The following is a 51,268-nucleotide window of genomic DNA, read 5'->3' as shown; positions in this document are numbered from 1 at the left end:
GCTATCCTGCCACCCAGCTCTGTAGATTCGGCAGCTGAGGTAAAGTGGGAAAAGGGTGCCTGACATGTCTGATCTTCACGCTCAAATGTGGGCGTGTGAAGAGCACAAACACACCTGAGCAGGATGGATGATGGCAGAGGAGGCACAGTTAGGGAGCCCCCAGATGGAGGGTCAGAAGAGGGTAAACAAAAGAACTCCATGCTGCCGGCACCACGCAGACCCTGGGTGATGGTGATGAAACATGAGGACGCAAGCAGGAAAAGACAGAGATATTTTACTCAGCCACACCTGGCGACGCCTTCATCTGTTCCTCAGTTGGCGGGGTATAGACCGTCAACCTCAGAACCATATTGCTTCTAGTTCAGTGTGTGTGTGTGTGTGTGTGTGTGTGTGTGTGTGCGCGCGCGCGCTGTTTAAGATACTGTGGATTCAGGTAATCTTAATTAATGCCTTCTTATTTCTTTTTCCCTCTTTCTTTTCCTAAGTTAGAGAGCCTTTTGAGATATGAATCAAAAGAGCTGTATGAAATAAATTGTGTCCTAACTGGTACAGTCAAGAGTCAGAAGCACAGAATGGAAAGATGGGGTAAGCAGCATCTCTTAAACAGCTTATTCTTGTCCCTACTTAGACGGATGTGGCCCAGGCAAATGACACACAAGCAACCTCTATCTTTTTGTGGAGTTGACAAGAATCAGACTTACCTTCTGAGGTCTTAAACTATGCTCCCAAAAGGATTTCTGTCATTGTGTTTGACCGCTATTTCCAAATTACATAGCAGTGAATTCTCATCCTTAGCTGGTAGAAGTGAGATGGGTGTAGACATTCTGGAGAGTGATTTGAAAATACTTAGCCAAATTATATATTTTTATATCTCTGACACGGCAATCACAATACATGCCAGGGAAACTCTTGCATACGTCCATGTGGGAACAGCACTATTTTGGGTCTCAGGGAGCTGGAGGCAACATAGGTATCCATCATTTGGGGAATGGATTGATGAATGTGATAGAAGCTTATGATGGAATATCATGCAGTAAATGAAGCAATGCACAAACAGTTCTTTAGAAAGAATGTTAAATGAAAAAGTAAGAACTAGAACAAGGTCTATATAGCATGATACCTTTGGAAAGCTAAGAAAAGCATACAGATGCATGCAAACAACACTCAATTTTCAAGACATGTACATTTCCAAAGGCAAATTCTTAATACATTAGATGGGTATCTATTGGTGGAAATCAAGAATAAAGGGGAACAATAAAATAAAATTAATGAAGAGAAGTATTATACTGACCAATTACAAAATGTGCCATGAACTGAAGGGACAGTGAACTCAGATCTGTACCTGAATTCCTATGTATAAAAATTCCCTCTCGTTGATCTACCTACCTGTCAAATACCATAGTTTCTGTGATAAGAGGTATTATAGAAATGCATAAAAGCATCCATAATATCACCATCAATAATCAATCATCACGTACTCTTGAAACCTATATTATGGGTTTAATCCTGTGCTAGGTGTGACATAGGCCACGCAGAAGCACATGGTATGTCCTTGTTCTTGTCATACAGCTTGGGAAATCTCTGTGAAATAATGGTATGCAATTCAAAACAGTTTATAATTAAGGCCTGAACTGTGTGTGACATACTACATGAGTTGCATGAGATTAAAAAAAAAAGATAGCTGGTAAGGGCAGGAGTAGTCAGGAAACATTTAATGGAGGAAGAAGCTCTGTGCTGGGCCATGGAGGAAGGAAGGGCTTGGCTTGGAGTAGGGAGGAGGCCTCGGGGCTGTCGCTGGCGCCATGCCTGGAGTAGCCAGATCCCACAGAAGGGGGCAGGTTTGAGGTGAGCAGAAAGTGACATGCAGTGCACACTTACCCCATCACCTGTGTGGCATTCATCTCCTGGGAACTGCACTTCCCCTCCCCTGGCTCCTCTATCCCCTCAGAATCCTCGGGAAGCCATTTTGTGTGGTTTCTACAAAGCCTGTCCTGTGCCTGCGCAGGGCCTGGGCACTTGACAGTGGGATTTGGGGTTTGGCCAGGAGGATGCATCTGCCACCACTGCATTCCCTTTGACTTTATTTTCACTCTTACATTTGGGGCTGCCTCCCAGCTTTGCCTCCTTTCATAGGACAATGCGAAGCGTTCATGTTTTAAAGCAGCGATCCTCCATTGGCAGCATTGCATAGGACATTCTCACTCCACATACTCGTGGACAGACCTCCTGATGATCATTTTCAAGATCTTTTTAAATTAAAATCACACTTGAACGAGTCTAGCCAATACTGTGAGGTTTTTAAAAAAATGAGAGTCCCAGGCCCTTCGCCCTCCATTTCTTCTTACTCAGAGACAGTCACTTGGAGTTATAGACAGACGCCTTTTGTATATACTTCTATGTTTCTATTGAATAGGATTATATCACTACATTTTAATTTTTCAGTTTCTGGCATTTAGGATTTCACTTTCTTTCCTCTTCCTCCCGTGACACAACAAACGTTTCCCATCCCCATCTTCCTGATTATAATCATATTATAATTTTAATTAAAAGAATATTCAGAATATGTTATTTGAAGCTGAGCCATGTAGTAACTATGATTATTTTTCTTTTTCCAAATACTTTTTGATCTCTCTAGATCTTAGCTGTCTAATACAATAGGCACTAGGCATATGTGACTATTGAGTACTCGAAATGTGGCTAGTGTGACTAAGGAATTAATTTTTAATATTATTTAATTTTAATTATTTTACATCTAAATTTAAAAACTGATGGCTTTTGGGAAAATTTTAAGTATGTTTGAAACACCTTTGGTATGTGAATAACCTTTTCAACTACAAATTTAATAAAAACTAAATGTAGGTAAAATCAAGTATGGCTGAGAAATTTTAGTGTGCAAATTGAGATGGACTGTAAATGCAGGATGCGCACTGAATCTCAAAGATGTAATATGAACAACAAAGATAAAATATCTCATTAATAATTGTATATCAATTTTATATTGAAATAATGTTTTGGATGTATTGGTTAAACAAAATATATTATTGATATAAATTAATTTCAACTCTTTCTTCTTAAAATGTCATTACTAATAAATTTAAAATTGGATATGGGGTTCATACATTGTTTCTATTGGAGAGCATTGCTCTGGTTTATAGTTGTTTCGTTTATTTGTTTGATTTTCATTACACTTATCAACTTCTGATTCTATGCCGGTAGTATTCTAGCTCTTCTCTTGAGAGGTGCATTCACATCAGACATTCTCTCTCTTCATCTCCTGGGGGAGTCTGTCCTGGAATCTCTGATGAGCTCTTGTTTGGACTGTCCATACTGTCATTCTGAGGTCCCTATTTCTTTCCCTTTATTGTTGTACTGTGTCAAAGCCGATTTCCTGGGTCTCATATCGTCTTCCTTTTTGCTCCATTTCTTTGTTTTATGAAACACACTTTCCCGTAGTTTCCTAAGAAAGAGTGTTGTAGAAGATTAATTTTTCATGTTTGCAGTATGTTTTCATTCTACATATGCCTTTGTCATAGTTTGTCTGGATACATAAGCCCAGTATGGAGATAATGTTTTAGCATTTGGAAGGCATTGCACCATTGTCTTTTAGTTTCCCGTGTTGCAATTGAGAAGTCCCAAGTCATTTGATTTCTTAACATTTGTCCATGACCTTTCTCTCAGTGTCTCTTAGTCTTTCTCTCTCTCTCCCCCTTCCTCCTCCCTCTCTCCTTGCAATCTTTTTTTTTCCCTCACAGATGTTGTAAGGTTTCAGGATGATGTGACTTGATGTGGGTCATGCCTTTCAATTCTGGGAAATCCCCTTGAATTACTTTATTGGTGACTTCCTCTCCATTTTTCTCTGTTCTTTCTCTTGGGAACTCTTTATTATTTGGATGAAACAGGTCATTGGTGGTCTGTAGTGGTCCTCTAATTTTCTTATCTACTCTCTTTTATTTTCCATCTCTGTATTTTGCTCTCCTTTCTAAAAGCTTTCCTCAACTTATCTTCCAGCCCCTCTGCTGAGTTATTCACTTATACTACCATATATTCAATTTCCAAAAGCTCTGTTTTGTTCTTGGACTACTTTTTCTTTTTAAAAGCATCCTGTTTTTGTTTCATGGGTGCAGTACCTTCTCCTATACCTCCTTCTCGAGAACAACAGTGATCATTTTGCTTTTTGGTTTGATTTTACCCCTCATAATCTCCTCTGTATCCCCTTTTGTCCTGTGTTCAGCCTCCCTTTCACATTAAAGCCTCCCACAGATGTCTAGCAATCCCGGGTTGTTTGCACATGTTAAGGGTGAGAAGCTGGTTGGAGGCTGTGTGCCTGTGGGGGTGGGATCCTGATGAAAGGTAGCTTCTCTGTAGGGTGGCTGTGGGGAGCTCCCATGGAAGTTGCTTTAGGTCTTTCCCCTAGAGCTGGTCAGCATTCCCAGAGGATAATCTGTATGTCTCCTTCCTGTAGGCTAGTATCCTGGCTGCAAGCATTCTGGGAACTGAGTTGAGGAAGAGGCCTTGGGATTTCGACATTCAGCTAGTGTACATTCACCAAACAAACCCACCTGTTTCTGTAAGGTACCCTAGGCTGCTGTTGGCTGCTTCTGCCTGCTGTCTATTTCTGTTTAAGAAACTAACCCTGAAACTTTGTGGCTTGGAATAACCATTTTATTTTACTCATGATATTTCGGGTCAGGAATTTGGTAGCTCGGCTGGGTGGTATATCTCTGATCATATGGCCTCAGCTGGTGTAGCTGGGATGGAGGGTCCACTACCCTGCTGGCGTCTCATTCCCAAGTCATGGTCTCTCTCTCTCTCTCTCTCTCTCTCTCTCTCTCTCTCTCTCTCTCTCTCTCTCTCTCTCTCTCGTCTCACTCTGTAAGATCTCTCTGTATGGCTTGGGCTTCTCATAGCATGGTGGTCACATCTTTTACATGACTGCTGACTTCCAATGGGCATGAAGCAAAAGCTGCAGGCCAGCTATGACCAGAACTGGCACAGTGTCACTTCCATTACATTCTATTGGTCAGAGAAGTCAGAGTGTCCCAGGCCCCTGCCCAAAGTCAAGAATGTGAAGAAATAAACTCCTCCTCTTGATGGAAGAGGAAAGTCACGTTGCATATGAGTGTGTGAGTTGGGAGATTTGCCATGTTTGGAAATTTTTATCTGCCACACTGCCCATGTTAAAGCTGATTAGAAAAAAATTCCAGTGAGCACGATTTTCAAGATAGGAGTATTTATCAATTGTTTCCTCTTTATAGCTCTTCTCCATGATGGCCTTTCAACATTGAAAATTCATGTTAGAGCCTGTCTTAAACTTATTTCCTGCTTTTTGGAATCAGTTTATTTCATAGATAAGTATTTGCTCTGAGTCTTCAAATATGTTTTCTTTCCTTTTTGTGTTCTAAGTCTTTTCATATGTTCTGTGATTTTTTAAATTTTGATTTGCTTTTTCCCTCAGAGGAGATCTATATTTGCCCAGTTTGGAAAGTTGAGATGGTTTTATCAGCAAGTGTGTTGGTTCCTGTTGTCTTAGTCCCAAAGGGGACATTTTAAGTTTTCATTTATTTAGTAGTTTTATTTTCCTTGCTTAGGGATCTAGCCCGCTGGGGGAAGTTGGAAGCAAATTACTGGGAAGGCATTTTTGCCTCAGGAATTCACTGCTGTTTCAAATAGTTCCCTCAAAGCTTCTTGTGGTGGAGGTGCTGATGGGGTGGGAGGCTTCCCCAAATCTCTCCAGGGCAGCCAGCCTGTTTGTGAGGCACTGGTATACTTGCCAGACTGCTCTCGTTTGCCCCCCACCGTCTCGCAATCCAGTGTCCTTCTTCCAGTTCTAGTGTGAGAATGTTCCAGGTCTTCGGGGGAATTTCACTGATATATTTCCCACAGGACCTTTCGTTGTCAGTGCTGAATACTTCTTGTTAGTACGTTGACCCATCCGTTTTCACCTGCACCAAATCATGTCTATTTCTTCAAAGTTTCTAGCCCGCTGATACCATTCTTCCTTATTTTACATGAATGTTGTAGACTTTTCTCTCTGCCGAGTATGACTGTTTCTTTTAGTGGGATTTGGGAAGGGAGGGCATTAAACACGTCAGCTCAAATTGCCCTCTGGAAGTCTCATTGGTCTTTGGTTTTCATTAGCAGGTTTACTAAGATGTGCTCCAAACATTAAACTAAGCTTGAGTAAGTGAATATTTTCATTTCTATGGCTAACAAGAGGTGCAAACATTATAGCAGTTGTTCTCAATCCTGGCTGGCTGCACATTAGGATCACTTGGGGTGCTCTGACAAAATGCTGATGTCCAAACTGCACCCCCAGAGGTATGATTTGATTGGCCTGGGGTGGGGCCTAGTTTTCAGCTTTCATGAAAGCTCCCAGGGAGGTTTTGGTACTCAGGGCTTAGAACCATGAAAGTTAGAGTAATGGGAACGTGTACTAAGCCTGTGCATGCCTTTGGAGTAGAGAAAAGAAGGAAAAGGAAACAGCAGGAGAGGAAGAGAAGATATCATAGGGTTGAGGAAAAAGCATGGGATTTAGTGCCTCGTCTGATTCCCAGTCCATAACCTTATATTACCTCTTTGGGGTATGTCTGCATAACCTTATATTACCTCTTTGGGGCCCCATTTCACTCTGTAAAATAGCAATAATGATGCCTACCTTGTGGCATTGATACGAAACAAAATTGAAGGTCTATGGGAGAAAATGCTTATTATTAAAAAAAAAAAAAGGAAGAAGAGAAAGAATGTAGTGTTAGAAAAGGGAGAGAAATAACATGAAAAAGAAAAAAAAACAACCCCAAAATTCATGAGATTGAGAACAATGGTGTCTCTTTTGTTGGCTGTCTGACCTTGGCATGAACCTACATCACTTATTTTTTAATGGTGAGAAACTGCAGGGAACATTCCAGGAAGGGAGACTAAAGGGGCCAAAATTTGGGTCCCAGATCTTTGAATACTTTCTGAGCTTTAGCAGCAGTCACAATTCCAGTGATGAGCTCACAGATTTCACCCTCATTAAGGGTTATCCATGTTTCCTGCCCATCCTTCCAAAAGACTACTTCAATGTAAATTTAGGATTGATGAGCAGGTGGAGTTAAGTCCTGTAGAAGTGTTACAATCTTATTAGTAAAATTTGTGCCAAGACCTCATATCTAAGCAGAGGCAAAGGAGTATTTATCGTGAGAAACCCATTAACCTCTCTACTTTGCCTTCTTAGGTTGATTCCATAAATAACAGCCTTCATAGATTTAATTAATATGTGCTCAGTAATATTAGATTTTGTGAGAAAACACAAGATTCTTTTTCTCCTTTCCCTTCCCCTCTGTAGTGAGATGAACTATGTACTCTCCAAAATATATGTCTAAGTCCTAACCTTCGTGGAGTGTATTCTCTGACATCAACCAGTTCTCCAACTCTTCAACACCAAAACTGGGTGTCCAGCAATTTTCAGTTCTGACACGAATTGACCCAGTTAGTGCAGACCCCACAGGTTAAGGGCTCAGTGCCACCAGAGGGCTCCCACTTCAGATGTCAGTTGCAAGTCTCAGGCCGTCCATACTTGTGACTGACCAGGTGTAAAGTTAGGATGTCCACAACCCCCGCCTCAGGTTTGACAATTGGCTAGAATGGCTCATAGAACTCAGGAAAACAGTTTATGTTGACTGGTTTAGTATAAAGGATACAGTTCTGGAACAGCCAGGAGGAGGAGATGCACAGGGCAAGGTACAGGTCCGGGGCATGGCACTTTCATGCCCTCTCTGGGGACACCCACCACTGTCCCAGCACCTCGACGTGTTCGCCAACCTGGAAGCTCTCTGAATGTCATTATTGCAGAGTTTTTACAGAGATTATTTTCAGCTCTCCTACCTTCCCTTTACAAGAGATTAGTGAGTGGCGCTGAAAGTTCTAATCCTTTGGTCTTTCTGGTGACCAGCCCTATCCTGAGGGTATCAAGATGATAGGGTATCAAGCCCTATCCTGAGGGTATCAAGAGTGCCCTAAGTCACTTCATTGTCATAAACTCCTGTGTGAATGAAAGGGCTCATTATGAATAACAAACGACACTCCTGTTACTCAGGAAATCCCAAGGGTTTTAGAAATTCTGTACCAGGAACTAAGGGTAAGGACGAAATATTTTTATATTATACCATTGTGGACAAAAAAATTTCTGTGGAAAGGAACCTCACAGGTTGATCATAAATTCCTAACTTGGTAGGTCTTGGTTGATAGTCATGTCCCAAGTATAAAACGTTTTAGTAAAAGATTTATCTTTGCCTTAAGCAAGACTTGTCCATTATTTCTGTGCTTCTGTGCTTTGAAATAACCCTTCTCAAGAAAACACACAATATTAACTATTCTGTAATCCGATCCCCCCCCCTTTCTCCCACCTCCAAGTAATCTTTACATTCCCTCCTTAATTTCAAATTTCATGAAAGAACTGCAAAACTGTTATTCTCTGGAGCATTTGAGTTCTTGCTCCCCAGCATATGTTGTCAGTTTGGCTTAAATAAACTCTTCTGAAAATTCTCTACAGGTTTGGACATTTCTTGTGTTAATACCACACCTTGGTATCTGTGAAGGTGAAATAGGGTTTTGCAGATGCAATTAAGGATCTTGAGATGAGATTATTCTGAATTTAGGGTAGGCCCTAAATCCAATGACTGGTATCTTTATAAGAGACTAGAATGATGAGATAGACACACAGATACACAGGGGAGAAGGCCATGTGAAGATAGAGGCAGAAACAGGAATTATACCACCATGACAAGAAGTGCATGGAGCCAACAGAATCTAGAAGAGGCAGGGATGGATTCAGAACTTTTGGAGGGAGCAGAGCCCTGCTAACATCTTGATTTGGGACTGCTGGTTTCCAGAACTGTGACAGAATACATTTTTGTTGTTTTGAGCTATGAATTTTGTGGTACTTTGTTATGGCAGCGCTAGGAAGCTAATATACCCTTCCCCACATCCTCTGCTTCCTTCTTCTTCCTCCAGCTTAATTATAATGTTTAAGAAATTATTCTTAATTCTTGAGAGATCTAATTACGCTGCAGCAGTGAACACGTGTCCCAGCAGAAGTTAAATGATATGCAAGTTATATGACCAAACAGGACCACAAGATGAGGATGCCACAAGCCACCAGGCAGCAAAGTGCTAAGTGAAGAGTACATACAGTAAGTATGGGAGGTAAGGGACTTCTTTGCCTTCAGACTTAATGTTTCCTTGATCAAACATTCCTTGATCCCGAGGACTGGTTTTCTCTTTATACCCTGGAAGATGCATCTCATTTAGCAACATCACTTTGGTATCTCAATTCTGAACCTCTTGCTAGACCCTTTTAGATCTAAGATTTTTCCAGATCATGTTTTGAGCCTGTTTTATACTTTGCCTGCCTCCTAAAGGGATTTTACGAATATACATGACTTAAGATGGCAGACAAAAATCACTCGGTTGTTTAATCTCTCATGAGAGACCATGAGAAAGTTAAGACCCACATTGATGAAATGTTCTTTCATCTTTGGGAAAAACATGTACTTTGAACTTTGAATTAATAATTATTTTCTCTGTCTTGTTTCTAAATGAAAATCAATCACTACTGGGTAATGTCACAGGGATGTGGCAGAGTAGGAAGCTCCATGAATTGGCCCTTCCACCAAAACAGTGATTGAGCCACCGGAATGTCAGCCCATCATGGGCTAAAGCAAGTTCTGAAGGATTTAAAGAGACAGGACCTATTTTCCCCCCTCACCTCTTTTGACAGCCAGGTGTTAAAGAAAAAATTTTTATTAAGTCACTGACGACTGCAGATGTAACAAAATAGAAACATCAGGGGACACACGAACGAAAAAGGAATATATGTTGCAAAATAGTTTGGAAAAGTTACAAATGATTGGCTTTAGCTTTCAACAAGCAAGATTCAGCAATCATTGAGGACATAATACCCCAGATGTTTAGTCAACAACAACAATACAAAATATACCAAAAAATCAGGAAAATATGGCCCATTCACAGAGGGGGAAAAATAATTTAACAGAAATTATCCTGAGGAATTCCAGACATTGGAATTATTAGTCAAAGATGTTAAATCTGCTGTTTTACATATGTTCAATGAAAACATGGACTAAAAGAAAACATGGACCAAAAAAACTAAAGGAAATCAAGAAAACGATGTGTGTACAAAGTGAGAATATAAGCAGAGATAGAGATTATATAAAGGAACCAAACAGAAATTCTGGAGGTGAAAAGTACAATAACTGAAATGATGTTGTGCTAGGTGGCCTGCGGGGCCTCTAGTCCCGCTCCCCACATAAGAACGCTGGATATGGCTAGGCCAAAAAGGAACACCCACGGAGCCATAGATAGGGGAGTCATACCACTATAGTCTCTCTGGCCGCTGGGCAAGACACACGCAGTAGTAGCCACAGGATCCAATCTGTAGTCCGCCATTTACTTCTCTGCCTGCCAACCAACTAACCAATCAACGCAGCCCCGCAGTTACCTCAGTAGCCAATTGGCTAACCGGTTACAGCTGATGGCCAACCAATCACAGTTGATGATCATTCACTACCCGAGCCAGCACCTCCCCATGCAAGGCCAAGGGCCTGGAAACTGTTCTCTGGGACTCTGTCCCCACAAATGAAAAACTCATTAGAGAAGGTAAACAGCAGATTTGAGCAGGCAAAAGAAAGGATCAATAGACTTGGAAGAGGTAACACAACTGAAATTATCCTGTCTGAGGGGGTAGACAGAAAAAAGAATGAAGGAAAATGAACAGAGCATGAGGGTTGCATGGAATATCATGAAATATCACATTACATTACATTATAGGATTCCTAGCAGAAGAGTGAAAAGGGAAGGGAAAAAAAATTGAATAAGTAATGGCCCGAACCTCTCCAAATCTGAACACATGAATATACATGCCCAGGAAGCTCAATGAACTTCACGCAAGATAAACTCAAGAGATCTACACCAAGGTACTTGATAGTCAAATTGTTTTAACCCAAAGATAAATAGAATTTTGAAAGCTGCGAGAGAAATGACTTGTCACGTTCAAGGGAACTTCCATAAGATAAACAGCTGATTTCTCCTCAGAAACCATGGAGGCCAGAAGGCATTGAGATAACATAAACTGCTGAAAAAAAGAAAACCAACTATCAACTAAAAATTTTATATCTGGTAAAATGATCTTTCAATAACGAAGGAGAAATTAAAACATTTCCAGACAAACAACAGCTGACGAGGTTCATTACTAGTTCACCTGCTCTGCAATGATTGTTAAAGGGTCTTTCAGGCTGAAAGGAAAAGTCAACAGTAAGTTGAATCCTTAAGAAAAAAATAAAGAACACTGGTAAAGTGTTATACTTACATAGGTAAGTATAAAATCCAGTATCATTTCACTGTTGGTATGGCTTGTAATTTATTTTTCCTACATGATTTAATAGGAAAGTGCATAAGTCAATGAATATTAATCTATATTAATGGGTATACAATGTATAAAGATGTAATCTGTGACAATAACATTAAAAAGGGAGAGCTAGAGGTATAGAGGAACAGTGAGTTTGAATACTACTGAAGCTAAGTTGGTATTATTCAAACTAGATTGTTTCACGTTTGTTTGTATGTTTTTTTTTTTTTTTTTTTAAAGATTTTATCGGGGAAGGGGAACAGGACTTTATTGGGGAATACTGTGTACTTCCGGGGAACTTTTCCAAGTCAAGTTGTTGTTCTTTCTTAGTTGTGGAGGGCTCAGCTTAGCTCCAGTTGCCATTGTTAGTTGCATGGGTCGCAGCCCACCATCCCTTGTGGGAGTCAAACCCGCAACGTTGTGGCTGAGAGGATGTGCTCCAACCAATTGAGCCATGTGGTCACCTGGGAGCTGAGCAGCAGCTCATTGCCTTCACTCTAGTTTGGGAGGGCACAGCTCACTGGCCCATGTGGGAATCGAACCAGAAGCCCCATTGCCCAGAGCTTGCGTTCTAACCAACTGAGCCACCCATCTGCCCCGAGATTGTTTTAAGTTTAGTTTGTTAGTGGTCATCCCCAAGGGACCACTAAAAAAATAACTAAAAAAATACAGGAAAGTCAAAAAGAGGGACTCAAACTGGTACACTACAAAATCAAGCACTACCAAAACACTCGCATTTTTTCAGAGTACCTCCTAATAGCTTTTATTTATGGGTTCTCAGAAGCCAGTCTGTGTGAGAGGAATCAGTAACATATTGTTACCTTTTTTTTTTTTAACCACCAGCATCTGTTTATTGGATGATTGCAGGTTCTCTCAGAAGATACATACAGCCCTTTGCTTTATTCAGGTATTTGTACATTCCAGCCAGGTAAGGGACAAGGGAGGAACGCATAATGAAAGACAAAGATATACTGAGGGAAATGCACTATAAACCGTTTTATTTTTTTGGTTACAGAAAAAAAAACCCAACAACTTCAATATCAATATCCCACTCGCAAGTAAAAGAGGGATTAAAAAAGAAACTTGACAGTGACAGTTCGCATTTACGTGTATCTTCTCATTTTGTATATACAGTTTAACGCTACTGTCCATCGGCCGAAGCCCTACAAGTAGACACGAATCTCAGGAAGCAAAAGTACTAACGACAGGAAGAACAAAACGACGGCTCAGGTGGCCGGCGCGCCTGCGGGGCCCCGGTCAGTAGAAGCACACGGTGTGCAGGAAGGCCCTGCCGCTCTTCTCCTCGAACTCCAGCAACAGCTCATCGATCTCATTGTCCAGGTCCTCCGTGTGCTGAAGGCACTGGCACAGCTCACAGATGAGGAACGCCCCCAGGGTGGCCTCTTCGTGGTTGTCCTGGATGTCCACGTTGATCACGTGCACTGGCTGGCAGGTCTCCTGCTCTCTGGAATTCAGATCTTCCACCACCTGGTCGTACACTCTCTCCTCACAGGTCACGATCAGGTCGAACAGGTCTTTGCAGTTCTGGAACCTTTCCGGGCGGGGCTTGATCCGCTTGTTTCGGTCCAGCATGTGCAAAATCCCATTCTGCGTGTACAGTTCTTTGTCTTTCTTCAGGAGATCATTGTACATCTGATCGTACGTAGTACTGAAATCATAAATATTTGGCTTGTCCGGTGCTGGCCCCGGAAGCTTCACGTTAGTGCCTGTCCCGAAGGACCGGACACTGAATCCGCGTTTGCTGAGGATGTGGTGCGCCTCCATGCTCCGGTTCTGGTTGCTGGAGCACACCACCGCCACCTGCAGCGGTAAGGACGGCATGGCAGCGGCAGCACCTTCCACACGCTCGGCTCCGGGACTCTCACTCAGTCGTGGATTCCGAGCGAGTGAGCGAGCAAGATGGCGCTCGTAGTCCCGGACGTCAAGGCGCGCGCCGGCGCTGGTGACGTAGGCCTGTGGCGCGCTGCGTGGGCGTGGGCGTGTGCGTGGCGTCCCCACGCCTGCCCAGAGCGCCTGGCCGTGGACTGAGGAAGGCCCACCTTCGGGAGCCGGCCGGGCGGGTGCGCCGCTGCTCCGGTCATGGGTGGCGGAGGCCAGCGTTCCTCACAGGGGCTCCACACTGTTCCCTTTGGCAGCTTGGAACACTTAGCTGTGAGGTAGGTAGTGGCACTGGCCCATTTTACCAGGCCAGTGAAGACGCTGGATTAAAGAGAGAGCATAATGCAATGAAGAAAGCAGTGGACTGGAAGTCCAAGGGGGTTCTAGCTGCCTGGGTTCGTTGCTGCTAACCAGCCACGTGACATTGGACAGCTATTTTCTTATCTGTAAAGGGAGGATGTTGAAGTAGATAATTCCAAACGTCTTTCCCGCCTGATGATGAGCAGCAAGGTTTGCAGACAGTTCCCCGCCTTAGGGCACAGCCTCTGAAATGAGCATGAATAACGGAGACCTCCTTCTACCCATTTCCAGTGCAGATGTGCAGTCTCTGAGGCTAATTTTAAAAGGGATGAAAGTATCAGAACGGCTGGAAGGAACCTTGCAAAGTGCTTTAGTGCAAGAGCAATGACATACGCAGCAACCTGGATGCCTTCTGTGTGTGTGTGTGTGTGTGTGTGTGTGTGTGTGTGTGTGTGGAGTTTCGGAGTTATCGTCAGAGGCAGCGTGCCAAGTACCGCTTTGAGTAAGTGAGTCAGGTAAGGCAGACATTCAGTTTAAGTAAATCAGTAAATGAATGTTTATGGAGGGTCTTCTGTATGTCAGGCAATGTGCTCAAAGCTTCACACAGGAAAATAAGAGTGAGTCCTGCCTTTAAGGAGCCTGTAGTACATCTGCCCCAGGTAAGGACACCGGCGCTTAGGTCAGCTTTTGCGAGTGAAATCACACGAGAAGGGGCATAGCTGGGGCAGGAAGCCAAGTCTGATTTCTAGACCAGAGGATAATATCAGCCCATGCACCATTTTCGTGGTTCCCGAGAAAGGACAGTTATGGAACGAACTCCTTTTGGAAATCAACTCTGCTCTGGCACACCTGACTGTAGAGATTTTCTTCTAAACAGTAGTGTGAACATGTCATGTTGAACTTAACACTTACTTCCTGTTGTTTTATTTAATTGAAAAACACACAGTCCCTGCCCTTTTTCACTTCTGGTCAGTGGCATAAGTTCCTCATTCAACACTTTGCAGAACACTTGCCTACAGCACCCTGGGGACAGGATGAGAGGTGGAGGAGGGAGAAGCAGAACTGCCGACCTGAGTCCTGTGAGATCTTCAGGGCCCAAGATCCGCACATGTCATAGCGGCAGGGTTTGCAAAGCTTGTACTTTCTTCATCTGGAAGTGAAGAAACAGGCCTGTTTCTTCTCCTGGGAAGTTGGTGAAAACTTAATGTTTTAAAGGCCTTGCTTTCTCTTTACCCATTACATTAACTCGTAACTAATTTTAATGGGATTTGACAGGTCATCTGTTATAATTTCGTGCTAGTTTTGTCACATCTTTCAAATCACTCTTATGTCCCTTATGTCATCAGACTCAAGGCCAAATTATACAGTCAATATAATTGTACAGTGAATAAAAAATCAAGCATAAGGACTACAGTGGACTGAATGGTGGCCCCAAAAACATCAGGCCCTAATCCTTGAAACCTTGTAAATGTTACCTTATTTGGAAGTACAACATTTGAATATGTGACTAAGTTAAGGATCCTGAGATGGGGAGATTGCCCTGGATTATCCACTTGAGCCCTAAATGCCATCAAAACTGTCCTTATAGGGTGGGGGGTGGGGGGGGAGGGTGAGGGGGTTGGGGGGTGGGAGATGAGGGTAAGGGGGATCAAATATATGGTGATGGAAGGAGAACTGACTGGGTGGTGAACACACAATGTAATTTATAGATGATGTGATACAGAATTGCACACCTGAAATCTATGTAATTTTACTAACAATTGTCACCCCAATAAATTTAATAATAATAAAAAAAAACAAAAAAACAAACAAAAAACTGTCCTTATAAGAAAGAGGCACAGGGCGATGACACAGACAAAAGTGAGGGGATGTGAAGACAGAGGCAGAGATTGGAGTGAAGTGGCCACTGAGCAAAAGGATGCCGGCAGCCACCGGAAGCTGAAAGAGGCAAAGCACAGGTTCTCCTCTGCGCCCAGCGGCGGGAGGACGGCCTGATGACGCCTTGATTTCCGCTCAGGGAGCCTGATGTTGAACTTCGGGGCTCCAGAACCATGAGAGAAGAAATTTCTGTTGTTTGAAGCCACCAGGGTTGTGGTAATTCGTTACAGTAGTCACAGGACACTAATACAGGTACAGAAAAGCTTATGCCTCTATTGTTAGAGCAGTGTGGCAAAGCCTGTAGATCTCTTCTCAGAAAAATGGCTTCAAATCGTAAAATCGTAAGATCATGTTGGAAGCCAAACATATTGAAATAACTATTGTTAGAATATAAGAAAACAACTTTGTATAGCTTTGAGCACATTCATCAAGATGACACATTTCAAATATAGGCAAGTTAGAGCGGATTTTATTTTTGGAAGACGCCACCTTGAAGGCTGCTAGTGCCCAGTTTGAGTCACACTGCATTGTGAAGTGGCCTGTGATACACAAGGTTGAGATCATGTGTGATCTGCTAGGGGGTCTAATGCCCACTACTGATTTGAAGTAATGATGAAAATACTGTGTTACCGAGGTATGGACAATAGCTGGAATGCACTCACGGAAATACCTGGTATTCTCTGGTGGCCGAGTCCCAGGACTGCCAGTGCTCTGTGGTGTCTTGCCTTCATTGTCGTTCGAGGGAAGTGCTAGATTTCGGATTGTGGACCTCAGGTGCAGGACTCTTGGCTCAATGGGACCAGCAGTAGGAGCGCCCGTGAGTATGGGCTGCAGAGAGGCTGAGGGGGGCCGGGCAGGCTTTGTCGGGACAGCAGCCTGTGTAGGAGCTGGACCCCTCGTGCGGGCAGTCTGAGAGGCCGCGGCTCCGAGGAGCTTCCCGGTGACAAAGCAGGCACAGCAAATTGGACAGGGTGTCAGGGTGACTGTGAAATATGACGGATTAACAGCCAAGGCTGCTGGTGTGACCTGCTTTCAGACACTTCATTTAGAAGTTATCATATTGCTGGATGCTTCCTATAATTTGTGATGATGCTGATTGTGATAAATTGGAAGTTTCTGGCAAACCCCCAGCCCGCGCCAATGGCTGAACAGAGAAAATGTGTAATTCTATGGGAACATTCATGCCACGAACGAGAGCGAAGATCTGGCTGTAACAACGGAATGCTCAGTCAGTGAACAAAGTAATTAAATCAAGCTAATTAAAGCATAATAAAAATAATTTTAATTTAATTAATTTCCCTGCATTGATTGAACATTATGTTGCAACCATGAGGCTTTCTGAACACTAATAGAATTTAGGGGCTGGGACACCGAAGTTGTGGTCACTGGTGTGGTACATGGGTTATTGTTGAGGGAATGAAATTAAATACATTGAACGAGATGCTGAAATGTTGACTGAGCCACAAATGGGAAATGGTTTTAGAATTAAGATAATGGGGTCTTTTCCTTTCGCAGTTAGGCCTCTGTACTAACTAGCGCAATAAATGTCATATTTGGTAATAATTTAGAAGGTCTAGATAAAGTAGATGGTGCACAATTGCTTCTCTGTGTTGAGTTGGTGGGAAACCTTCAGTCAGGATCTCGGTGGTGAACAGTACTGGGGGCATTTACCCACTGTAAGTTGGGGGGTACATTTGCTCTCCAGCCCCTTGTACCTAATAAAGGCCCTAGAAGCTTTAGAATTGGAATCCTCTGAGCTCCTCAGTCAGGACTAACCTAGTGGCAATGGATTTTTTAACAGCAGTGTGAAAGATTTAGGTGAGGCATGGAGAAGGACTTTCTATCTGAGACAGATATTAACCAATAACCAGTTATTTCCTGAAAATGTGAACCATGGTTCTCCCAACACTATGCTTATCCCCAGTACTAAGCAGAGAGCCTCGTACTAGCTGGTACTCAAAATATTTATTATTAAATTGAATCATTGAGGTCTCAAGGAATTTCTTCCCTTAGCACTTGAAAATTAGGTCGGATACTCTTCTTCGGGGTTGTTTAGACATTGTTCAGTTCATAAGCAGGCGGGTGCTCACATAAGAGGACCTCTCAAGGTCACCTCCTGAGATTCATTTTGTCATGTAAGCAACACTGGAATTCTGAGTGTGTGTTAGCAGGCGCCCACGTAATTACCAACTGTGATTTTAGAGGAGGCCTGTGCTTTGGATCCCAATATTGTTTATCATGCAAGTTATTTTAATTAATATTTTGTGTGTGTGCCAACATTTGAACCAGACCTCATTATGAGGGGTCGGGGCATGGCGTTGTTTGTTGAGTGGAATTATTTTCCTGGGTTGCAGCTGGTTTCCCTCCTCAGCAGCCAGGGAGAGCAGAGACCAAGGGCCAGCATTTGCAAAAGCCTCTGTTGCCACAAAAGTATGCCGGTGATTCTCAGTCCTAGATGGCTCAGCAGCGAGAACCTGTTTCTCCATCTAAAGCTGGGTGGGGGTTTGGGGAGGCCCCTAGGGAGGGCTCTGGACCCTGAAAGAGGTTTCCCAGGGAGAAGGAAGTGGGGGATCAGTGTTTGTGATGTCTGAATGCTGCAGGAACAGGGGTGTTCATGTGCCTTTGAAGAGCGAATTGGCACCTTTTCTGTTATCTGTTGTTACGTAATTGTGTAAACAGAGTGAAATCCAGGAAAGCAGGATACCCAGGAGTTCAGCTGGGCGGTCAGCTCAGTCGTAACCGAAGACCCCTAGGTTTCCCCTCTGCCTGCAGGACCTGTGGGCAGGTGCTCTTCTTTCTGGCACAGCTGCCCCTAGGTGAGAACAGGACCTCTCCCAGGAGACACTTCTGTCATTTAGGAAAGGAGAGCACCCAGCTCAACCATCCTGTTGTTCCCTCCTGCATTCTAACTGCGCATGCCCCCGGCCCTGGCTGGGTGCCTCCCTCCCTCACAGATGGAAATGTCCATCTTGGCTAGTGGGAAGGGACAGGATGGGGGTGCAGAGCGAATCCCCCATTTCTCTGGAGCCTGAGTTTAGAAAGGTGGCATCCACCACTGGGAAGCATCCCAGGATTTGCTGATGAGGATTACAACCCTAACATTACAGCCCTGTTCCTCACTCTCATGGAAGCGCAAGGTCTAGTTCTATTCATGTCATTTTTTATTATGCTTCAAATAATACCATCCAGCCTTCATTGGACGTCAGATCCGTGCCCAGCAAAGTGCTAAGCGCCTGACCTGCGTCGTCTGGCATTTGGTTCTCACACAAATTCCCTGAGGTAGCTGCTACTTTTATTTCCTTCTCATGGACAAGGAAATTCAGTAACTTACTCCCAGGTCACAGCTAGTAAGTGGCAAAGCTGCTACTGGAATCAAAGTCCTTCTCTTTCCCAAACTCTCTCTTTACCACCATCCTGCCTTAAAATTAACCAACGACTGAGAAATGTTGTATAAGTGTCCTGACCCTGTCCTTTCCAACATAGAGCTGCCAGGAACACACATGTTGTTCTGTGCTGGGGCTTCAGAATCCTTCCCCAAATCCTTTCTCAACCCTGGAAAGTTGTTTTACAGAAGGAAGATATCACACCCACTAAGAATATTAGGAAGAACAATTTTTTTTCTCTTATAAAGTTAATTTAACTACCCACTGCATCTGTATTGGTCCAAGGATTCTGTCACGGAAGGAAATCCCTTTCAAGGGTCTGACTGAGAGACCAGAGGACATCTGGAACACTGGCCTTTAAAGCAGCGCGAGGCCCAGGTCCTGTGCATGCGCAGTGGGTGTCCTCGGTACTCTGCTTGATTGGACCTTGCTTCCGAGATAAGAGATAATCGGTGCGAACCCCAGGCGTGAGACCAGCCTGGGCAGCTCAGTCTACCCACCCAGAGAGCTCCTCCTTGATCACCACTGCTCCCCTCTCTTTGATTTCTCCTACTCTGCTTATTTTTCTCTCTTTTTCTCTCCCAATCGACTTTGTCAACTCTCATGCCCATTGCTGGGCCAGCCCCTCACTTTCCTGTCAAATTCACTGTGTAGTTGACCCCACACTGCAGCATTCAGGTGGCTTTTGCCTGTTTCATGATTCTCTCCTGGAAACGTGTAATAACGGAAAACCCAAGAAGAGAAAATATTTACCAGTTCCGAAAAGGCTCGAATTAATAAAATACTGTTTGGGGGCATTTAATTTGAACTGGTGTAATTGTAAATTGCAAAGTATGATACTAGCTCATGCAGTGATATCATTTTGTGCTGTTTTACCTTCAGGTTTTTGTTAATCCAGTGAGTTTGGTGGAATTAGAGAGCTGCTGTGAAAAAAAACAAAACAAAAACCCAAAAAACTGAGCAACCTGCTGGCTAGGGAACAGCTTTGTCCAACTAGCAGGTAGCGGCGTGGTTAGCCTTTATCCAGCGTACAATGAGGCCAATCACCGCGGCCTCTCGTAAGAGTATTGAACTGTCGACACAGGACGTTTTTGTTGAAAGTAGTCCTTTTGATTTCATCTTCCCAGCCTAATGTAATAAAAACAGACATTACAGAATACATTCATCTCTGTTGGATGGGGCCCATCACGAATGCCCAGCTACGTGTGCAGTCATAAAGGTTATCCAACTGCCGGAAGTGACTTGGGACACGATTGTGGATCCAAAGGTCGGAATCACCTCACCCCCTCGAGGAGGGGTGGCTGTCACGGGAGCAGAGTAGGAACATGCTGCTTCTACTAGGAGAAGATTTAACTTTTCAGACATTCTGAGGTTCAGCCACAGGCCCATTTTGTCTAATTAACAAAACTTTGAGGGGTTATCTCAAAGGAAGAAGAAAGGAAAACAAAGTAGAAGCTCTTGAACTTATTTTTGCTGATCGGATGGCCATTTCTATGGCAATAGAAAGGGAGGCAGGACCCTGCCGTCAGAGGCCTGGTTCCTGTCAGCTTCTCCTTTCCATATTCTGGCTCTGGGAGTTTATGACCTCACTGGGGACCAACAGCAAAAAAAAGAGCTTCACATAAGTGGAGACTTTTGGGGTTTCCCCCCAGACGAGAAGCTCACAGAAGTTAGCCTGACTCTGGTACTTGGGTGGATTCAAAGGTACTAAACCTTCTAATTTCTTTAACTACTTGAAACATTCCAAGTTTGCTGTCACATGGTAAATATGACTCCCGATATTTATTTGTGTAGTTGCTAGGGTGCTATTTTCCATGTACTTGCTAAAGTGCCCTGCAAAGAACTGCTCATTCTCCATCAATTATACTCTAACACGAGTTTATAGGTAAGATTTTGCGGGGTGTTAGAATGAGAACAGGTGTGTAATTGCAGATTGCTGAAAATAGTATGTAAGTATCATTCTTCAGACTGAATCAAAGCATGACTTGATATTCTTTGAGATTCAAAGGCTTATGTCTCATTGTTCTAATAATTACCATTGAATTAATTGTATTTCATACTATTTGCTCGTGTTCATTCAGTAAACTGTCATTGAGCACCCACTGTACGCCAGGATTCAGGTACTGGATTCTGGGAGTTCACACACAAAGGACACAGTCTCTGCCCTCAGGCAGGTTACAGTCCAGAAGTGTTTCTAAGACGAGGCCGATGGTTACAACATCGTATGATGAGCTCTGTGATGGGGAGGTGCGCAGCGCAGTCCGGAGCCTCGAGCGTGTGTGCCTTCGTGGAGTTTGGAACTGCCTGGCTTTAAAGTAGGCTTCCTGGTGGAGATGGTGTCTAAAATAAATCTTGAAGGAAAACAGAAGTTCGACAATGAAAAAGGGTTACATTCTAGATAAGAGGAATAACAAGAAGGGATGTGATTTTAAGAACGATGTTATTTGTTAATGAAGCTCCTGTTACTTGCGGTTGTGGTGAGGAACGATTCTGGAGAACTGGCAGTGCTCTGGTGTTTCATGCCAAGGGGTTTATCTGGAAAGGAAAAAGAAGGAAGAAAGGAAAGGAGGGAGGGAGGGAAGGAGGGAAGACTGGCAACAGGCAGTCTTGAACAGGAAAGGATCTAAGATTTATTTTCTGCTTGTGCCTGATGACTATGTGTCCATTGTGTCTTTTCATGTTTAATCTCTGAACTCAGTTTCCTCATTTATGAAAAAGAGATATCCCTCCAACACAGGGAAGTTGTGAGGGTCAAGTGAGATACTGATAGAAGGTGCTTAGTACAGTCGCGGGTACATTATTAATAAACAGTGGTCATTATTACTATGATATGTGTGGACGCTGGATTGCAAGGGGCAAGATCTGAAGCAGTAAAGAGGCTGAAGCAGTAAAGCAGTAATGAAAGACCTAGTGAGAGATGATGGTGCCTGAAATGGGGCGGAAAGATAGCAAATGATGTGAGAGATATTTGGGGAAGCAAGATCAGCAGGGCTGGTGACCCAGGGTGAGAAAGAGGAGATAAAAAATGACTTCCGGGTGGCCGGGTGCATGGCGGGCCCTCCACTGAGATGGACACAGAGGGAGCCACAGGCAGTGTCCACAAAGAGAAAGACCATACGACACCCAAACCCTAACCAGTCCGTGGTCTGTAGAGCCTGGTTTCAAAACTGGACTCAAATCTGGAGCGTGTGAAGCAGGCAGGGGTGGGTGCTGGTAAGGGGGGTGCAGAGACATCTCACTAGAGTGGGGATTCCTAGAAGTTCCTCCCACGTGACCCTTCCTCAGTGCCACGTGACCACCTGTACCTCCTCCTCCTCATTGGACCTGCTTCTCTCCAGCTCCCTGACCACCTGTGGGAACCAAGCCCCTCTGTGCCTCCTCCCATCAGCCCAGGTTTCTCACCTTGTCCCACCGTCGGTGATGCTGGTGACCTTTGATCCTCCCTACACACCAGACCCAGCGTCATTGCATATAAAACTGCTGCTGGGGGAAAAAAAGAGTTATGAATTCTGCTTCTTTGTGTCCTAGCCAAAGCAATAAAATATATTCCCAATACTAATACTGCAATTTAAATTTATTATCTTTGTGCTTTACAGTATCCATTGCAGTAAAATCTATTCCCAAGAGTACTATTACAATTTCCAACTACTTAAGGAATTCTTTTTGTTTACGTTTTAAAGCCACAGCAATAAAATTTAACACCAACCATAATACTACAACTTTGTATGGTCTTAAAACTTGTCATAAATGATAATTGTGAGAAGAATGTCAGTAAACATGTAAATGTTTTTTCCAGGAGAAAGCAGCCTTGTTGATTTGTCTCATGCTGAGGCCCAGGTTCTTCGCCCCCACCAGCCTTCCCGCCCCCACCTTCTTCTGCTTCCCTCCCACTCCTCACTCCGGTTTAAGCTGTTGTTTCTCAGTCTAGTTGTGTAGGACACAGCTCCCTGGCCCATGCAGGTGTTATGAGCCTTGTGCTCCCCCCGGCTGAGCCAGGCGGTCGCAGGTCGTCAGTCCACCACCAGTCCACCACTCCCGGCAGCTCCCGGCAGCTCCCGGCAGCTCCCGGCAGCTCCCGGCAGCGGAGCTCCAGGTAGAGCTGTTCATAATCTTAGCTGTAGAGGGCGCAGCTCACTGGCCCATGTGGGAATCGAACCGGCGACCTTGGCGTTAGGAGTACAGTGCTCCAACCACCTGAGGCACCGCCAGTTCCGAGGCCCAGATTCTTAACGCGGCCTGGAGAAGCACACCTTTCCAATTAGCCAGTAAGGCTTGTCGATCCTGTCTCCTAAGGACTTCTCCAATCGGCCCATTTCTCTGTGCCCACACGGCCCCTGAAGCTACCTGTCATGGCTGTAATCTTGGGAGCTGTTCTTGCCGCCTGGGTAACTAAAACAGCCTCTCCTTGTCCACTTTCACACCACATAACAGCTTGGATGGTTTTCAAAACACAAGTGTTGTCTGTTTCCAGGAAAATGTGGGGTAGACAACAAGTTATACCTGTTATACTGCAAAGAAACAATCAGCCAAATGCAGGCTGGGGACTCTGTGCAGTGCGAATGACCAGGTCTCTCTAACAAATCCAAGGCATAAAAAGAGGGAGGAAGGCAGGAGAAGAGAGGTGCAACGGGAGCGCTGTGAGAGCCATAAACACAAGGACCAAATGTGGGCTTTGTGTGGTTCCTGAGTTCAACAAGCAACTGTCTACAGACGTTTGTGAGGAAAATCAGGGGAATCGGAGTGCATATTAATTAGGTGATCCTGCTGGTAATTTTGTTGGCAGGTGCTTATGTTCTTAAAGCAAAGGCTTTATCGGTTAGAGGTGCATTCTCGGGTATTTACAGAGGAAATGACATGTCTTACATTTGTTTTAAAATACCGCAACCCTCTACTTCCCCAAAATGGATGGGTGGTGGGGACAGATGAGAATCAAGATGGCGTGGGGGTTCATTGTATATTCTGTCTACCCTTTTTTTCCTATTTACTGGAAAAGTGGCATAATGAAAAGTAAAAAAAAATTCAAGAGACTGGGCCAGATAAAGCATTTGTTCTTTTTAACAGTAACTGATTTATTCAACAAATATACTTTTTCAACATATTTTTACTTAACACCTATCTCATGCAAAATTGAATAAGACACAGCTTCTGCCCCACAGAAGCTTACCATCTGGTAAGGGAGGAGAAACCTACATTTGTGAAAAGGTAACTAATACTAATACTAGGACTAATACTAAGAGCTAAATCGACAATATGCAAAACAGCGAAAGCTATCACAAAAATTCAAGGTACAGAACAATCCATGGTATGCTACCTTTTGAATAGATAAGGAGAAAAGAATCTCTAGTCTTATTTGCTTGTATAAATATGAAAAAGTCAGGAGGAACACAGAAGAAACTATAAAAAATTGATTATCTGTTTAGGAAAGAGACAAACTTGGCAAGGAAAGACCTTTTACTGAATACCTTTTCATACTTTCTAGTTTTTGAAATCGTGAATGTATTGCATAGCCTAACATTTAAAATAAAAAGTGGAATAATTTCTCAGCTCCTCTCCCTTATCAGAACATGTCTGTTTAACACTCTTTACCAGGTCCTAGTACCTTTGGTATATAACACACAGTCCTTTTGGTGGCTTTTCAGGATGGCCATGGTCTGGCTTCTGCATCTCTCACCTCTGCATCCTCTCACCTCCTGCCTGTCGTACTGGATTCTGCAGTCTCTCAGCTCGCCAAGCTCGCTCTAGTGCCGGAAGCCAACCATCTCTCATTTGGCCTGACCAACCCCTGATCATTCTTCAGGTTTCTCTGCAGATGCCACTTGTCAGGGCCGCCTGTTCAGCAGCTCTGCCCTATGCTCCCAGAGAACACCGTCCTTCTGTATTTTGGTAAAGTATCAAATTTGTAAGTCATGTCTGATGTTATCTTTTTTACTCATCTGTAAACTCTACAACAGGGCAACGACGTCTCATTTCTTTTTGTGTTCCTCACCTATTTCCAAGCCTCCTGTTTAGTGGGCGTTTAATATATAGAATGTTTAAGCGAAGGGGCCACAGTTACAGAAAATAAATAGATGATCAGTTTGCATGTGTATGATGTGTAGAACGCGGGAGTCAGTGGACTTTCCATGAGAAGTGAAGGAAAGTGCAGAGAAAGACTGTTAGAATGATCAGGCAGGAAGTGGCATAAGACAACACGACAGCAAGTGAACAGAAGGATGCTATTTGAAGCAAAAGCCTTCCTAGAATCAGTGTAATGGAAGGCAAGCATATGTACTGGAGAGAAGAAAGTTGTGGAAGAAACAAGGGATGAAGAGAAAAGACTTAATGTTTACTAGATAAGGAGAAGAAACATCAAGGCAGGGCAGGGGTGTCCATGATTCTGCAGGTCTGTGAAGCTCTAGCAACCACATGGAGACTTCCATGGAGCTCTTTACATGCATATTTCCTTTTTCTGAGTAAACTTCTTAGGTTTTTGAGGCTTTGAAAGTCTGTAGATTTAAGAAGGACTAACGATCTTAGCCTTGGACAAACCAGATGAACTAAGGAGAAGAGAAAGATGTGACGCCATGAGAGCTGAACTGTGACACTGGACGACCAGGAGGGGACTGCGGGAAGTGTTTTGCAGAAACAGCAGCAGTGAGCTGGAGGTGGGTGGGGACTGGAGTTAGGGAAGGTCACGGAAGGTCATTGAAACCCCATGGCGGAGCCTTGTCACCCCCCTGGCTTGTGAGCACGTCATTTGCTTCATTGCCCCTCATTTTCACTACTAGGGAGAAGGAACGGTGGGTGAGCATTACAAAAATACCTTCTTGTCTACTTCATAGGGTGTCACAAGGGGATAAGAAAGACTGCTAACATCTGGAAAGTTGTGGGGCTTTTTTCTTTCATTTGTTCTTTGTGCAATTTCCATTAAATTTCATGTAAAAATAACTACAGTCCCACTGAATGGTGGGGAGGGGAGGCCCCTAGCACTGTTTGGTCTTTAGCCCCTCATTGACCTTCTGGAACTATGAAAAGAGATTTACAACATCTTCCAAAACTACAGAATCTTTCCCCATTTACTTTGTCTATTGTCAGTTTGGAATAGGCTTTGCTTGTTTTCTATACAGTTCCAAGCATGGGATTCTCCTCTAGTCCTTACTCCCCAGAAGCAGGTCTGTGCAGTGGGAAGTACGTGGACCCTTGTGCCAGCCTGGGCTCTTGTCCTGCTCTGCCTCTTGCTCACTGGTGACCTGAGCCCACATCTCGGGCTTCTCATCTATAAAATGGGAAGGACAGTAGTCCTGAGCTCATGGGGTGGTGGCGAGGATTATCTGGTGTAATACGCTGTGTGAAACCCTGAGAGGAGAACCTGCCCACAAAAACTGCTTGGTGGTTCCTCTGACTGTGTCCCCTCGTCTGGACATCTGACAGAAGGGACGCTCCTCTCAAGCGGCAGGAGATGGGTGAGCCTCACTGGGGCCCCTCACTGACCTCCCCACCAGTAATTTCTCTAGAGCTACCCCAGGGCGTCAGGTTTAAGGGGATGCCTGCTATCTGTGGGGAAGGGACGTTATGTGCAGTGCTTCTCTTGTCTTTAGTGGCTGGGAAACTGCATTGTCTTTTCAAGGCCCCTGAGTCAAATCCAGAAGTGTTGTCGGTCCTGCTCTGCCACCTCCTAGTTTTGGTTCTGGACAAGTTACTTTCTATCACTGAGCCTTTGTGTCCTCACTTCTAAATGGAATCTACAGGCTGTAGGGGACGTTCCTTAGTCTGCTAGGGCTGCCATACAAAATACCACAGACAGGGGGGCTGAAACAACATCAATCTATTTGCAGTTCTGGGGGCCAGACGTCTGAGATCAGGTGTTTGCAGGGCTGGCTTCTTCGGAGGCCTCTCTCCTTGGTTTGTAGATGGCCTCTTCCTCCCCATGTCGTCATGTGGTCTTCCCTTGTCTGCATCCTAATCTCTTATAAGGACACCAGTCAGATTAAATTAGGGCCTGCCCTAGCCTTATTTTACCTTAGCTACTGTGTTTCCCCGAAAGTAAGACCTAGCCGGACCATCAGCTCTAATGTGTCTTTTGGAACAAAAATTAATATAAGACCCGGTATATTATATTGTATTGTATTATATTATATTATATTATACCCAGGCTTGTATCATGTTATATAAGATCGGGTCTTATATTATAGTAAAATAAGACCGGGTCTTGTATTAATTTTTGGTACAAAAGACTCATTAGAGCTGATGGTCCGGCTCGGTCTTATTTTCGGGGAAACACGGTACCTCTTTAAAGACTATCTCTCCAAATGCAGTCACATTTGGAGGTACGGAGGGTTATGACATCAGCATACACATTTGGGCGGGAGAGCATAATCCAGCCCATAACAGAAAGCTGGATGAGAACGTGTTTGTTAAAACTTGGCACTTGGTAAGCCTCCGGGTTAACAAAAGCCAGCACTTGGTAAGTGCTGGTTACGTATGTTGACACATGTCTCTGTGCTGTGTTTTGCTAAGACAACCTATGGGGCATGAAGAGGATGGGCCTGCCGCCCCGACTTGGCTGGACTGGTCCTCGGGCTTTCTGTTTGTCTCTCTCCCAGCACGCCTCCTTCTGTCCCATGCCTGTTTGTGTGGTGTGCCAGGGCTGGCAGGCAGCACAAGAGTGGAGAGCTAAGAACTTTTTTTTTTTTTTTGGTGGTAATGCTATTGAGTGGAAAATTCTTGGTCAGTCTCTTCTGGCCACATATTATTAGGGGTTTTAGGACATCATTTCTGTTGTATGGATTTTTATTTTTAACTTTTTTAATTTATTTAAGTGTGTTTTTCTAGGACCCATCAGCTCCAAGTCAAATAGTTGTTTCAGTCTAGTTGTGGAGGGTGCAGCTCACTGGCCCACATGGGGATTGAACCGGCAACCCAGTTGTTAAGAGCACCGCGCTCTAACCCACTGAGCTAACAGGCCACCCCTGTTGTGTGGACTTTGCTCTCACTGGTCCCCCATTTCACTGGAGCACATGCTCACAGTTACCCTCTCATGAATGAAGGCACATCTGTCATGAGCCATTGGGTGCTTGCGATATCTTACACAATAGCTTTCAAGTATTTCTTTAATTAAACAAAAGCAAGCAAAAGCAGCAGTAACCACAACCATAAAAATGAAGAAAGGGGAATAAGAGCTCCTTGGTTCCAAAGATAAGAAAAGCGTACAGCTCTCTTGAACATTCTCCCGCCAGGCCCACCTCCGCCCCAGTTTCCGAGCAGCACAGCTACTGCTGTTGGACCTCGCCTCTGTCTGTCCTCTCTTCTTGTGTCCAGGCTCCTGCGTCCTGCAAATGCCATCACTAGTTATGTATTCATTTGAGTGGTGCTCTGGTGGCTCTCTGTCACTCAGAATGTCCCTCTGGCCAGGGTTAATGACAGCGAGCAAGGACTTGCTGGTTAGCACCTTCCCTTCTTCTGGGAAGAAGCAGACAGAGGCTTTCAAACCCACGTGCGGTTGCCTGTTGCCTGCAACCTTTGCCTCTCCAGGACGTCTACATTCCGACCTCCTCTGCTCCTTTGGTTAATGACAATTATAAATGTCCAGGAGGCACATCTCTGAGGCAAGCGGCCTCAGCTAATTGGGCAAAACTATTACACGGAGGTAGACTTTATTTTCTTCAGTTTACTGTAATATATATTCCAAGAGCGTAAATAACGGATTTAAGAAAAACAAGCTAAGAATGAAACTTAATGGAGATTTAAAAGAAAAAAGAATTAATTCTGGATTTTGGGAAAGAAAACACTTCTGGTTACAATTTTGGATTTTCTTGCTGGATGGATTTGCTTCAGGTGGGGGATGTCAAAGGCTCAGGTGTGTATGGCAGGGGGAGGGTGGACGGCAGCTGCGGTACAGAGAGGCCAGATGGCTTGCAAGGACGGAGCGAAAACTCAGGGAATTCTAATGATGAGAATCCCTCAAAGAGCTTTCAGAGAGCAGCCAGACGTGCTGGGAACCCTGGGAGCCAGGGCAATTACCATCTAGAAATGATCGTGGGACATCCTTGCCTAAAATACAGGTCTGCAGTGCAATGCGGTCGTAGTGTCTGGAGTGTGTGCTCAGAACAAACAAACAATATATCTAGCATAGATACGTACGCAAGTGTCTACGTATTTTATATACGTTTATCTATGATTTATACATATAACACATTTGTTAAATCCATGCTGATTAGATTAAAATCAAATGGGGAGAAGGATAGCTGAGCACAAGTTTTCCCACTCTCCCCTCCTTAGTCAACTTTCCCATGTTGCTATGGGAACAAGCCCCAGGCTGACTTTCTGGAAGGGAACAGCTTCCTGAAGTGATGGGCAGTGCCCAGCCCAGGTCGAGGCACCCTCTCTACCTTCTGTGGAAGTTGGCACCTATGAAAGTTGAGGTTGCCACTTGCCTCAAGCTGCAGCCAAGCCTTTTCTTTTAAACAGTACAAGAGCACCTCAAAGAGAGCACCTCAAATAGCCGTGTGGTCATTGTCAAAAGATGTTCGAATATTTATGCAGAGTTCTTTGAAAGGACTTCACAGCACTCTTGGAATTCTTACCAGCCCTCCGGGTGCTTCCGGTGTGTGTGTGTGTGCCCACAGAGGAAGGTGGGAAGAAGGTTGGGAATCGGTTGGCGGGAAGACATCCTCTTTTTTTAAAACAAGTTGAGGCCCTGAGAGTTTGTGATTTGCCCATTGTGTCCATAAGGAAGAAGCCATGTAGTTGACTCCTAGGTGAGTGCTCTCTCGGGGAGGACATGCGGCGTGATGAGAAAGGGGGCTGGTCTTACTCCTTTGCCAAGACTGCCAAGGCTGTTAGTTGGCAGACAGGCGGAGGAAGAAGAGAGGTGCAGTGTCATGCTGGGACGGCTGGCTGGACTGCTCTCACCCTCCCCCTGCCCGCTTCCCGCCTACCCCAGGATAATCTTCAAGCTTGAGCCCACTCAGCCTTGTTCGGGAAACTTATTGGACCTTAATTCCATAGCTGCATTCAAAACCTGGATACCCGACTGAAGTTTCATGTGAAGACGGTACAGCTTCCCTGTGGTGGATGGTTCCCTGGAGTGAGGTGCCAGGAGGGGGCCATCACTGCTCTCCCATGGCTCTGCGTGCCTGTCTGGTTTGGCTGCTGTCACATAGGAGATGGATGAGGGGACAAAAGGAATTCTTGCCGGGCTTGGGGTATTGCCCCCTACCCCTGGCTAATTTGTGCCGTTTAGAGCAATACTGCATTTCCTGCTATTTGAGTTTGTTTCTGGTCTTGGAGAGGAATCAGTAAACATGACCCAGAAGTCTCCATTTAGGAAGAAAAATCCCCCAGCAGAGCAGTCTATATAAATTTTTTGGCAGCTTTTCTCTTCACCTGCGGTAGAGGTTTGTTGTCTGTCTCACTTGGTGAGTTGAGTTGATGCAGGTAGTTTCTTGAGCTGCCTGCTGGGTTTTTCTTTTCTCTCTCCTTCTCCCCACGGCCCAGTATCTGTTTGCTCCCAGGCAGTGCTGAAAAACACATTGAGGATGAGAAAAAACAACGACACCACAGATGAGCCTCCAAGGTTTTACAGTCCATGGTAGTTTGGGGACTGTCCCAAACACGGGACTGTCCTGCCATGAAGCAGCCAGTGTCCTGGGCATGATGGGTGTGTGTGCGCTTGATATGGCAGGGTGGCAGAGAGGGTGGAGGACAACTGATGACAGCGTTTCAGGTCAACATCCTCCTCTGAAGAGCACATACAAACCAGGCAGTCAGCTCTGAGGCGGCACAGCGCTGCTGGCTGGTCTGTCCCCCACCTTGTGTGCAGTGCTGCTGGCTGGCAGAGGGTGCGGACGAGAGGAAGCAATGCGGGTGAAGCCGGGCCAAGCAGAGGACTGACGAGAGGTCTGAGAGGCCAGAAATCAGAAATGAGGATGCAGCATAGCAGCCGATGAGGAAGTGAAAGGTGTATGGTAGAAAGGTGTTGTGATTTGGAGGCTAAAGATCTGGGTCTCACCTCTGTCCTTAGGAGCTGGGGAACCTTACAAAAGGGACTTACCCTCTTTGAGCCTCTAGTATCATCTTTAAAATGCAGCCAATGATAATCTCCAACTTCCCTACTTCATAAGAATATCGTGAGAATTAAAAACATGAAACTCCCCTAAGCCAAAACTCACGCCAACGCACGACCTGCCCAACTGTGACTACCTAACAAATTTGGTAAAAGAAAGAAATCAATAGATGAGTATAAAACAGGACACAGAGAAAAGATGATTAATCCCTGTAAGCAGGAGGGAGCGAGGTGGACAACTAAGAGACCCACATGGTGATGGTTTTGGCAGAGGCATCAGAATCACTCAGAAATGCAAAAAGAGTGACAGGGTCCAATGAGCAAGCAGCCACTCCCATGCTTGAGAGCCTAAGGAGCCTAACCAGTGAGTGGGAGGCAGAAACAGGAGGCGGGGCAGCAGGGAAGAAACCCCAGGGTGGAGGTGAGGAGAGGAAGTCCAAGACGTTTGTTCTAGGGAGACTGAAGGCATAGGTAGGAGGTGCCAGGCTGAGAGGCGGAGTAAGCTTGGGTGGGCCACAGCTGACAGTGAGGCAAGTTACCTTATTGGATATTTGGGATAGATGAGACGTTTATTCAAAAGGCCGTGAGGAAGTTATCATATTTTCAGGAGAGAGGGCCTCAATTTATTTGCTCTGAACCCAATCATTTGGTTCAAACTAGACATTTAATCACATGTAAGGGAGACCAGAGAAACAGAGTCCCATCTCTAACTAAAGAGAATGCAGGTCAAGCTTCTTTCATTCGGTGTCATGAAAGGTAAAGAAAGAGTTTCTGGAAGGAGGCGTCAACATTGTTTAGCCTTTCAGGAAAGGATCCAGTGAAATTGCAATGATTGTAGTTGATTTAAGGGGTAAAAGTTGAGAGGCAAAGGATCACTAAGGGTGAAAGGCTTCTCTGAGTTGTCCTTTTGTTCACGGGCAAAACGTTGATGCCGAGGGGTTCAGGGGGAGTGGGAGGGATGATGGATTGCCGATGAACCTATGAAGAATGAGGCAAAGCAGCATGAAACCATTTGTTTGGGCTTTATAGATTTTCTAATAAAAACGTCAAGGTTTTTCACACCATTTTGAAAATGTCATCAAATGCAAAACAGTTCTTATGCCAGTGACAAAGGCTGCATTTCCAATGGTAAATTCCAGCCCAAGATGCAATAACATACTTTGTCAGGTTTTCCTCCAGTTCAAAACAGGGGTCAGGTTTGGTCCAGGACCCTTCAAGGTGACCTTTGACCCTGCACAGTAACTGACCCCTCCCAATAGAACCCAGAACTTTCCTGACTCTCAAGTATCTGGGGAGTGAGTAAGGGTTAGTGTTAGCCGGGTGGAAACATCCCTGAGAACGGGAGTCCATTTCTGAGCCATGTTTGGGGAGTGAAGAGCATATTTCCAAGTCTCTGACTCAGTCAGGTTATTTCTGACGTAACCATTAAGAAAATCGTTCAGGGTGGCCGGTTAGCTCAGTTGGTTAGAGCGTGGCGCTAATAACACCAAGGCTGCCAGTTCCATCCCATGGGCCAGTGTGAGCTGTGCCCTCCTTAAAAAAAGAAGAAAAAAGAAAATCTTTCAATCAACTTTCTTGTCTTAGACTCTCCTCCCTGCAATCTATCTCACACACTTCCTCAAAGTTATTATTATTTTAATGTATTTTTAATTGTGTGACAGCCCAGCTCAGAGACCTTCAATGGCTCCCTTTGCCTTTTGTTTTGGTTTTCATTTTTATAACATTTAAAAATTAACCCAAGAAACCCAAGATGTTATCATTACAAAGTGTAATCCACATCAGAATAACAGACGCGACATTGTATATTCTTTCTTCATACTCAGCTTCAAAATCCAGTGTGTGTTTCACTGTTATACCACATCCATTTGGAAGTCAATGTTGTCAGATCTACTTAATCTGCATTTAGCTTTCATAAGATTTATAGTTGTAAGAGAGGATTCGCAAACCAAGCTCTCTAAACATATCTTAAAATTTTCCAATAACTGAATCAAATATCAGTTTTTAGAGCTGAATTTACACTAATTAAATTTGAATCAAATTTAAAAAAATCCCATTCTTAACACAGACTAGTATCCCATCATTGGGATGGCCCACTCAGTTCCCTTTGTCTTTTAAAATAAGTGCAAACTCCTTTGACAGGCTTTCTGCACCTTAATTCCTTTGCAGCCTTATCTTTTTGCAATTCCTGGGCAACCCAATACTTAGCCAAACTCGTCCAGCCTTTCCACCATCATCCTAGCCCTTCACACTTTCTGCACTGTAATGTCACACCCTCCTTCTAGAGCATTTCCCATCACCCGTCTTGCCTATTAAAATCCTGCTGTTCCTCTAAGACTGAGCTCAGAAGCCACTTCTTCCATGAAATCTTTCCTGATTTTCTCCTCTGTGATTCTGTCAACTGTGATTTCTCCTTTCTTTTTTATCCTTCAAAGCACATTGGTACCTCCAATTAATTCACTTCAACACGTATTCTAGTCTAATCCAGATGACTTCTCCTTGAAGCCGGAGTAGAAAACTGCCTCACGTATTCAGAGTCCCCTTCACCCACCACCTGCAATCAAGTTTCCTCGAGTTGCCCCCTCGAGGGGCCCACCATAGTTAGGGAAGAGTGAAAGCCGTAAGTTTAGAGTGAGGCTTCTTTTGGGATTCATCTCTATTAAGTTTATTTGCTAAAAGGAAAAAACAAAAAAAACAAAAAAAAAAAAAGAAGGGGGAGCAGTTGGGTGTTTACCTTTGTCTAGTCTAGCACATCAGATTTGCTGCCTCACATTAAAGTTTTGCATACGTCTCTTTCCGGGGCTCAGAAGAGAGGCCAACGATGGACTTGTCAATATGTGCCCTTCCCTTGCTGGCTCTCTGCAGCTCTGAGGTAATAAGTTCAAGGGCCAGCAAGAGAGAGTGGTTTCTGAGGGGCCCTGTCTCACTCGTGGGATTGCTATTGGGGCTTCCCCTAGAGCGTCTTTAGTGGGGTCCTGGCCCAAACATTTCCTCTTGGATCGTCTAAGGATGAAGGCAAACAGGAATCACATTCTTTGACGTTTGAAGAAATGTGTGGATCTAGAGAGGGGCCAGAGGGAACAAAATAAGGGTTACCGTGTCCTGTCTGGATGACACGCGTTGGTCAACTCATCAGGCTTGGCACCTGCTGCTTCCACGAGCCATCAAAGTGTTGCTCGTTGCATCAGTGATGTCTAGGCGAGAGTTTTGCTGTACACAGGAAGAAAGTTTTGAGAAGCTTAGTCAAGCAGCTCTCAGTCACAATTTGCAGGGTGTAGGAAGCCTCTGCTAGGCTAATTGGCAATGGCTTAGTCTGTTAGTCACAGGATTTGATGGTTTAGTCCTAGATCTACCAGTGGTTTATGGTAGAATCTGAAGGAGGCCGCCCCATGCCTGAGTTTTCATAGGTAGGTGGGATTGTTGCCTGTTATTTCTGGCAACCTGGCCAAACATGACTGTTTTAGCTTCAAGCTGGGAAGAAAGGCAGCCCCTTCCCTCCCTCCCTGCCCCCCTCCTTTCTTTCCGTCCTTCTTTCCTTCCTTCCTTCCTTCCTTCCTTCCTTCCTTCCTTCCTTCCTTCCTTCCTTCTTTCCTTCCTTCCGCAGATATATATTAAGTGCCTGCCTCGCACCAGGAGGTTAGAGCAGTGAGCAAAACAATCAAAGTCTCTGACCCCATATATATGCTAGCAACAGTTAGATAAGTATATATAATATATATATATATATATATATATATATATATATATATATATAATATATATATATTATCTGGCAGCAATAGACGTTCCAAAGAAAGTAAAGATGGGTGAGGGGACAGAAAGTGACAAAGAGCTGTCCGGGACAGAGCAATCTATCTAAGGCAGCTTCATCTGTGGGGGTGGCATTTGAGCAGAGACCTGGGTGAAGTCAGGGTGTCATTGGGGGAAGCTCGATGGCACCTGCAGAGAGAAAAGTTCAGTCAGACAAACGTGCCAGCTGCATGACTCTGGGCAAGGTAATCACTTCTGCGAACCTCCGTTTCCATGGTTTAAAATAACACTAATACCGCCTACCTGCCAGAGGGCTCGTGTAGGTGAGATGTAGTGCTGCACGTCAGGGCTCTGGCATGGAGTGGGAGCGGGCCCGGCACGCAGGCTGGCTGTTCTCAGTGGCGGGCTGCCCTGTGTACAGCCTGGGCCCGCAGGTGGGGTGCTCGGCCTGCTCCCCACGACCACGCCAATGCTTCAGGGTCTCTCTGGGCCTCTTTCTCAAACAGTCAAAGCAGAAAACAACCCTTGCCCCCTCCTCAAAGGAATGCAGAAGAGCAGGTGAGATAGCAGATGCATAGTTGCTGTGAACTAGCTCTTGGACACAGGTCCGTAGAGAATCAGAGCCTGTGTGAGAGGCCAACCCTCACCCGGAGGGCTGGTGGCAAAGACATCAGGCCCAGGACCGATCCTTAAAAAACGAGGGGTTTCAACGGAGAACAGAGACAGATTTGCTAGCAAGAGAGAGAGCTGGGAAGAGAGCCAGTCCCAGGGTGGAGGCTCAGCAGAAGGGCGGGCTCCGGGTGACCGCCAGGAAGCAACAAAGCAGCAACACAAACAGGAAACAGGACCGCTGGTGACAGGATGGGGCCCTGCCAGAGCTGGGAAGAGCCCGGGTGGCAGGGCAGTGGGGGTGGGGTGTTGGGGGAGCCAGCATCCAAGACAGGAAGGGGGTGGTCTCTCTACATGGGATCCCAAGTGAAAATGACATTGCCATCAAGTATCGAATAATGCTCCCTCTGTCATTTTTCTTAAAAATACAACTGAAAGAACTGATTTCTGGCTATTTTGTAAACCCCTCACCCCAGCTCTGTTGGGAAAGCGTTTCTCTCCTTCCCTCTTATCCAGGTACACACCCACCTCGTAATTAGTGAAATAGCACCTTAGCCCCAGCCTGCCAGTACTGTCTGCTGAGTCCAGAGGCCCGGGAATGGTGCCTGCCTTACTGTCTAGAAAACTACCGGTCGTCCACCTAGCAGGCGATTGATGCCCAGTGAGAACACGCTCTGCATCTGCAATAATATGAGTAGACTGCAGATTGATTCGTGGGACAAACACCGAGCAGTCCAAACTCCATTCTTTCCTGAGTTCTCCTCTCTGATCTCCTGTCAGTCTCAAAATTGATAGAACAGCCTGAAGCCATTGAGCAGAGTTATGTCTGCAATCACCTTTCCGATTCTTGCATATAGGTGCCAGTACGTACGTCAAGAGAACCCAGGCAAGAGGACAAGAGGGTGGCTTTATTTAGCATTATGACAGGCAAGCGCTTGAATACCAAGGAGCTCATGAGCTTTACGGTGGCAGGAAAAAAAAAATTAAAAAATTAAAAAGCCCTTGCGTGCATGTGTGCCTGGTGCTCTGGTGCCCTGCGTGGTGCAAAAAGGAGATTGCTAACAAAAAGGTTATTCAGCGGTTCCCAGAATAAACCCAAAGGTAACAAGTATGGACGGAGCAGATGTCAGAATACCGAGCACGATTTTGGAAAACTGCCGAGATATTTAGAAACAGCGCTTTCTTATTAACCCAAGCATAATGCTGAAAGTCCTTTAACATAAAACTTCCCAGATGCCACCTGCACCTGACATGGCAATAGGATGAATGCCAGAGCGTCCACTAATACTGGAAATGCTCATTAGAAATAGCTTCGACTGATTGTTCCGGCACAAACAAATCACAAACTAATCTATGTGTTCCTGCAGCTGCACCCCAGCCGCGGGAGGAGTCGGACCAGTTCACAGTTCACTAGTGCTGCCTCCTCCTTTGCAGACTTTGGCATTTAACTGTAATTAAGATTTATCGTTCACTAGCTTGCAGGTCAGGGCAAGCATGACAATATGGGTAACTTTTCTGTTTACTAGTAAAATGTCTGCTAGGAGGAAGCCTCAAACCTTTCAAGCAGAACTTGACAGAAATAAATAGCACCTCTTCACTCCAGGACGAGCGCATTACCGATTTTAATCAGACATGAGGATTCTCTTTAAGGGAGGGCGGAGAGAAATCAGAAAGAGCTAGTGAACTGTGTTGTTGCTTTTGCACCAGAAGGGTACGGGCCGGAAGCCAAGTCAATTATTGCTGATCTTCTGGATTTGGGGAAGGGATTGTCTGCTTGGTGTGGGAGGGACCTGAGACCTTGATGCTTGACAAAGGTTCTGCAGAGACTGGGACCTGCGGGTCTTCGTGGCCCCTCCTTGTGACCCAGAGGAGAGTCATCCTTCATCTCTCCACTCTCAAGGATGCCCTTGGACCAAATCAGATGGCCTGAGGAGGAGGGAGGCAGGGCTCAGCAGTCAGCGGCCACTCACCTGCTTCTACAGTCTGTCTGCTAAGGTCCTGCACAGGTGACCCACGACACAGTGGGTGTGAATGGAACAAACAGTCCGCAAGCAGACCCATGAAAAAGGGCATCTCAACCCCCCAGTTTATTAGAAGGCAGAAATGCTGTAGCATAATGTCCTTCAATTGTCTAGCATCTATAATTTATTACATATTATTGTTTGTCCTCCTGGGGTATTTTTGCCAGTGCCTATATAAAATAAGAAAGCAGTACTCACCTGGCTGAGATTTAGACCTTGAGTTTATTCTGTTTCTCTTGTTTCCCTACAGAGGAGGGGAAAGGAAAAAAATCCTTTGCTCGTCAGAAGCACTGTTGCCTACAGAATATAATGTTATGATATTATGAACATATCTTTGTATCTTACCCTAAACTGTAAATCATTCAGATTGTGGTTTACAAAAACCCATAGAATACTTTAGGAAAAAATTAAGGATGAGTGAGTGAGAAAATGCTGTGATTCCTGGCAATCTCCTGTTTCGTGTTGTCTATTAGTATTCGAGCTACCAGTTCATGGAAGTTGAGGAGGGTTGCTTCTGTCCGGCCTCCATCCAGTGCTTCTCTGGCTGCCTTAATTCGAGCACATTTGTTTTTCTCTTTACCCGAAAGGATCTCGCGATTCTAAGAAGCATAAGGGGGCTTTTGTTTTGACATGAAGAGAAGGCTATAAAAGCAAGCGTCTTTCCCAAAGGCACAAGGGGGAAAATGGGTGTGAAATTAATTTTAATGGTGGATAGAGACAAAATCTGAAAGAAAAAAAAGATTTAAAAGAAAACATCCCACCTATTTTACCAACGAAAGGTGTTTTATAGTCCTAGATACCAGATTTCTAATTTTGTGGGACCCAGTTCAATTAAAGTGATGCTGATTCACGAGAGAGGAAAATATACTTGTGGGAGGGTGGATTCTAATATTTAGATTCAGTTGTTAGTGGTATTTTTAAGCACTCAAAGGAAAGCCGGCCCTCCGTTCCACTGAACTCACTATTGTTAGTTTAATTTTGAGATCTTGACAGTTTAAATCAGCATGTCCATCCCAAGGACACTTGAGGCAGGCACCGAAAGGTTCAAGTAAGTCTCGCAGGGAACAAACTTGACCCTAAACGCGAGCCTAGTTTACTGAGCCAGGGAACTTTGATCCTGGCAAGGTGATCCCTGGAGAACGTGAACAGTCACTCACAGCTTCCCGCCTTGCTGATCCAAGCAGAGCACATTTATAAACTTGGGCTTCGGCCATCGTGCCGGGCATAAAGAAGGGCATGCAGGACGCTGCCTCCGTGTCGTGGCCAGGACGTCATTGAGCCCCTGCCATTCGGTACAAACAATGGAAGGAGGAGAGAGGGAGCCGTCGGCTCAGAACAGGTGGGAAGCTGGATGAAAATCACTTTGCTCTCAGCTGGGGAGGGCTTTGTGCAGGAAGCGGGATCTCAGGAGCTGGTTGGATGATTGCAGGAGACAGCTTGACGAGATGCGATGGGGCAAGATTCCAGGCACAGGGGGCTCCTGCCCAGGAACCAAGGAAATCTTGAAAGAGGGAATATGGTGCTTGGTTGAAGGGGCAGTGGGAAAAATCCCAGGGAAGGGACAAGAGGGATGGGCTGTACATTATTAGCAGGGCTGCTTGGATTTCCAGGATGCCGGAGCTCCTCATCCACTCGGGCACAAGCGCTCTTCCCCCATCTCTGCTGCAAATGTAATCGTTACAGTCCTTGGCATGGAAACTTTGTTTTATAAGAATAATAGTGTGCCTACATCGGCCACCACATTCTTAATGGAATGATAAAATATGAGAGATGATTCATCAAAGACTGCCCAGAATAGAGATAAAATGGATGAAAATATAAGGAAAATAACCCCATTGTTTGAAAAATTTTAAAGTGTGTGTGTGTGTGTGTGTGTGTGTGTGTGAATTAGAGAAGAGGGGACCTCAGAGTAACGATTATTTCCAGAGACACTAGAACTGGGAATTTCCTCTTACCAAGAAAAGGGTAAACAATAGTTTTCCACCTTCAAAGAAGAAACGGAGATGTCAGAGATTTCAGGTAGTTGTTAATAGTGCTGAATTATCCTGTAAAAATGCTGTGGGAATATTTGTGTCTGCCAGTATTTTGTGAGAGACTGGCTATTTCCCAAAGCCCTTTCCCCAGAATAGAAATCATCAGTACTTATGATATCTAGGCCAAGAACTGATGTCTTGTTTTACGTTGGCCTTCTCTGATTGTGGGGATGAACGCCGACCTCCACCTAAATCCTGATCTACATCGAAACTTGTGTCTACATCTGAGCTGTCGTGACTACTTTCATCTCTTCTGTGAATCGCATGTTCAAGCCCTTGGCCCATTTTCCACTTGACTCCTTGTCATTTATTATTTTGCAGAAGTCCTTTGTATCCGAGGGATGTGCCATTACGCGAAAGAGTGCTCACTCCATTGCACCCTGGCCAGCATTCAGTTGAATTGATTTTCTTAATTTGCCAATTTAATAGTCTAAAAAGGCCATTTGATGATTTGTTTATGTTTATTTTCTTATCAATGAGGTTGAACATTTTTTTTCATAAGCTTGTTAGAAATTTATATTTCTTTTGCAAGTAGGCCCTTGCCCATTGTGGGGTAGGGGGTGGGGGTGGGCGTTCCGATAGTGTTTTTCTTGCTAGTAGTTTGCAACACCTCTTTATAGATTTGAACGCAGGGTCTGTGATTTGTGGTAAATGATTTGTCATGCAAATTTTAGGCACTTCAGGTGTCCGTGAGCTATCAGTGAGTTTTTCAGCTTGGTCTGCAGGGGAACTTCTGGCTCTGTGGACAGGGTGGGAAGAAGGTATGTGTTTCAACTCTGGCTTGTATTCTCCTTAAATTTGGAAATCAAATGTAAGTCGCCATCCTGAGCATTACTAGATATACAGATAAGAAATCCTGTTTCCTCTTGTAAAATGGCCTTGACCGTGTGTGTACAACATAGTCACCCCGGCCTTGTGCTCCGAGTGTGTTTCCTTGACTTTATTACCATCGAGCTGATGGTTTAAACAGCCTCTGCTTTCTGCCCTGTCCACAGGGTCTGGGGGCTGGGGGCGGGTAGGGATCCGCATGTAGACACAGAATAACCAAGCTGTAGGAGGCACAGAGAATAGACTTCAACGTGGCCTCCGATGCCGTCAGTCGGCCCTCTTGCTCTGTATGTCACTGCTTCTCACTGGCTTCTGACTTCGTCCTGGCCGCTCCCTTGGTCAGCTGGCTACCTTCACGTGGCAGAAAACACCTCTGCACCTTCAGCCTCCGGAGGGAGGCAGATAGTTCTCTTCTAATTCCACCTGCAGGTAGCACTGTCTTGAGGGCCCCATTCGGGTCAGGGAGTAGAACTGTCAGATGAAACACCGGCTGCCCAGGTCCGTTAGAATTTCAGAGCAACAGTGTATCATTGTTTTAGTTATGAGCATCTCCCCCAGTTTCCACGAGATAGACGTGTATTTTTACTTGCCCAGTTTGGCAGCCTTGCCCAGGAGCCTGCTTCTACACCGGTTAGCCTAGAGCCAGGGAGCTGGGGTCAGTTGCTGGCACCCAGTGGACTTGGTCGTGACCTCACTGCTGCCCACTTGCCGATGTGGGGCTGGGGGTGGTTCCCGTGCCCCGCAGACAACCCTGCGGGTGTCCACCATCCCTGCCTGACGTAGACAGCTTTTCCTCTGCCTGGAGTGGGCTTTCTGCAGCTCTGCCGTGACTGAGCACCTGGGCAGACCCCGAGTCTCCTGGCGGTGCCCTGGGACTCGCTGTCCCTGCTGGTAACTCTCAGACTCTGGCCGTATGCTGGGATAGAGGCTCCGTGAGGAACAGGGCCTGGCCGGGGGCTTCTGCAGTGCATGCACCCCGACAGTGCATTCAGGACCTGGCACACGGTAGCTGCCAGGACCTACCTGCGTGGAAGCCATTCAGCCGTAGGTCCTCGTATCTGTTACATCGTTTCCCTGCCAGACCCCAACCTTACAGGAGATCCAGCACTTTCTTCTGGGGCTGCCCTCAGCACTTGCCACATGCTCACAGAGGACACGTATTCTCGTCCTTTCTCCATCTTCACAGCTTCAGCCTGCGCAAGCATGCGTTTACCTTTGGTGCCTTCCACCCTGCCTGCCTGGTGCCCCCAAAGACTCACACCCCAAAGCCTCAGGGCTCAGCTCTGGTTGTGGGTACCTATGCTCAGGGCAACACTACCTTCCGGGCAGAGCAAGCTGGGCGCTGTGCCGCAGGCAGGACATTGCGTCAGGACGACCGGAGACGAGAGCCACATGGCCCCTGGGTCCTTGCTTACAGATGGCTCTAGAAGGGTAGGGGTGTCCAGACCTCTCACGCCGCACTCTCCACCTCTCCTCTCTGCTTGCCCACGCTCACTCAATTTCCCTCCCTTTCCTCCCATTTCAAGAGCATTTACTATATACTGGGCACTTAAAAAAAAATCATTTTAACCCTGCAGTATAGCAATTTGTTGGTGTATTTGCATTTAGAAATGGGGACATAGGAATGGAGAAACATTAAGGAACCCAGCCAGGAGCCTGCACCTGTAAGCACCATGCGGTACTGCCAGGCAGCCAGGCCGCCTCTGCGATGCAGCATCAGACTGGCTGCATGGCCGGGAGGTCTTTGGGTGCCGTGGGGAGGTGTCTGCACAGGACTGTGAGAAATACTCTCCCGACTTTATCCTTGACCACGCTCGCTCTGGCCCTCCCGCTCCCCTTCCCATCTGTGCCAGCCCCCACCCTGCCCATGGCACTCCATCATCACCTGTCTTCCTTCTGCTGCTTTGTTTTCATTCATTACACTGTAGGTTAGCTGCCTGCTCCCCACATCTAGGGAGGCATTATTACTTTGCAAACAAAACATGTCCTGCTTGCGGCAAGATGGGTCGTCTGGAGAGATTTCCTGCAGACTGCTGTGCTCATTGCGCTCAGGATTCTTGTAAACTGCAGTCACAGAGGGTGGCACTTCCTGCCGGAGACAACCTTGTCCTCTCCCTGACCTCTGTCTTATTATCCCTTGTCGTCCATCTTGGAATCCCTCTCATTTGCACTGAGGGTCGCGTCCTCCAACCTAAGGATACACCAGGCAGGGAGCAAACCACATCATTTGGAGGGGGCAGGGGACAGACAGACATTGTAAAGTGGGACGTTGTCCTGCCTCAGTGCTCGCTAGCCATTCGGCTGACCCTCCCCCAGAGCCCCTGAAGGCCAAAGCTTGAAACGTTCCTGAGCTCCAACAAGGTCATTTATGTCAGCAAATCAATAAAGGTGGAGAGCGTAGGGGTTCCTTCCTGGACCCTTTCTAGAAACTTTCTTGAATGACTTGATTCTAATCCCCAGCTGCAGCCGAGAATGTGTTTCTGGGGCTCCACTTCAGACAATGCCAGCCACAGTCTGTCTTTCCTCAGCTCCAAACTGCCTTTTGCCTTTGGCCCAGGAGTCTCTGTACCCATCTCTCCCTCTCCCTCTCTCCTCTGCCCTTGGTCATTCTCTGTCCAGGTTTTAGAAAGGGGAAGGGACTGGCAAACAAATACAAACCCTGGTTTTTGAGTAAGGAGAAGCCTTTCACATGAAGAAATAAAAGAACATACATTAATAGCTTAGAAAACAATGGTAATATTTAATTAACCTTTTGAAATGGCTGATCTGCAAATCTGCACGTGTCAGCTCATCTTCAGAACAGAGGGACTGTGTGTGCCGGTGCCAAAACCAACATGCTGGGTCCGTGCATTTCTTCCGTGGGGATTTCGCAGGGGGAAAAAGTAAGACCCACTCCTCCCCGTCCTCCCCCACCCCCCGCCCCCAAATCAGTTGTTTTACTTTAAAAATTCATGTGATCCAGCTGCCCTCGTCAGGGCTGGTCATAGCCTGTTGTGCTGCACATCTGAGGACCCCAAGTTGAAGCTTGGCTCCTTTCCCTGTCATTGTAGCAGACAGGCCGTGGGCCCCCTGGGGGAACGAGGGTCAGTTCTGATGACAGCAGAAATCAGCTCCATGCGCTTGGAGCTCTCCCAACACAGTGCATGTCTGCAGGACAAAGGGAATTCGACTCATCTGCAAGTGCCAACTCTCTGGCTTTTTTAGTGATTTTTTTTTTTTCTTTTAAAGGTGGTGTGCTCTCTTAGTTTGAGAAGGCATGTCATCCAGGGAGCACTGGGGTTGAGTCATTAAAATATCACCTGGTTAAAGTAAATCAATGTTGATGGAATTGTTTAAGGTATTCCCCCTTGTGGAGCTGGTGTGTCATGCGGATCAACTTGTTACTCCCATCTCTGGCTAAATGGAAACCCCTCCTTTCTCCTCTGCACCCCATACCTGCTTTAATGAGCAAGTCTCAGCAGTGTAATCAGAAGCCTGAGTTGATGGGTGGTGACTAATACATTTCATTTCTTTTTATCAACAGCAGTAGCAGAAAGAATTAGGGAGGGTAATATTCTACTCTTTGGGACTTCCAGAATTCAAGAGTGTGGGCATCAAGAAAATGAATATGAAACAGTTGATTTGTACTTTAAAGTGTACATCAATCAAGAAATAAGATGCATTTTGAAATGTTAAAAAAAAAAAAAAGGTTGTAACTTGTAAAAAGCCTTTTGTTATTGCTCTTACGTATTTTGAATCATCAAACAAAAAAGTTTGGAAGCTTTTAAGAAATGAGGCAAATCTGCCAAGCTTGGGGTCGGACAGATTCAAGGCATAGGAAGACTTGATCGAGACAGAAAGATAAACCACTGAACAAATGAAATAATTATTTGATTGCTGAGCTCCCTTTTTTCCTGATCGGAAGGACATAGCACAGTTGGGCACAACAATGGCAAAATGATCTCTCTGCCATTCTAGCAAGATTAAGACATGTAGGGATCCAGAAAATGGGGTAGAGCCTGTGAGATCCTCCCTGAGATGACCAGCGGTGCCTTTCTAGAAGAAAACGTAGCTCATCAGTGAGGGCCACTTCTCTCCGGAGCAGGCCTGACTGTCAGTGACTCAACTCACACCTCCAGGAACACGATGACCCAGAAGTGTTGCAAGAATCAAATCTACCAGTGGCAATTGCTGGGCTGCGCGCCAGCATCTTTTCAGTCCCTAAAGGCTTGGGAGCTAATAGAAAGTAAAGGTACCTGGAGGTAGAAAATTCACGGATTGGTTATGAGTCTATGCTTAGAGAACACTTACTCCCCTCCAAGCTTATTCTAAGCCCTTTCCATGCCTTGTCTTATTTAATCTGCATAACAAGCCTATGAGGTATTTACTAGTGTGAATGCCACTTTACAGGTGAGGAATCTGAGGCACAGAGAGGTTAAGTAAGTTGTCCAAGGTCACACAGGATACCCAGCGGTTTGTATTTTTTTTTAATGGATTGTCTGTTTCATCCTGTCTTTATTGTGCTTAGTAATTGGCCTCAGCTGTTCAGTCTGACTCACAGTATGGAGTAGTGTTGAGAGGTTCCGATGATGTGAGGCTCTTCTGAGAGGCTAACCCCAACTCCTTCATCCACTCCAGGATGCATGAGTCTTTCCTCGGTGAAAGCAGAAACAGACAGATCTGAGATTTTTGGGAGAGCACATCCATCCTGAACACAGAGACAGAAGTCAGCCAAACTGAGAGATGAGAAGACTGGCAAGGGGAGCTCTGCATGCATGTGTAACGGCCCCTTGCCCTAACGCCTCTCCCCCGAAAAGGAGAGCTCAGCTTCAGGAAGGAACTAGAAAAGGAGCAGAATGGCAAGCCAAAGGAGATACTTAGTTGTAGAAAACTGAGGGCGGTTTCCATCCTGAACTTCTGCCCATGTGGCCCAGAGCTCCATCTGGTCACTGGGCTAAAGACATGAGTGGTGACAGTAGCATCAGGACGCAGGGAGCGGGGAGAACCTCTGCGCGCGATCTGGGTGAAGGACCCGATTTCTGGTCTGGGCATATTAAACCACCCACAGGTAACGCAATATGGAAGCTGGGCAATTTCTCAGTAAGGAAATAGCACGTGGATTTGATTTTAAGGGGTCCCGCATCCAAAGAGTGTCATGTACAGGCCATATCACAAAGAGGCTTAATCCAGTTCCTAAGAGGTTTACTTCGTCCAGGGAGTAACCTCTTCACTCATGTCCCTCCGACATTGAAAACTAGAGGCCAACAAAAGGCAGCGTGAATTCCAACGTGAGTAACATTGTCGCTGATGACTGCTGATGGTGGAAACAGTCCCCACAGCCCAGGGACTTCCTTGATGTCCCCTGTATTCACGCCTGTCTAATTCCCTGAGCTGCTAAACTATCATATTTAGTGATTAGCTCTCCCGGAAAATCTAAGTTGACTCCCAGGAGGTGGGGGAAGAAAACTGTATGTGCATACATGAGTGGAGGCTGTATAAATGTGTGTGTGTGCGTGAACGCGCACGTGCATGCATGTGTACAATTGTTCATGCAGGTGGTGAGGAGATGAGGGTCTGAGCAGTTTTCCGAGATCCCCAGAATACGGAAGGCTTGTGGTGCATGTGGGAGAACTGACAAGTGTACCAGAAGGTGAGGAAATGGCTGGAAGCAACACTAATGCCACTCCATCTGGAAAGAAGGGGACTGTTTAGTACGTCTGGAAAGCATTATTTCTGCAAATAGCTCAACCTCTATCAACTCTCAGGCAGGGACCCCGATCTGCTGCCAAAATGAGATCTCCCTGATGGCTATGTGGTGGGAGAGGCTGAGCAAACGAACTAATAGCAGAAAGCAGGAAATCTGTGGAGATGGCAGCCGTGAAGGTACCACACAGCAAGCACCTGCCTCTCTCCAAAAAGACAGCCGGGGTTTCACATCACATTAGGCCAGGGCTGTGTGTGGGGAGGGCTGGGCCTGGTGGGCTTTTGGGCTCGGCAGCCATCTCCAACAATTTCTCACAATTTTTGGGCTCAGAAAAGCCCCAAATAGAGTTAGCCAAATGGCTTTCCTGCATTGATTTTTATACCCGTGGGTATTTTGAAGGAAATTAAATCCATGTGTTTCTGATTCAGTTGCCATTAGCACATGAAAACGCTGTTTTGTGAGAGTTACGGTATGCCTTGGGTACCTTAGCACAGTACTGCTAAATGCCATAAAACGGTCTAGCCAGACTCGGAGGTGTAAGGCGGTCTGTGAGCTGCCATTTCCCTGCCTATCCAGAGGGCAGCATGTTTCTGTCGTTTGCATCCTTTCTGAATGTAGCACAACACATTTTCTCAAGCCTGTTAATCATCTATCATTTCCGATTTGAATGAAGCCATATTAGCGTGGACGACGAGACATTGCCCTTAACCACTAACAGTCGGTGGGGATTCGTATGAAAGCGGCCACAAGACTGGACTGCTCTCCAGGTCTTGGGGCAAAGAGGCCAGCTGAGACGCAGCCCCAGAAAGGTCTCCAGTACTTGGAAACAGGTAAGCATGTACTGGCAGGGAGAAAGAGGGGAGCGTGGTCTGGGAGCGGGAGAGGAGGGCGCCATGTGGGCCTGCTCCTTCCCACCTCTGCACTTCCTCCGCCGTGACCGTTGGATCGAAGACCATCGGGTTAGGGCTCTTTCTAGGCCTTACATCCCGTGATTAAAAACCGGCCCCTGTTTGTCCTTAGTTCTCACATTCATTGCATGATTACATGTATAAATCCTTACTGTGTTCAAGGTGTTGTGCTCAGTGTTGAGGACACGATGATGAAAAGCATGTGTCTGCTGCCTTTGGAAGCAGGAGGAAGGAGAGGGGGCTGATCGAGGGAGTGCTGGCTGTGAGTCAGGCCCCCTGCCAGGGGCCTTATTCGCCCATCTCATGTCACCTTCACAAGAATATTCTAAAGTAGGCATTATCGTCCCCGTTTGATAGATAGAGTTGCACTAAGGAACAGGAAGATTGGGCAATTTGCTCAAGGACCCAGAGCTTATAAATGGAGGAGATGGGGTGTAGCGTCTCTTACCTCTGACCCCAAGGCTCCTGTTCTTTTTCCTCTTCCTTACTGTTTCTCGCAGTTTAATGTGATCAGTGTTAAATAAATATGTACAGTATATAATATTTTCTATCTGGAATCACAGATATAAATCACAGCGTTTAATTCTGTTTTGGGAACACTGGGAGATTTCACTGAGAAGATATTTGTATTGGGTTTTGAAGGATGGGCAGGAGTTGTCCAAGCAGAGATGGAAGACGGATTGGGGAACAGCAGACGGAATGGTGTGTGCAAAGATACAGGGTGAGAAGGAGAGCAAGCAGCTTCAGGAACTGAAAATACATCACCTACCTCATTTCTGCCGCACTGATTAACGATTCAAATGCTGAAAGTGTTCAGTTCACATATCTTCTGTGGATACCTTTTCTGTCTTGATTTGTACATTTTCTTCTCAGAAAGATAGACCATCCAGTTTTTTGACCTCCAGTCCAGTCTCATTATTCCATCTATTGGACTACGTAGCATGTCATCTTTGGGAGCAGATGAGAACTTGAGTCGTACAGTTGACTTGGACTTCGGTCAACCCTCAGTGGAGAAGAGGTTCCCTAAATTTTCCTCCACCCACATTATCATCAGAGCTGTTTTGCTCTTCACTTGCAATGGAGAAAGACAATTACAAGCACAGCTGGTGGCAGTTTTGCTCTGATTTTGGAAGTTGTGGAGCAAACGGGAAATTTCATGCTGCAGCCATAGTAGAGGCCAACTGAGCTTTGGTGACTTACATGGTCTGTCCATGACCAGCTTCCCACGAAATTGCCTGTAAGTGGGACAACCTGGGGGGGGGGGCACAGCTGAGCTGCTTGTCTAGAGGCCGTCTGGATTTCATAATGAGGCCCACTCCAGCACTTAATGAAACCACGTCCTCCAGTGACTCGGATTGGCCAAAATTGCCCTGTACCCTGTTCCCAGTCACTGGTCTAAAGCAGTCCACTGAGAGTTGCTTTAGCTCATCACAAAGTTTCGGGACATCTCTCGACTCCTGGCAAGGGATATGCTGTGCTCCTTAACACACATGCTTTCCTTGGTCTACAATTTGACCTGTGGCTTGAGTGCCTTTGGTGACAAATTTGTGCTTCTCATAATGTTTAAATTAATCGTTCCAGGACTGGTGTCAGCCAACTGTGGGAATCTAGCACTCCATTTACACTTAGGGGACCTAATTCTAATCCACCGTCTTTTAAAAAGAATGCCAAAAACCCAAAAAGCTTCATCTGCAGAGGTCAGACTAGATAGTTCCTAAGGATTTATCCAGCTCTAAAATTTTCCACATTCTTTTGTTCTGCCTGTCCTGGAAGTCAAGAACTGCTGTTTACTTTCATTCAAAGACAACCTCACTCTCTCGGGATTATTCTGAAGGCATCCGCATCGTAGTTTTCTCATTTTGCTCCATTAAAACAAATCCCAATTTATTTGGCCTTTTCTCAGAAGAACAGTTTTCCCAAACATATTATCATCCATGTGGACAGGAAACCTTTTGCGCCCCTCTCCAAGGTCTTCACATCACACTCCGGTGACACCATCCAAACAGAGTGCCAGTGTAGGCGTGGCTGCGCTGGGGTTGTGTGGCTGGGTGTGGATACACTTGTTTCTGCCTTTCCAAACCTTGCTGCTGTGAGAGCTAAACCATGTCGGGGGGCTTGCAGCCCACTCTCTTCTCCACGTGGGTCTTTTAGAGTATAGGTAATGTTACATGTGTTATAAACATGGCGGCCAACAGTGAATGTCCTGGACGCAGTCCCCTCTTGGCTTCTGCAGAGAGAGGCCAGTCAGGTGACTTGGAGATGCCATTGGCAGGAATCATCGTTCCCTCGATTTGGGAATAAAGGACCATAAATGGTGGCTGCCTTCCAAACTGCCAATAAATAAGTAAATATAGAGAGTGTTGACATTGGTGTCCCTGCCAAACGCCAGGCTGCTTCTATCCTCATGTTAGGGGGGAGATGAAAGAGAGAAGGGTTATTGAATAGGCTGCTGAGACGTAGCCTCAGTTCTGCTTGGAATCTCTCCTCTTTTTGGAAAACTTTCAATCGTCTTTCTGGCCCTTCTTGGAGAGTGAGACCATTCTGTCAAATAGGAGATTGTGTTAGCTTATTCATAATGATTATCAGCAATAGGGTGAAATGGAGGAAATGTTGTCAACACATACTTAGGCTACAGTTTGGAATAGCTGCTGAGCCCCTGAGAGGGTGTGTGTTTCGCGTGCCGTGATCAGGGGAGGTGGTGGGGCAGCTTAAGGTGCTGCCAGGCACTCACCACCTTAAGAAGACTCATTCTGGGGCTCAGTGTCCTCGCTGTCCACAGACTCACAAGGATTTTAACCTCTGCCTCCTGAGTCAGAGGATTTTGTGCACTGAGTTTGCAGGTAGGCAGAATGGCGGCCGTGTTCTAAGTTAGAAAGGCAGTGGGAAGAAGTAATTGTTTATTTCTGCATGCCTTGCACTTAACATGGGGCCTGCCACATCATAAGCACTCAATACATGTTTGTGGAATGATGGAATGAATTTGGTGATGCTTTGCTTCCTTTCTGCCGTGATCTACAACCTCAGGCTGTTCCTGTATTCTGAATTACTCCAGAGCCACACTTCTAGAAGGTCTTAAGCTTAAGATTTGGCTCTTTTAGATGCTTCTCTTGCCAACTACTCTTGTCCAGCTTTCTTCTTAGGACCTTCGCCACCAGCATGGTGCAGGGCTCCCCAGAAAGGCAGTTCTAACCCACAGGGCTAATGGAGGGGCGAATAGCACAATTGCTTCTCTTTTCTTAAGACCCAGTGGGGTTTTCTCCCTTGATGGCTGGTCTCCTGGGCAGAGCCACTGGCCTTAAAGGGTCATGCGCACTTCAATTTTCCACTCTTGTTTTGACAGCTGAAGTGCAAAGGAATTAACCCTTTGAGTCAAAGTCTTCTTTAGTTTCTTGGTTACTGCTTTTCTTCAGAGAGTGATTTATCATCTGCCTATTAGATATTTATTATCTATCAGAAGACATGGCAGGAGGGTATGTTCACATACACACCCATTCACATACAAAACCCATAATACTGGGTTTTGACTAGAAATTGCTGCTTTCCCTACACATTCTCATGGCATCGGCACTACCCAAGCGTTCCTGTTGATGGTTTTGAGACAAGACTTTCAGGTAATTAAGGTGACTCTGTTTTCCAAGAATAGCTCATCTCTTCAGAACTGTTATTCCAAAGAATTGTGGATTATCGATGTGGCAGCTTCAATGCACAGCCTTCAGTGTGGGGGCCGGTGCAGTTTATTGGGCACCTGGTGCCATATCATTACACAGAGTCACATACATGTGCCACTTAAATGCTTTCACACATTTTAAAGAATATAAAAAGCATGTTTGTGTCTATCAAGAGGCATGAGCCCTCATGATTATTGTTTTTTCCCCAGGGTTCTTAATATACTTTCGCTATTTATATTTCTAATTGTGTGACAGCACCTGGAGGCTTAGTGGCAAAGGAAGAGAGTTGTAAAAATGGAATAAATTAAAATTAAAGAAATGTGAGTTAGTGATGTCTGACTCCCCCTATTCATGTTACTGCTACTCTTGTTGCTTTTTGGTTTTTGTTTTGCTTCTTGACTGTTGTTGTTTTCCACCAAAGCTGTCATTTGTCGTGAGAACAAGAGCAGCCATGTGTTGATTTTTCTGGATTCTTTTTGGATACTATCCCAGTGCTAATGAAGGCCCTTCCAAAGTGCTGAAGAGCTGGTGCCAGCTTCGGTTATGCTGAAAGCAGCAGAGCAAAGTGGTACACAGCACATACGTAGCCATATATGTACACACAGCTATAGGCATTTGAGTTAATACATGTGTCTGCAACGCACTCCGTTTACACAGATACACATGCACACGCAGAATGTGTGCCCTGGAGCTATGCCCCACAGGAGAATGTGGGGGCTGCGTGTTTATAAAAGGGCTTTTTACATCCGCTTGCAGAAAATTTTCCTTGATCAAAAGATGAAGAGGCTTTCTAGATTCTGCTGTGTCCTAATTTGTCAATCTGGAAGCTATTAGAAATGCACATCCACCAACTTAAAAAATTTGGAT

The 51,268-nt window shown here is 45.4% G+C and overlaps 1 protein-coding gene and 3 long non-coding RNA genes across 5 annotated transcripts; 1 reads left to right on the top strand and 3 right to left on the bottom strand.

The window, feature by feature from the left end:
- Positions 1 to 12,535: 12,535 nt before the first annotated feature.
- Positions 12,536 to 15,173, bottom strand: LOC117033588 (RNA polymerase II subunit A C-terminal domain phosphatase SSU72-like). The gene has a single exon (XM_033125715.1). The coding sequence runs from the start codon at positions 13,241 to 13,243 to the stop codon at positions 12,659 to 12,661; it is 585 nt and encodes a 194-aa protein (XP_032981606.1). The 5' UTR covers positions 13,244 to 15,173; the 3' UTR covers positions 12,536 to 12,658.
- Positions 15,174 to 20,471: 5,298 nt separating this feature from the next.
- LOC117034036 (uncharacterized) lies at positions 20,472 to 23,321 on the bottom strand. The gene is made up of 4 exons (XR_004425003.1): positions 23,206 to 23,321; positions 22,264 to 22,341; positions 21,328 to 21,396; positions 20,472 to 21,212 (listed from the first exon to the last, which is right to left on the bottom strand). It is a non-coding gene; the product is annotated as an uncharacterized LOC117034036 (long non-coding RNA).
- Positions 23,322 to 28,057: 4,736 nt separating this feature from the next.
- Positions 28,058 to 35,438, bottom strand: LOC117033612 (uncharacterized). Of its 2 annotated transcripts, none has more exons than XR_004424927.1 (4): positions 34,955 to 35,438; positions 34,799 to 34,840; positions 33,998 to 34,111; positions 28,058 to 32,437 (listed from the first exon to the last, which is right to left on the bottom strand). It is a non-coding gene; the product is annotated as an uncharacterized LOC117033612 (long non-coding RNA). The 2 variants fall into 2 exon arrangements; XR_004424928.1 differs by having other exon boundaries at positions 28,058 to 31,882.
- A 3,076-nt stretch (positions 35,439 to 38,514) lies between these two features.
- Positions 38,515 to 46,648, top strand: LOC117033619 (uncharacterized). The gene is made up of 3 exons (XR_004424933.1): positions 38,515 to 38,620; positions 45,677 to 45,771; positions 46,499 to 46,648. It is a non-coding gene; the product is annotated as an uncharacterized LOC117033619 (long non-coding RNA).
- Positions 46,649 to 51,268: the final 4,620 nt, after the last annotated feature.

This window comes from Rhinolophus ferrumequinum, chromosome 14 (assembly GCF_004115265.2).
Source record: "Rhinolophus ferrumequinum isolate MPI-CBG mRhiFer1 chromosome 14, mRhiFer1_v1.p, whole genome shotgun sequence".
NCBI lineage: Eukaryota > Metazoa > Chordata > Mammalia > Chiroptera > Rhinolophidae > Rhinolophus > Rhinolophus ferrumequinum.
Note: the sequence above shows the minus strand (reverse complement) of the source record. Positions and strands in the feature narration are given on the sequence as shown.

What these genes read in the sequence shown, in the direction of transcription:
- LOC117033588 (XM_033125715.1), bottom strand. Translation starts at nt 13,243, where the DNA reads ATGCCGTCCTTACCGCTGCAGGTGGCGGTGGTGTGCTCCAGCAACCAG.